The 69,666-nt window shown below is 56.3% G+C and overlaps 2 protein-coding genes across 2 annotated transcripts in view; one reads left to right on the forward strand and one right to left on the reverse strand.

Moving 5' to 3' along the window:
* TMEM141 (transmembrane protein 141) overlaps positions 1-3,086 on the forward strand; it is a 3,839-nt gene extending 753 nt beyond the window's left edge. The window contains exons 3-5 of the mRNA XM_075015270.1: positions 883-966; positions 1,350-1,457; positions 2,868-3,086. Coding sequence (XP_074871371.1) covers positions 883-966; positions 1,350-1,457; positions 2,868-2,947 — 272 coding nt within the window. The 3' untranslated portion in view covers positions 2,948-3,086. The remainder of the gene's footprint in view (positions 1-882; positions 967-1,349; positions 1,458-2,867) is intronic.
* A 2,950-nt stretch (positions 3,087-6,036) lies between these two features.
* On the reverse strand, positions 6,037-45,326 carry ENTPD2 (ectonucleoside triphosphate diphosphohydrolase 2). The gene is made up of 9 exons (XM_075015268.1): positions 44,926-45,326; positions 18,510-18,627; positions 15,804-15,954; positions 14,444-14,603; positions 12,726-12,953; positions 11,396-11,665; positions 10,965-11,084; positions 9,962-10,096; positions 6,037-8,231 (listed from the first exon to the last, which is right to left on the reverse strand). The coding sequence occupies exons 1-9, from the start codon at positions 45,034-45,036 to the stop codon at positions 8,028-8,030; spliced, it is 1,497 nt and encodes a 498-aa protein (XP_074871369.1). The 5' UTR covers positions 45,037-45,326; the 3' UTR covers positions 6,037-8,027.
* Between the last annotated feature and the right edge of the window lie 24,340 nt (positions 45,327-69,666).

Here is a 69,666-nt window from a genome sequence, read left to right on the forward strand (position 1 = left end):
ACAGGAGCCATGGGCTCAGCCTGCAGCAAGGGAGGGGTGCGTGGTCCCTTAGGAGACGCTGCCCAGCTGGGCGGGGGAGGCTCCAGTGTAGCTGCGATTGCAGGAGCAGGTTAGCAATGGTCTGGCTAGTCCTTTCTGGACGCTGCTCGGCCCCTGCGTGGGATAAACGTAGACACAAACCTCAGCGGAGGACGCTCTGCGGGGCAGCCTTGAGCCTCTCCTGAGCGGCTGCACGAGTGCCCGGTTTGCAGGGAACACAGCAGGTTAGGCACCCACCTAGCAGGGGCAGATAACCTGTATTGGCTCGGTGGCCACTGGCCCCCCAAAATCAGTTGGGGGCCACACACGTGAGCAACAAAAACCCCATCACTGACCTGCCCTCTAACTGGGATGCAGAAAAAGACACTCCCCTCTCTCCACTCAAGCTCCAGCCCCCTAGGTTGGGCTTGGTGGGGCACTAAGACCTGTAGATTTTGTGGGGATCCCCTAGGATCTGAGGGGCTAAAATGAGGGGTTCAGTGTTTGGGAGGGAACTGTCAAGGAGTGGGGCGGGGGAGTCGGGTCTGGGCAGGAGAGAAGGTGCAGGAGCAGGGTCTGGGTAGGGTGCAGAAGTGGACTGGGGCAGCCGGAGGTGGGCTATGGATGGGGTGGGGTCTGGGCAGAGGGAAGGTGCAGGAGTGGAGTCGGGGGTGGGGGAGGTGCGCTCCCTATCCCTGCCACTCCCTGCCCGTCAGTGTCATTGCCACCTGCCTGGTGGATTGCGGTGGGGCCCCTGGGTCCTGGCATCTGAACGCAGAGGGCGACGCAGCCCTGCCTGAGGAGCATGCAGGCTGTGGCAGGAGGGCAGCTGCACCCACACTCACGTGGCTCTCCCATTAACAGGCATCGGCACAGCTTTCCTTCTGCAGAAGCTGATCAACAAGAAGCTGCCCTATGCCCTGCAGTGGAATGTGCTGCTGTCTCTAGGTCAGTGCACCCCATTGGCAGGGCAAGATGCAGCAGCAGCCCCATCATGGGGACCCACTGAGTAGCCCAGTCACCTGGGGTTTGCATACAGGTCACAAGCACCTGGAATGGGCCCTGGCTTACAGAGAAGGACCTCCCACCTGGGGAGAGACCCCATCAACGCCTGTGCTCTCCTGAGCTCCCTGCTTCCCTTTGAAGTGCTCCGTCTGACTCAAGCCTGCTGTGCTCTCAGCCCCACCAGTTTGCAGGGGCTGGAAGCGAGCTCCGAATCCTGCCAGCCCTTTTTACACAGCCCCGGCTCTCTGCAGAGAGGAGGACCTCCCTGCTGGGGGCCTCTGCTTCCAGTGGGGCTTGGAAACACTCCGGCCTCTTGGTGCATTTAGTTGCAGGTTCAGTCAGCAGCTATGCAGTGACCAGGACAGAGACCCAGAAGTGCTCCAACCTCTGGATCTACCTAGAGACAGGGCAGGCTCCGCAGGGAGCCACCAAAGGTGAGAGGCATTCACAGCCCAGGCAGCCAGCAGCGGCTGTGCTTGTCAGTTCTTGTGGCTGGTTTCGGAAGGACCCTTCCTTGGCTCCCATACCATCGTATGCTTTGTCGTTTGACTAGCCGGGCTGGCAAAAATCCCTCTATCGCTCCCCTGCACCGCGGAAGCCCAGGCTGGAATTTCAGACCTGCCGCTGAAGAAGCCAGGCCCCCTGGGCAGCAGTGATCTCAAGAGAGCCATCCTGGAGGCAGCCTTACAGACGCACCTAGTGCAGCACAGTGGCTCCCTGTATTTGCCACGCTTTTGCTGCCGCCAGGGGTGTCTGAGCAGGTCCTCATCCACATCAGCGGCTGTCTGGCTGTCTCTTGGAGCAGGGTGGGGCGTTGGCTCTGAGCTCAGGTTCATTCCTAGCTCCTCTCCTGTTGAGCCCCAGGAGCTGTGCGAAAGGCTCGTAGTTCCCCGGGAAGGGTGGGAAATGGGACGGAACGGACGGAACCTCCCCCACACATTAGTGTCTGTGGGTCAGGCTGGCCTTGGCTCACTTGTAAGCTGGACACACAGGAGAACCCCCTCCCCCAAAGCAGGCACCTATCTCTTCCCTTGGATGGAGTGCGGGTGTCTGACTGGGACGCAAGCATTGGGTTTGCTGCCTGACAGCATCACCTCACGGCCACGCAGCACAGCTCGGGGTGGGGGGGGGGAGGGGGAGGGTGTTCTTAGCAGTGGTCCTGGCCGGTCTCCCTTCTAAATATAGAAAACCCTCGAGATACGCGCAACCAAGTCGTGCATGTCTCAGGTTAACGCGACTGCTGCCCCTGAGAGTCAGGCTGGTGTCTCTGATGGGAGCGTTTTCCCGGTTCCAGGAGTGGTGGGGAGCTGGGAACCAGGCTGCAGCCTGACTCCTTGCTCCCCTCTGCTTGCAAAGCCAGGAAATTGACCAGGGAAGCAGCTTTGGTCAGTTTCCCTGCTCCCAGGAGTGGAGAGAAGCTGGGAGCCAGGCTGCCACTGGTTCCCAGCTCCCCTCCACTATAGCCAGGAAATTAACCAAGTCTGCTGCCTTGCTCAGTTTCCCAGCTCTGCAAGCGGAGGGGAGACAGGAGCTAGGCTGCTCCCTGATTCCCAGCTCCCCTCCACTTGTGACATCTGGGAAGCTGAATATGAGCTGGTCAGTTTCCCAGGTCCCCTAAGCAGCAGGCAACTAAGTGCAGCTGCCCCCTGGTTCCCAGATGCCACCACTCCTGCAAGCCCAAGGTCCTCATCCACATCAGTGGCTATCTGGCTGTCTCTTGGAGCGGGGTGGGGGGATTGCTTGGATGAAATGACTTGCGTGAAAATTTGAGTTACGTGGGGGTGCAGGAACGCAAACCGTGCGTAACTCGAGGGTTTACGGTCACTATCTCTCACCTGTTGCAGAAAATCCCGACAGTGTGGAGCCCCCCATGGGCGCAGGCACAAGGATGAGGAGAAACCAATACGGAGACATCGTAGAATAGCTCTGTTCCAGCTCCTGCACCGCAGGGCGAGAGCTGCAGTGTGGCAGCTGGGGAGCGAGGAATGTCCTCTCCCCTGCCCAGCCATGAGACTGGGCCCAAGCGCATGGCTGGATCCAGGGTGGGGTGCACAGAGTTCCCAGACGGACTGTGTATGAGCAGCAGACGCTGGAGAAGTAATAAAACTGCCCACCTGTCACTGGAAACCGTGCACAGAGTGAAGGTCGGGGGGCTCGGTGCCATGGGAGAGGAGGGGATAGAATGTGAAATCATCGGGGGGCTGCTGTAGGGACAGACCGATGGTAATTGCCCAGGCAGCCGGGTGTCCCCCAGAGTGGGCTAAACGACCCCAGTCACGCCGCCGGGCCTGGACCTGTCCTGGAAGTTTGCTCTGCCCTCAGTGCTCACATGGGTCAGTCACACTGATAGCCTGTACGCTCGCTCACCGGGGCAGAGGGCGCCCCCTCTTGAGTGCTGCACTAGTGGGAGTTGTGGCCATATCGGGAGCTGTCTGACTGCTGCGTCCGTATTACACAGGAGCATTAAGGGTGCAAAGGCCTGAATTGAGATTCTCCGTGTAACTGAATCACTAATTCTGGCTTCAGAGCAGGGCCCGGATAGCATAGAGGAAATTGGGCCTAGGCCCCTGAATGTGCAGGGAATATGAGCTGGTCGTGAAGTGGGCCTCGGAGGATTGGGCCAAAAGAAATCTGTGGAGGTTCAACAAAGACAAGTGCAGAGTCCTGCTCTTAGGCTGGAAGAATCCCAAGCACTGCCATGGGCTGGGGACCAACTGGCTAAGCAGCAGTTTGGCAGAAAAGGACCTGTGGATTACAGTGGTTGAGAAGCTGGATGAGTCAGCAGTGTGCCCTGGTAGCCAGGGCGGCTAGTGGCCTACTGGGTGCATTAGCAGGAGCTCCTATTGTGAACAGATCGAAGGAAGTGATTGTTCCCCTTTACTCAGCATGGGTGAGGCCACAGCTCGAGCACTGGGCCCCCAGTTACAGAAGAAATGTGCACGCATTGGAGAGAGTCGAGCGGAGGGCAACACAAATGATGAGAGGGTTGGAGCACGTGACCTATGAGGAGAGTCTGAGAGATCTGGGCTTACATAGTTTGCAGAAGAGAAGACTGAGGGGTGATTTGATATCAGCCTTCGACTTCCTGAAGGGGGGCTCTGAAGAGGCTGGAGAGAGACTGTTCTCAGTGGTAGCCGAGGAGACAATGAGGAGCAATGGTCTCAAGTTGCAGTGCAGAAGGTCTAAGTTGGATACTAGAAAAAAAAGCCTCTTCCACTAGGAGGAAGGTGAAGCTCTGTGAGGAGTTGTTACCTAGGAAGGTGGTCTTGAAAGCCCTGGCTGGGCTGACTCGCTTTGGGCAGGGGTTGGACTGGATGGCCTCCTGAGGGCTTGTCCGATTCTGTGATTGCCCCCACCAGGGCTCCCCAGAGTTTCGTGCCTGGTACTTTCACAAAGCTGCTTTCACCCTCTCTCTGCTCCCTAGCGCCAGACCCACAGCTGCACCCATTACTCTTACGCCATCCAGGCTCCGCCCTCCTCCCACAGCCTCTGCTCTGCACCTCTCTTAAGCCTGCTCTCAGCTGTGCTCCAGCCCTGAGGTTTAGTGCCCCTCAGTGGTGGGACTCCCAGGTTCTGGTCCCAGCCCTGCTGTGGGAGCTGAGGGAAGTCACTCCCCTGGCTGGGCCCACTCTGTAACGCGCGAGGGAGGAAAGGCCACTCGCTTCTGAATCCCATCGAATCAACCAAGAGCCAAATAGTGTCCCCAGGAGGCTAAACCAGCGCATGTGCCAGGCAGAAAGCAGAGGGGACCTGCTGTGACCACTGCCACAGACCCCTGCAATAGAGGGAGCTGAGCCAGGTAATTATGCCCACAGGTTCCCTGCTCCACATTGCAGCCAAAGGCAAAAAAACACCAAGGCCCTGCCAATCTGACCTGGTGGGAAATTCCATCCCAACCCCAACTCTGGCCATCAGCAAGACCCAGCCTGCCCAGCAGGTCGGATTAGAGGAGCCCCTGTGCTCCCTCGGAGGAGTGGCTCATTGACCCCCTCTGCCCCCCATTTGCGCAGCACTCCTGGCCCTGCCCTGATGCATGCCTTGCCAGGGGCTCCCCTAGGTGCTTGGTGCCTTTGTGACGGCCCAGCCATCACCCACAAAGACAATTTGCTTCATTCTCTTAATTGACAGGGAAGTACTGAACTACCCCTGCTTGGCTCAGTGGCGCTTCCCAGAAGAAAGAAGGTCTTGTGAGGATTTTCCTGCTTGACGCTGGTTTGAAGGTGGCCTGGGTTTTTAAACCACACCAGACACGCAAGTGACACATCCACCCTCTTTTAATAAGGGCTACGCGAGCAGAACCTAGAGGAGGGAGGTGGCCCAAGCTTACACCAGGCCAAGGCTCACAGCCAGGCTGTCCGAAAGGCAAAGGCCAAGCTGGCTGTGTTTGTTCAGGGACAGTTTGTTCTGCCTGGCACATGACAGCATCTCCAGACATCTCAGAGGCTGGCCAAAGACCCAGAAGAAAGCGCAAGGGTTTGGTGAACACGCGCGGTCAGTAAAGCCGGTTGGGTCTGAGCTGCACAGTCGGAAAACAAGAACCGAGGAACAAGCCACAGGCGGGGCTCAAGCCAAGAGCTCTCTAGTCGGGACGCTAAGCCTCAGAACGAGAGCTGTCCAGTTGCCAAACCACAGGAGAGCTGACGCCATCTCACTGGACATACCCGGCCCTTGGACAGCTCGAGCTCCTCACTGGGGTGAGCCACGGGAAGACTAAAACCCACCCAGGCAGCCAGTGGCTGAGGCAGACCCTTGCTTCAAGAATTCACTATGCAGTTGAATAAGTGGCCCTGTGCTGCCCAGCAGAATAGAGCAGGCACTCGGCACTTTGCGTAGGGCAGTGCTGAGAGCCACTGAGCCAAACTGCAGGCTCTTTACAGAATGGAAACCTCTGCACGTCGGGGGTGCTGTACCCCTTCGCACAGCACCTCTGAGCACGCGTGCGAGAGCAATTAAAGCCGACATGCGGCCTGGGAGGTGGGGCTAGAAGAGTGATGATAACTCAGGCAAAAGAGAGATGTTGAAAGTGAATTTTTTTAAAAAAGCAACAGTGTCACTGTGGTAATCTGCAGAAAGGAAAGCAGCAGCAGAACTTGTGGGACTCCGGGCATTGAGCTGCAGTTTATACACAGCACAAGCTTTGTTAGCTGGCATGCCTGGGGGTCACCAGTTCATCGCATGTGCCAGTTACCAAACTCAAAAAATGTCTAAGACATGAACTACTCTTACCGTACACAGCCCTGGACTTTACTGCTTCTCTGCTATCCCACGGCCAAACAAACAAGACTTCCTCAAGCACTGGAAAATACTGCCAGATAGCTAGCAGAGATTTTCCAGTTAACTGAAGGGAGAATTGTATTGCCATCTGTGACAGATGCTAGTAAATGAAGTTTTCTGGATAGTAAAGTGCCGGATAACAAAGCTTTTACTGTAACTTCGTCTACTGAGGGAAATATTAAACTGCTACATGCAAGAGAGAGGTTCAGGCTGGGGCAAACGCGTACCCTAGTCATGGCCTGAGGGAGGACATGGGCAGCTCTGGGTTATAAGTAGCTGGGAAGGCCATTTGGATTTAAATTGATTTTTGTAACTCCCCTAAACTTCCAATGGTAACTAAAATTTATTGCTGGGTGTACTGCCCCTACGCCCTTCCCTCCGTTTTGGTTGGACTGTCTCTTTCATTGTTGCTTAAACTGACTGGCATATAACTGGACTGGCAAATTGGAGCATCCACCCACCTTAGCCCTGAAATCACCTGCCTAGTGAACAGACAGAGGATCTAAACATATTAGTGGGATTGCAGTTTGAAAAATTCACCACTGTGCGCTTGCGTTTTTGCTTATGTAAGCTCATAGTCTGCCCTGGGCTGAGCTTTCCAACCTGAGAAACGGCAAGGCTGCAAAATGTGCTCTTGTAAACTTAGCAGCGCATTCAAATGTTGACCTGAGTTTTATCTGCTGTGGTTTCCTCAGTTCTGTACACTTTCTACCAGCCTAGGGGTGCCTCTGTGGGATGAAGTTTGTCTGCCTCTCATCTAAAAGCCTCCGGAGTTCATCCTTTAAATTTCTGTGAGCATCAAAACACACCAATCCCTGTTGGAGCCGAGCTGGACCTAAAGAACAGGCCTCTCGGGCCCCAGGCTGATTAGGGCTGTGGGGGAGGCGGGGTTGGGTCTCATGCTGGCAGCTCAGAGCAGGTCTCATTGCTGGGCCAGGGAGCCCTGAGAGTGTTCCTCCTCCTGCCTGGGGCCTGTGTACCCCCTGCCCGGGCTCCACCTCCATCCTTAATCTTAAAATCGTCCCTTGGGGAAGGGGGTTGGCTGGGAGCAGCGCACATTGTAAATGCTCAGTTGGACCTAAGGAGCAAGGCACTGAGAGGCAGTGCTAAGAGTGGAAGCCACCAGCTCACCAGAGCCTGTCCTGCACCCTCGGCAGTGCTGGAGCTGAGAGCGATGGCCAAAGCCCCGGAGACTTCATGGGGGCTGGGACTTGGCCTTGGCTTAGGGCAGACAGTGCAGGTCCATGGGTAACACCCAGGCCCCCAAGTCACCAAATCCCCAGAATGGACAGGACAGGACAGGGCTCCAGGCAGGGGAGCTGGCAGGAACAGCCTCCCAGAGCTGCGACAGTAAATATTCCTTTGCCCCACAGACATGAGCATTAAAACCTCCTTCCTGTGCACACAGCCAGTCACCCGTCCATTGACAATGGGCCTGGTCTCTGTCGGGCAGCAAGCAGAGGACTTCTCGGGCTCCGACGCCGCTCCAGGGTGCCCCACGGGGGAAGCAGGAGGAAACCATTCGTAGTCGCTCCCAGGGTGTCTGTTCCCTTCTGTGTCCACTTGGCCAGCTTCCAGCCGGGAGGAGACAAGGGCAGTGGGACTGCAGCAAATGGGCAGCGGAGCAAGATGGGGCCTCTGGGAAATGCTCACATCCGGTGGGTGTAGGATGCTGGGGCACCTGCAGGGTCGGTGGCGCTCGTGTTAGCGCTGCCTTTCCGGCCCCCGTCCTACATGGTGCGGCGCGCCTTGCCAGAGCGGAGCAGGCACGTGGCTGCCCCCAGCGCTGTCAGGATCACGGCCACGAAGAGCAGGATGAGGACCACCCAGGAGCTGTAGTTTGTGCCCCTTTGGAAAGCCGCTTCCTCGGCGGGGATCAGGTTGGTGAGGTTCAGCATGTAGCCCAGGGCCCAGCCGATGGCCGTGTCGCCCGCCTGGGAAAAGAGCCCACACAGCTCGTCAGTACCAAGGCCCCGGGCGGGTACGTCTGCACCACAGGCAGGCCCCTGCCAAGGCTCCAGCTCGGGGGACTGGGCTACGGGCCTGGTTCACTTCAGTGGAGATGCGTCGGGACCCTCCCACTTTGCAAGGGGCTCCAGCCTGAGCCCAACCGCTGCACTGCGATTAGCTCCTCAGCTTGAGCCTCCTGAGCCTGGGGCAGCGGCAGCCAGGCCTGCTGGGGGCGGCGGGTAGTTGCTCCCAGGCCTGGCTTTCCAAAGGGGTCCAGAGCTCCGGTGCTCCTTTGAAATGCTGCAGAGCGCTGTGTTGCCGCTTTGCACACAGCTTGGGGTTGGGGGGTGACCTCAGCCCTGCCCCCTCTGTCCTTGGCCCCACTCCTTCTGCCCTTGGTCCTACTCATTCCAGACAGCCCCTAGGCACAGGGGTTGGCTAAGCAGCTGCAGGAACGATGGGAATCTCCCTGCCTGTCTCCCTGCCCTGCTCCTGGTCGCTCATCATTGCATCGTCAATCCTTAGCCTGGCTCGTCCCAAAATCTGAGCAAAGACCAGCTGGGACCTGGGGGGCCGCGGGCCTCCGCCAGCTGGTGAGAACCCAGGTGTCCCTCTGCTTAGCTGCACCCACTGGCACCTGCTGCCCATAGGCAAGTGCCAGAAGCCGTTCTGGAGGCGAGGGCTCCAGCCCAGCCCTGTGCTCGTCTCTTGCGCCAGGAGGAACGGGGGCATGTGGAACTGGTGCTGCCCCGCTTGTGCCCAGCCCCCCTGCGCAGTGCAGCCTGTTTCCTTCATCCCGGCGTTCTGCTTGCAAAGGAAGCAGCTCAGCGGCCGAGTGCTTTCCCCGCGGCACGAAGCAGAGTAACAACGCTGCTCTTGGTAGTGCCGCTTGTGAATTACACCACAGCCACTGAAGTCAGAAGCTGGCCCTAGTTTACACCTTTGGTAGCCTGGCGTTATTTGCTCCCTTGGCAAAGGCCACGGGACGCTCAGCGGGTGGGACCTGTTCCCCTTGCGCCCCCCACCAGGGCTCAGGAGGTGTTTATGAACATGAGCACAGCCGTGCTAGGCCAGCCCATGTTCCAGCTTCCCGGTATCCACCTCCCACCACAGCAGAGCTCCAGGAGTGTATGGACCAGAACTGTTCTGGAAAGATCGGCTCCTGCTGTCGGTCCCAACTTCTGGCGGGCGGAGGAAGAGTCACCCTGAGCATGGGGCTGCAGCCCTGGCCAGCTTGGTTAATGACCCAACCTCCATGAACTCAGCTAGCTCCTTTAGGAACCCAGTTACGCTTTAGCTGTCACAACATCCCATGGCAGAGAGTTCCACAGCTGTGTTGTGTGACAACGTGCGTTCTCCAGCTTGTAACGCTGCGTCCTCACTGCCTCCGCCGACCCCTGGCTTGCGTGTCGCAGGAAAGAGAGAAGTCCTGACCGGTGTCCGCCTTTCTGAGTGCTGCTGGGCACTGAGTGGCAGTTTTCCATTGGCCGTGGAAATAAGGCCCCATTTCAACCCAAAGCAAACATCTGACCTGGGCACCCAGCAAGATCCCTGCCCCCACCAAAAGCCTTTACTGGAGCTCATTTCCTGCAGGGATCCTGGCAAACCCCATCAGACTAGGGCTTCCCCGTGGCCCGTGCCAGCAACCGAGCGGTGCAGCCGGATGCTGCATGGCAGACCCTGTTGGGCAGAGCCCATCTGGGCCAACACCTACCTTCTTCTGGAAGGCGATGTTGGAGAACGACGTCTCGTTGAAGCGATAGCCTTTCGTGGTCAGCAGGTAGACAAAGTTGGTTACTGCGCAGTAATCTTGCAACCTCGTCTTCTGATCTGGGGCTTTTTGCAGCAGCTGGGGAAGCGAGAGGGGAGAGAGAGAAAAGAGAATATTCTTTCCTGCTCTGGCCCTGCAGAATCTGGCTATGGGCCCTGTCAGGGCGGGGGATCCAGGCCAGGGAGGTGCAGGGAAGCTACAATGCACTCTTGTCCCACCAGAGGCTGCTGTGGCCCCAGAAGAGAGGGCAGCAGGCTCAGGGCTGGAGCAGCCGGCCCTGGAGAGGGAGGGGGCAGAGGCTGCCTGCCAGCACCTGGGCTGCGGGGCCAGAGCAGGAGCACATGATGTGGGGGGGGCGGGATTGGAGGGGGTGGACAGAACAGGGCACATGGGGCTGCTGCAGTGGGGCACGCAGAGCGGGGTTCAGCAGGGCTAGTGTGGGGACAGACTGGGGCAGAGGCAGACGAGCTCAGAGGTGGCAACGCAGGAGGCTGGATAGGAATGGGGACAGCAGCACAACTGGGGGTGGGGCGGCCGAGGGGGGGTGCAGGGCCCGTGGGAATGCCTGGGGGGCGGGAGAGGCAGCTGAGTGGTGCCTCTGCTCCCTGACCCACCACTTTAGGGGAACCCCAACTGCCAGGGGATGGAGCCAGCCTGTGGGACAGCGGCTGTCTGCCCCCTCTGGGAGCCGTGCATTGAGCCATGTGCTGCAGACAGAAAGGGGATCCAGGATGGGCGCGGGGGACTGGAGGGGACTTGCCGCCAGAGGTCCAACTCAAGAGGAGGGCGATCTGAGCTCGGTCCTATGCCTTTACATACACCGTTAGCAGCCCTGTTGCAACACAGCCTGAGCCCTGCAGCCTGCAAGAGCTCAGAGGACCCAGGGCCCATTTACAGGGCATGGCGATTCCGGCTGGCCTCCCCTATGGGCGGCCAGGGCCCTCACCTCGGCCCAGGTGGCATCGCAGATGGCTTCGGCAGCAGCACTGAGGTCAGCTGGCGAGGCCACGCGTCTCTTCATGGCCCTCTGGATAAAATCCACCGTGTAGAAGAAGGCAGAGAAGGCCTGTGGGGAGATGGGTTGTGGGAGGAAGCAGCTGCTGGCTAGTACAGCCTCTTTGGCCCTGCTGGACGCAAAGGCACGATGTGTGGGAGCAGAGTGTGGGGTGTAGCTTGCAGCTAGCAGTGCACTGAGCAACCCCCAGGCCCATTCGCCGGCTGGCAACCTCCTTGCCCCTTGAGCCTAATTCTCCAGCTGCAGGATGGAGAGACTCCCAGCCACTTCAGCAGAGGCCCTGGGCACGCTGCGCCGGAACCAGCCCCATGCGCCGGAGGCTGCTGGCTGCCCGCCAAGACCCGGAGCCCCAGGACACTTACGATGAAGTTGCCCGAGAGGCCGGGCTGGAAGACCCCGTCAAAGGAGCAGCTGGAGAAGCGGCAGCTGGTGAAGTTGAAGAGATTCTCCACGAGCGAGCGGCACTGGGCCACGTCCCCAGCTCCGGCCATGCTGATGGGACGCTGGGGATCGTAGCCGTCAGGCTTCTCGGCTGCCGTGCAGGGGGAGTTGTAGACATCGTGCAGCGTCAAGTTCTTCGTGTAGCCTTTGGGCCAGCAGGGGTTGGGCATGTTCTCCGTGTAGCTGTTAGCCTGTCGGGCGAGGAATGGACACCACACAAGCCTGGTTTGTCCGCAGCCAGGAGACGGCCTAGGAACAAGCAGCGTGGCGCAGCGGGTGGCGTTCGGAAACACCGCCACACAGTTCTGCTGCTGCCTGCCTCGGTTTCCCCATCTGTAAAACAGGGGATTCGGAAGTGACCATGCTTTGACGAGATAGTGTCCAGGCCTGTGTCCACGGCTGTCCGGAGGCAGGGAACCGGCAGCTCAGCCCAGGAAGGACGGCCAGCCTGTGTGGGCACCGAAGAGCCAGGCACGTGAGACCTGGCCATCCCTGGGGGGCTGTTCAACAGCAGCAAACAAGTTAAATAGCTGGTGGGGGTGAATGGGCCCCAGGGTTTGCACGGGCTCCCTGCGGTTCCCACGGGGGCTGCTGCAGGCAGGTCTCAGCTAAGCTGGGAGGGTCTGGAAAGGGTGCTTAAAATACAGGTTTGGGTTTGGTCTGTTTCTGCGCAAGGGAAAAGCAGAGACACCAAAGGGCTGCTAAACGTGCAACTTCTGGGACCTTCTGCTCCCGCCCTGACCCTAGTGCATTAACGAGGCCACCTCCCTGCGCTGCCTCAGGGACTTACGCTTCGTGTTTACACTCCCAGACTTCTGTGACCCCCAGGCTCAAAGCCTGCAGCGGAAGCTCAGCCCCAGCATGGGAGGGCGATGCGAGAGCTGCAGGTGTCTCCTGTCGCTCAAAGCGGTGGAGCTCTGCCAGGGAAGGGGAAAACCCTGCCACCTGCGGTCAGGCACAGCTGGGCAAGGGCGCCCGGGCGGTGCCACAGCAGCACCACCCCAGCTGAGCCCTCTCTGCTCCATCTGTAGGCCCCTTAGCAGGGGCTGTAACAGGCCGGGCTCACCTGGACTCCCTGCTAACGAGCTGCCCTGTGCTGTTGCCTCTCCAAGCTGGGGGGCTGTGGGGCTCAAGGAGGGGAGGAGCAGAAGGTACTCCAGGGCGGGGCGAGCTCTGCCCCTGCTCCTCCCAAAGCCCTGGTGACCTGAGCATGGAGCAGCCGGGCTGGCAGGGTTGTGGCGGTCTCTGTACCTGCATGACCTTGGCGAGCACCCTGCGGAGGACCTGGTCCCTGCCGTAGCACAGGAAGCTGTGGGTGTACACCTGGTACGTCTGGCCGTAGAGCCGGAGCATCACCCGGCTCTGGGGGTCCTCGATCGGCTCCCGGGTTTCAAAGGTGATCTGGGTCGAGGCCCCGCCCAGGTCCATGGCCCCCACCGTGGGTTTCTTCGGCCGGAACCACTGCCCGATCCAGCCATACTGCGGGGAGGGGGACAGAAGCAGAGTCGTGACGCTCCCCGCCCCTGGCCTGGCTCCGACCAAGCAGAACACGCCTCCCCCCGCCCCCGGCTGCCGTCAGCGCAGCGCCCTGACAGTTCACGCAGGGCCTGATCCTGCAGCTGCTGGCAGCATGCTGGTCAGTGCTTCCAGCCCGAAACCAGCAGGGCACCGTCCGCCCTCACTCAGCGCTTTGTGCTGCCATGGGGCCCACCAGCCGGCAGGAAAGAGGCCCGCTGGGCAGGCAGAGGGGCTGGTGCACAGCCAGTAGCTTGCAGTGGACACAAGGACCCCGAGAGTCATCCTGCTGAAGGCCAGGGCCAGGAGGCAGTGGGCCAGGCATTCTGCGTGTCTGACCGGGCCGTCCGCGTTCGGCTCCCGCTGCCGCCGGCAGGAGCTGCACGCGCAGCTGGGGGCGGTTGGATCGCAGCGGGTTCCTACCGACAACTCTACTGCACCTCCATGGCTGGGCTGGGCACCTCCCCCAGGGCACCTGGTCCCTGGCACCTGGCTGGGCACCTCCCTCGTCCAAGTGCCCCCCCCCCCCCCCGGCTCCCTAACGAGGCCCGAGTGGTCGGAGCAGGCTCAGAGCAGGAAGCCGATCCCATGGCTGAACTGGCGAGGGACCCTCTGCATTTCTACCCGCTCCCAGAGGGAGGCTGCACCAGCAGCCCCACATTCCCTTGGGCGCTGCCGCGAAGCTGTCACTGCTGGGGCTGAGGGGAGACCGAGGCGGGGGAGGTGGACGGAAAAGGTGGCTTTGCCCAGCCGCGAAGAGAGGCCCGTCAGCAGGGGTAACAGACACCCTCCGGCAGTCACACCAGCCCTGGGCACGGCAGGTCATGCAACCAACCCCTTGCCCTAGGGGAGGGCTGGCCGCCCAGCTGGCCTGCAGGGCCAAGCACCAGGCCACGAGACACAATGCTTCCTCGCAGGAGACAAGCCACCCCAAAGCGCACGACAAGCCCTCCACTTCCTTCCCCTGCTCCGCTGCCCTGAGCTGGGCGTGCATCTCCCTCCCATCAGAATCCCCCTGCCCCGGTGCTCGCTGCTAGGTCAGGTCCCACCATTCCCCTCGAGGCTGGCTGGGGACCCAGCCTCTGCCAGTCCTGGGCATGCCCTAGCTAAGGTCTCAGCTGGCTGCCCATCACCGGGGTGTCTGAGCAACACAGAGAGCCATGCAGAGCAACTCTGGCGTTCCCACCTCAGTGCAGTGAATGCAGGAGGAGGGGTAAGGTCACAGCCCTGGCCCGGTGCGCCCCACAAAGCAGAAGCCCCTGGACAGCACCCTGCCTATGCAGCAGCTTCTGAAGAGGAAAACAGGGTCCGAGGTAACGAGGCAGCCCTGGAGAGATGGGCTGGCTCCTCCCTGCTAGGCCAGCTACCTGTGTGGGGCGGGCAGGCAGGCTTGTTGGTGAGTGCTGGGGTGACTGGAAGGGCCCATCCTAGCAGGCCAGTCCTGCTGGGCATACCTTGATGAAGTTCTCCAGAAGATAGTTAGCTGTGACCCAGCCAAACACCCCCTCATCTTCACCCGACAGAATTTTGGCCCCCTGGAAGTCAAAGGGGTACGATCTGAGCGTGGAGGTGACTGCGCTGAGGACGCTGCTCGAGGCCTGGGGGTCGGTGAGGCTGCGGGCACACAAAGCAAGGCTTCACTGCCAGAGAAGACGCACACGTCTGCACCCGCTCTGCCACCTCCATCGCTCCGAGGGCAACAGTCATCCTCACACGCAGCACGGCTACAGCCCGCAAGGGAGCAGGCAGGGTCCCCTAACGCCAGCGAGCAGCAGAGAGCAAGGGATCTAGGCGCCCCCTCACCAAGCCAGGCAGTCCGGCTGCCCGAGTCCCGCCCCCCAGGAAAACGGCCCCTGCCTGGGGCTGAGGTGGGACTCACGTGCACCCGGGCCTGGCGCCGGCGCTCCACACAGGGCTGGGCTGGTCACAGAATGGAGGCTGCTCTGCAGAACCTGAGTGGCGCATCTCCACAGCCAGCCCAGAGGCCCGAGGGTGCCCCTCAGCCGGAGCAGAGCTTGGGCTGGCCCCAGTCTCCAGCAATCCGCCTGCCTACGTCAGGCAGGCACCAGCCTGGCTTCCGCCTAGCTCATCCGGCAGGCTCGGCGCTCAGCCCTGCTGCTGCCGCTGCTGCCCGGGCAGCCCCCTTGCTGCAGTAGCCTGCGCGAGAGGGGTCACTCGTTCCAGCCACAGCAGCCGTGCACAGATGGGCTGCATGCGAGGACAGGGCCACGCGGCTCCCCCGTCAGCACAGGTCTCCGGCAGGACCTTGGTCCTACACTGGGCAAGGTGAGCCTGGGCCCGGGCAGGGCCGGCGGGCTCCTGGGGAAGGGGGCCCGGCTTCCCCTTACAAGCAAGGCGAGGCGGAGCGCCCTGTGCTGCCCACCCCAGCCTTCCCAGCCAATAAGGCCACAGCTCTAACCCCCGGGGGTCATCTGTAACAAGGCAGGGCTTGCACGCGGTAGGGGTGGAGACGGAATCGAGCCTCTCTGGAGGGGAGCACCCAGGGGTCAAACTGGAGCAGAACACGTTGATAGAGACGCTCAGCCCCCGGCTGCGGGGCAGGGCCAGGCTGTCGCTTCTCGGGTCAGGAAGAAACTTCTCCTATGGGCCAGTGTTTCCGTTCGTGTCCACTGGGGGCGCCCTGCCCTGGGGCACCCAGCACGCTGAGCCTGGCATGGGGCCCAGGCTGCCCAGGGGGCAGCGGGAGCAGGTAACCCCAGAGCATCGCCTGGAAAGCCCACAGCCCAGGCCCAGCCCCGGCCAGGGGAAGGACGTTTGTCTCAGGGTCTGACAGCAGCCCGCAGCAGAACTCACTTCAGCAGCCGCATGCCGGCAGTGGCCCCCAGGTAGAGGGGGGTGAGCCGATGCCTTTCCTTGGGGACGTCGCTCACAGCCTGGTTAAGACACTTCTCCAGGCTCTGGCCGGCGCCCGAGGGGTTCTTTGCGTAGCTGGAGATCCCGCCACCTGCCGTGAGATAAAACGAGCATCGATCCTGGCTGCTCGCTGCAGGGATGCCAAGCACCTGGGGAGCCCCACGGAGCACCAGCGAGCGCCGGCCAGGGAACGGAGCGTGGAGGGGCAGAGCAACTGCGGCCCTGAGCTGGCCAGCACGTCCCAGGGGCATCCTCCCCCCACCCACCACCTGCGGCCCAAACCCTCCTGCAGGGCTGGTGCAGGGGGGAGCGAGAAGGTCTTCCGGGGGGGGACTTTGCCTGGACATTGCAGCACACACATTTATTCTGTTTCTGAAGTGAGTGGAGCAGCTGGGGGAGAGGGCAGAGGGGCTTGCGCCCTCTTCCCACCCCTGAGCCAGCTCCTTGTAGGGAGAGGACCATGGGGCCTTCCCCACTGCAAGGCAGCTCCGTTCTGCTCAGGCCCATCGAAGGGCCGGTGTGGTGCAGGATTTTGCAGCTGTGCGTGTGCAGCGGAGGCCAAGGGACGGGCTTGTGGGGGATGCGTCACACGCCTCGGCTTCCGTCGAGTTATTGTGCTGGGTTCTGCCCTTCCGACGGCCAAACAATATAGCACGTCTGCTCCTCGCCCAGCCCAGCCCCCTGCCAGCTGAGAGCCAGGCTGGACCGGCAGGGCTCTCTGAGACAGCCTGGCTCTTGCAGACAGCTTGGGGAGCTGCCCTCCCTCTTGTTCCCAGGAGGGCAGCCCTAGGCCCAGGACAAGATTCCTCCCCCTGCTAGCAGTGACCTTGGCTGTCACCCCAAGGATGCTGGGAGAGGAGCTTCGGCTGGTGTGAGCAGAGCCACCGGTAAAATGGGTCGTAAGTCACATCCCTCCTGCAGCTCCAGCCAGGCAGTAGAACAGGAGCACTGTGGGGCACCCCACTGCACAGGGGGCTGGAGAAAGAAGGCCCAGCCAAGCAGGTAACAGGCCAGGCCAGGAGCATGGAGACAGGACGGTAATGGAACCAGCCTCCATCCCGGCAAAACCACAGCTCCATGGTTCCTAGGCAGGCCTGGCCCAGGAGGCCTAGGCAGAGCACATGGGGACGCCCATGTGGACAGGAGGCCCCAGGCCATTCTGCCACACGAGGGGCATCACGGCCACCTCCTTGCTCCCCAGCTGTGCCTGCAGGCCCCTGCCTCAGCTGTGCTGAGAACCAGGCAGAAGCAGGAGAGGCCGTCGGGTACCAGCCCCTGCCGCAGGGAGGCAGAGCTCAATGCCAGGGAGGGCCAGGCACTATGGGGCTCTTTGCCAGGTTCCAGGCCCACTGTCCGGGGGGAGCCGCCCTTTGCCAAACACAGCTGAAAGGCCTGAACCAGGCAGTGGCATGTTTGTAGTGACATGATCCTGGGAGGCTGTCAGCCAGGGGGAAAATCCAACCTGCAACCTCAGGGTCGAGGGCGATGGCTCTCTACTGCTGAGCTAAGAGACCCAGCTGGGAGAACCCTGGCTCTCCAAATGTGGTCCAGTCACCACTAGAGAGGGCAAAGGGGGACGGGAATATTTCATCCCTGCCTTGGGGAGATGGGCACAGAAATGACACCAGCTGGGGGTCAGAGATGTTTGTTGCAGTTCTGAGGTCCAGAGTGGGAGGGGAAGGTTGGAGGGATCAAACCCCTGGCATGGGGTGAACGCGTCTGTGGGCACACACACCCCTGGGAGCGCCACGCACCCGAGGCCAGTGATGCTGTTTGGCTGTCGGAAAATGCTGCATGGCCTGAAGAATTACAAGGGGCGAGCCCAGGATTGACTCTCACATGGCAGAGAATGGAGCTAATTATGGAGAGCATCTCGAATGAGTGCTAATGAAACCCACAGTCCATGCTGCAAGGTCCATACCCAGCCCTGGGAGCAGGTCTGTGCTAAAACAGAGACCATCCCTGGTGTGCTCTAAAACCGTCCGGCGTAATAAAAGCCAAACTGCAGGAAATTAAAAACAACAAAGTTCAGCTCCAACCTACTGCAGCTCTGGGCTCGGTTCTCTCCTGGATTGTACCACGTGTGGCCACCTGAGCCCTTCTCATTCTCACTGCTACCATTCTGCACGACTCCAAGTGACGACACAAGGTTGTGGCCAAGCATATTCTGCAGCCACTTCGGGGCTGGCCCAGGTGGGGTCACCCCAATGAAGCCAGCAGAGGCCACAGCTGCTAACCCAGAATTTGGCCTTGTGTAGTTACGGGTGAAGACCCTGGCAGGACACAGACCCTGCAGGCCAACAGATGCAACCCCACTGGAATTAGATGTTCCACCAGCTCTAATTCTTCATCACGAGACGCCTGCAGTTTGGCAAACACGGCTCTGTGCACGACAAGCTTGTGTAAGTCAGGGGCCGGATCCTTCTCTTGCAGGGGGTAAAATCAGGAGCCAGCGCACTGAAGTCAATGGTGTCACACTGAGGTGAGCGAGAGGACAACGGGGGCCGGCCTGGACGCAAGTCTGAGAACGTCGAACTGCCACGTGAACGACTCACTGCCCCGACAGCCCTGCTCTGACTTGCGGCTCGTCCGCGGTGGACACCTGCTCGGCCGGCGCCCTGCAGGACCTGTGACAGTCACTCCTACCTGGCACGTCGCACATGCTGTGCTGGCCGACCACGCCTGTGTCGTTCTCTTTGTCCGCAGGCCACTTGTAGACGAACAGGGCGGTGTGGGAGGAGCCGGCGTCCAGGACGATGCCGTACTGTGTGCACAGGGAGAGAGGGAAGGCTCAGGCAGGGCCACTCACAGCAATGCCGGGCCCAGGACAGATCCGAAGAGCCCCCTGCCCCTCGAGCACAGGACCCCTGGCTGGTCGCAGCCCCAGGCTGGCCACAGCCCAACCCTGTGGTATTCACTGCTCAGACACCCAAACCTGCCTAGGGCAGCAGCAGCATCTCCAGAGAGACGCCTGTCCCCAGAGCAGCCTGGCTCAGGGGGCGGGAGGGGAGGTGCAGACTGACGGGGCAGGGCAGACGCTCAGTGCAAATTCAACCTAATGCTGCACAAGTCGGGCTGGGGCACAGCAGTAGCACGTGAACTCTGCTACTGCTGAGTCCAGCAGGATGCTGCCACAGGGCCCGATGGGCACCACTTCCAGGGACATGGGGGAGGCACCAGAAGACCAGCTTTGCATTTCCCATGGGGCAGGCTACAAGAGGCATTTCCCTCCCAAGGGGCAACCTGTACATGAATCACACAGCGCATCTTCCAGCAGACAGGGCCCAGGAGCTCAGCACCCCCTGTGCACCCACAGACCGGGCTCTTCTGAAATCCCAGCCTTTCCAGTCCCACGTGGGGCCCTGCACATAGCCTATCCCAGTGGGGAGTGAGAACCTATACATGTATATGGAGAGCCACATCTCAGAGCTGGAAGGGACCTCAGGGAGTCATTAAATCCAGCCCCCTGCCTTTTGGCAAGATCAAGCACCATCCCTCTCAAGGGCTGCACTCACAGCCCTCGGTTTAGCAGGCCAATGCTCATACCACTAGGCTATCCCTCCCACCACCTGGGAAGGAGCAGATACTGGCTGGCCATTGGAATAACTTTTGGGACTAACTCTGCCACTGACCAGGCTTGGGGTGACGTGGGGCCAGGGGCTCTTTGACAGGGGCTCTGGGCAGGTTCCTGGACAGGGTGGTAAAGACACAGGAGCTGCCAGAGCCTTGCTTGTCTTAGGTCTCCCAGCGGGGCTAACCTCATGCATCTGGAACCGTGCGAGCCCAGCTGGAAGGTCAGAGTCCCTGGGAGGAAGGAATTCCCAGTGTGACCCTCAGATTAGGGCCAGGGTAAGTACCTGGAGTTTCATAACCGCTCCTCTTAGCCACAGCTGGAGAGTAGCCCTGGCCTGCCTGAACACCTGGGTGGTTCTCAGCACTGACCGTCTGGCTGAGACCATTGCCTTGACTTTTCTCTCCCTACCACTGAGGCAGACACACCCCGTTTGCTGTCCTTCCTGGCAGGAAACCAAAGGGTTACAGCAGGGAAGTAGAGCTTGGCCTGGTTAACCCCTTGGGTTTGCCATTCATCATGTCTCACAAAGGGCACCCTCCCTTGGGCAGGCCAGGCCAGGCCCGCTGCTTGCTGCCATCTGCAGGGATCCAGCGAGGCACCTGGGTGGGGGCGGCAGCCCTGGAAGAGGAGCTCCAAAGAAGGGCAGAGAACTCACCAATTAACTTTCTGCCCTTGAAAGGATTTGCCATTCTTCTTCTATAAATAGCTCCACCAGGCAAGAAAGCCAGAGCAGATTCAGCTTTTCATTGCTCCCAGGAATCCCCATGGCACAGCTCTGCTCACCCGCCTCTGCGGGACAGGCCAGAATTTCGTCTCTCAGTGTTCGGCTTTGGGCTTTTCCTCCAGCTCGTAAATCCTGCCACCAAAGCACCAGATCCCACGCAAAGACCAGCCACACTTGGGCCTTGTCTGCACTGGAAAGTTGTGATTTTTAACGGACGCAGAAAGCTGTGTGGGCAGCCAGCTCTGGTTTAAACTGCACTTGCTGAAGCTTAGGCCCCACTGATAAGGAATTCGCTTGACAGGTAACCAGTGATTCACTTCCTGGCCCTGAGCAGCCCCGTCTCTTTATGAGGGTCACAGAGACCGTTAAACCACCAGTGTGGGAATTGACTCAGTTCAGTTTAATGTACTTCACTGCCAAAGCGAATGAAACTCAGCCGAACTTGAATCATGGCGCCCACATGGGCACCTAGTGCAGTCTGACCAACCCGTTTTAAATCACAGCTTTTGGGAACCGAGACGGATTCCCCCTGTAGACAAGCCCTCAGTGGGGGGGCGGGCGGAGGTGCCCTCCGTTCTAGCAGGGGTACTTCACTGCAGGGAAGGGGCCTCGGACTGGCCCTCTGTGCAGGGGTGAATTCACCCTCTCCCAAGGTGCTGTGCAGCGCAGGGGAGGGAGTCCAGGCCGGGGAGGGGAGCCCCCACAGCATGGTGTTTGTGCAGGGAAAGGCAGGCCCCACTCCGGTCTCTGCAGGGACACCAGAGCCTTTGCTCTGCGCCTCCTTTGATGAGGGCTCCCAGGTGCAGGCCTGGCCCTCCACCGAGTGCCCTTGCTCCTGCCGGGGCTAGTGGGAGAGCGACAGGCAGTTTCATTTTCAACCTCCCTCTCCCCCACTCCCAGGCTGATCCTTTCAACCCCCCACCCACCCACGCTGCAGTCTGAGTGCCCATCCCCCACTATGTCCATCACCGGGGCCTGTAGGTTGCTCGTCTGACTGGGGTCACACCTGCTCTGCCCAATGCACACGTACCAAGCAAGGAGCCACGTGTGAGTGGGGGAGAGACGCGGCCCAGTCTGCGCCTTTCCCCCAGGCCAGGGCCCGAAGACCAGAGGGGAAGGGCTGGCGTTGCCTCTCCGGCGCTGGTGCCAACGGCCTCCTCTTGGCGGAACTCGTGGCAGCCTTTGATGTGCTTCCTGGAGGGGCCGAGCTTGGGTTGTAGGAAGGGCTGCGGTGCTGGGTACGTGGGCAGAGCGGAGCCAGGACAGAGCCCAAGGCCTGGTGGCGAAGGACGCGGGCACAGCTGGGCCACAGGGCCCTGTGCCAGAATGACAGGGAGGGGTCCCCGGGGACAAAGACGCACATGGGCCGGAGACCCTCTCTCGCGTGAAGGGGGGTGGGGGAGAAAAATGGATCTACAAGCCAGTCAAGGGACCCTGTGCCTGTTTCCCCACCCACCTGACACAGGCTGCGTCCACACTACGAGACAAATTCGAATTTCAGGCAGTTAGCTCAATATCACCACGTGACTGTCTTCACCATAAAAACTGTCAGCTCAACTTAGGGAGCACTAATATCGACACCACAATGCCGCCGTTACCGGCTGGCTGCGGCATCAAGCTCGAATTCAGAAGTTCAATCAGAGGCCAGTGTGGAAGCGCCACGTCTTAAAATCGAGTTCATTAGTGTCCCGTAGGCATCCCACAATGCCCCTCACCGCTCTGCCCTGGCCGCTGCGCTCCAGGCACACAGGAATTAGGTAACAGGAGGACCGTGAATTTCAAAGCGGGAGCAGCAAGCCCGTGGCTGTGGGCTCAAGTTTGCATGAGAGCCTGAGAAATGTCTTTCCTTCTTTGCTATTAGTGCTGTGAGCGCATCTACCCACTCAAATAGCTCCAGCAGGGAGTTGGTGGTTCTGTCTCCTACAGTCGGTATTTTTTCCTGCGCTGCCTGGCGCCAGCCGCTGTCCCGCCGCACCATATGGCAACATGGCTGTTGTGAGGGTTGTTCTAGCATAAGATGCCGAGAAACAACTTCTCAGGGGTTTATATTTGTGCACAAACCCCTCTCCCTCCCCCACAGGCACCATGCAGTCCAGGTCTTTCCCGCACTTGGCCACATCACGTGGGCAGCCCTGACCCAGTAAAAGGACGTGCCTGCCGTTCAGTGTTGACCATCCTGCCAGGCAGCACCATGTCCTGGCTGGGCATGGTTAGGGCTCCAAGGGCGGGAAAGAATTTTGGGGGCTTGCAGCCACTGGGGGGGGGTCTCCCCTGGTGACTAAGATATTTGGGGGCTTGCTGCAGCTGGGGGTAAATCTCCCCCAGTGACTAACTTGGGGGCTTGCTGCCACCTGGGGGAAGTTTCCCCCCGGCAGCTAAGATAGTCAGGAGGACAACTTCAGCTACTTCAACATTCCAAGGGGCTCTGCAGCCACAGACCCCAGCACCCCCCACGCCCCACCAAAAACATTTTCAGGAGCCTGCTGCCCATTGCAGGCACCTGCTGCTTTCATGTTTCTGTTACTAAATCTTTGTGCTAATATCTGCTGCCTGTGCTCATGCTTTGATCCCCCAGCAACATGGGGGCAGGGTAGCTGAGATTCCTGTTTGGTTGTAAGTTCAGCGTGTGACATTTCACTGCCATCGCCCGTGTTGGCGATGTCTGTGTCGCAAAGGGGAAGGTCAAAAATTCCTTCTTCCTGGACTTTTCCATCCTCTTTCTTTTAACTTTGAGAACACAGTCCAGGCCCCTGGATTATTTTCAGGGATCGGATGCAATGATGGGAGGTGGGACACTCAGTGGATGGCCGGTTGGGAACACAGTCATTGCACAGAAGCCTTATAGTGCACCGGAAAGCCAAATACTCTCCCTTCAGCATCTCTCTTTCAAAAACCTTCCTATTTTCTCTTTCTTCAAGCTCTTCAGGGTCCCTGTTGTATTTTCAGGGATCAGGTGCAATCACGGGTGCGGGGACACTCAGCAGATGGCCAGTGGAGAATTCAGCTACAGAAGAAAGATGTTTCTGTAAACTTTTTTGCCGTCTGTGGAGGCTCTACCTTTCCTTCCTTTCAATGGGCAAAATGGCCATTAGCTTAACACGGGAGGGGAATGAGGACAATGCAATGTGGGAAGATGATCTCAAAGACCAGCGAGCATACCCAGAATGCTACGTGGATGAGGGAACTCTGGGATAGGTTCTCACAATGCTAGGGTGACCTTATCTCCCTGTCCCAAATACAGGACAGGGATATATGGATGAATGGGCAGCTCCTCCCGGCTCCATCAAGCCCTGGGGAGCCGGGAAGGAGACGGCAGCTGCCAGTGCTCCCTGGGAGCCCTGGGGAAGCTGCAGCCGCTGGCCCTGCCCGGCGCTTTGGGGAAGCCGCAGCTGCCAGCCTCCCTGGGGAAGTGGCAGCTCCCCAGCGGGAACTGGCAGGGACAGGGCAGTTGCCCACTCTCCCCCTGGTTCCCCGAGGCTCACGGAAATGACTTCTGCTGACGGACAAGGTCAGCGTGGGGATGGCCCAAATGTGGGACAATGAGTCCCTTTTTAAAAATAAGTTGAGATGCCTTTTGGTGTCCCAAATACAGGACTGTCCCGCTCCATACGGGACAGATGGTCACCAGACACAATGCACTGCTGCAAGAGTCGGTGTTTGCCCGTGGAGTGTGGCAGACATGAGTCGACTTTGTGAGGAGCATACGGGGAGGTGAGGACGGTCAAATTCGAACTTAAGTTCCAGACTTACAAAATCGATCTGGCTAAATTCGAATTTATCTCATAGTGTAGACGCCGCCAGAGTCTCTGCTCCCCAAAGAATCAGTCCCTCTATCTCAAGAAGAAGGAAGATGGGGAAGCAGCTTACCAGCCTCGACATCCACCACTAGGCTTGGGGGAAGGGGAGCTGATCCTGATCCCCCCAGATCCATATGGAAGCCCCCCACCTGGGAGGTCCTGTACCCCACTGCTGTTGGGTCCTTCTCAAACACTTGTATAGGCTGTGCCAAAGGAATCCTTCTGGAAAACAGCCCAGGGCCCAAATTTAGCCCAGTGTCCCTCCCTTGCAGCCTCTGCTGGGGAACAGCCCCTGTCTAGACCCCAGTCTGACAGCACTTTTCATCAGTTGATACCAGAGTCTTCATTCACAGGAGACTAGTAGCATTACCCCCACAGCACAGAGGAGAACTGAGTCCGAGGGGAGTGAAATGACCTGCCCGATGTCATAGAGCTGGCCAATGACAGTGCCAGGAAAAGACCCCACAGCTGAAGTCGCAGGCTAGTGCTCCAGCCATGAGGTAATACTGGCACCCAGTTCATTCCTACCCGCCCCTGTATAAGTCCCCCTTTGCCAGAGCATGTCATCCCAGGGCCAGCACAGGCTTGCTCCCTGCAGCACCCTGGGCTCTGTCTCATTAACTGTGCTGCAGAGCACCCATCACTTCCCCAGCTACGCTTGCTGATGGGAAAGGCTGGAGATCTCCCACCAGTGCGTCACACGAACTGGGAGGCCAGGGGTGGGGTCAAGGTCCCTCTAATTTTTAACATTGTGGGTGGAATAAATTTTGTTACGTGCACCAACACGTGTGTGGATGTGCACCACCTACAGAAACACACTCCTCACTGTGGGCGCTCTGCTAATCAGCACCTGAATCCCGCCTGGGCGGCCGCCCAAGCACTCAACTGACAGGGAACACTGGCTGGGTTCCCCTAAGAAGCTGTTGCTCAGGGAACCAAAAGATAAAGGGCACAAAATCTGTTCCTCACAGTCATGGACTCGTGGGTTCTACTCCTGGCACTGCCAGTGCCAGCCACTCGCTTTGGTATGGCCCTGAGCCTCATCTGCCGTGTCAGCATCATGGGAATGCTGCCTCCCAGGGGCTGTCTGCAAAGTGTCATGAGGTCGCTGGAGAGGATGCTAAAGGGATGCCCTGAATCGGTATTACATCACCAGCCCCTTGCTCTCCCAAGCCCGGTTTTACTCCAGGTTCTGTGTTCATTGGCTCACGTTGATTCCAGATCAAGTTGGATCCATTTATAAATTACAAGAGGCCTTTTTTCTACCTGCCTGCCCTGCAAACTGTCCCAGCACCGTGGATGGGCTGAGTTCTTTGAGGCTCAGGCACTAGCAACGATCCAGAGCTGCATCCACAGCCTGATTCTGCATCACTTAGCCCTGCAGAGAGCAATGCAGAACCCAGCCCTTGGAACGTAGAGAAATTCTGCTGCCAACACACAAGCCGGGGAGAACCCAGCTCACGCTCCCCTCGGAGCAGTAATCAGAGCTTGGTTCAGTCCATAACATCACCAGATGTGAAGTCAGTGGCATTGCCCTGTGCTGCACCCTGTCCAATTCCAATATGTCTTTTTTGAGATGGGAAGACCACATCTGGAAGGCCCACAGCTTGAACACTGCAAGCAGAGCTTGGCATCCTATCTCAAGAAAGATATACTGGAATTGGAAAGGGTACAGAAAAGAGCAACCAAAATGATTAGGGGTATGGAACAGTTTCCATACAAGGAAAGAGTGAGAAGAGTTGGACTTTCCCGCTTGGAAAGACGTGACTCAGGAGTGTGGAGACAGTAAGGAAGGAAGTGCTATTTGTTCCTCCTGAGATGAGAACTCGGGGTCACCAAAGGAAATGAATGGGCAGCAGATTTAAAATAAACAAAAGGAAGTATTTCTTCACACAGCATGTAGTTAACCTGTGGAACTCCCTGCCAGAGGATGGCATGGAGGCCAGGTTCACAGAGGATAGGGCCATTAATGGCTGTCAGCCAGGATGAGAAGGATGGTGTCCTGTGCAGAAGATAGGGACAGGCAATAGGGGAGGAATCACTTGATGGTCCCGTTTGTTTATTCCCTCTGGGCACCTGGCATTGGCTGCTGTCAAGGCACAGGATGCTGGGCTGGATGGACCTTTGGTCTGACCCAGTGTGGCCAATCTTCTGTTCATTGGATATGCCCAGGGAACCAGCCTGCTGGGTGCTGGGAAGAGGGTACAGCTAATTCAAGGTGAACTACACTGGAACGTAACAAGCACTGAAGAAATTCGGAGAGAATTGGCTAATCATGGAGCTAAGCGCCGGTGGCAGATTGTTTCACTACAGCGACGCTCTTCTGTAATAGTTTCTGGAATAGAAACAGCCTAAATATGTTATAATGTTGTAACACAACAAAGGAACGGCCCCCAGCCGGGCAAGAGAGAACGTTTACAGCTCACTGCTACCTGCGTTGCCTCATTATTTCTTCGTAGGCCCCTTTCTGTCTGTGCCCATCCCTTGTCTCGTCTTATACTTAGGGGTTGTCTACACTTGCTGTGATGGTGCGGTCATGGTGACCAGTGTAACGCCCAGAACCTGGGACCTTGGGAGCTTAGTGCAGGAGCCTAATGGGGTCCTGCTCCATCACTACGGTAACACACCATGAGCACACACCTGTCAGCAGAACGAATTCATTCCCAGAGATAAGCAGCCTGAATAAGCTACATACCAAGCCACATGCAAGGCCAGTGGCTCCCAACCTTTGCAGACTACTTTCAGGAGCCGGATCTGTCTTGCGTACCCCCAAACTACACCCAACTTGAAAACATCTCACTTACCGAATCAGGGAGAAATACACACAGGTGTCACAGCCATGCCGCTACTGACAAATCGCTGACTCTCCCATTCTAACCACAACCATATAATTATAGATGAAGTGGAATACAAATACTGTACTTATCTCTCAGGGTATAGCACACACACCAGGACGAAGAAGTCATCGTCTGCAGGAAACTTTCATTTGTACTTACTTCACAAGTGCTTCTTCTGTAGCCTATTGTAAAACTAGGCAAACCTTTAGAAAAGTTGATGACCTGGAAGGCCTCTGCATATGCCGGGGGTACACATAACCCTGGTTGAGAACCACTCTGCTGGAGTGTCCTGAATAAAGCTCTTTCCTTCCAAAGCAGATAGCCCCAAATCAGTTTGCTTCCCTGAACAGTAACTGGAAAGGCTATTGCCTCTTCCGCAGGGATTGCCCATCACCTGCTGTAGCCTGGAATCTGGACAGTTTGGAAGTACTGCTGCTGCCTGTTTTATGAGGCAGAACCTCAGATCCCAGCAGCTGTGCTCCTGGATCCCTGCAATGGGAACAGGGCAGGGAATTCTGCAGCGCTGAATCAGTTCTGCCACATCAGAGAGCAGGGTTACCCCATCCTCCCAGACTGTGCCGCCCCGGCCACTGTCACTGTGGATACAGGGCGATGAATTCCTGTTATGGGGGGCTGTGTAGACTGCCACCCTACAGCTGTTTACATGCAAGTTAGTGCCTGAATCTGAGCCAGCAGGTCCTGCCATAGACAACCCTCTGCCTGCAAGGCTACGTCTACACTGGGAGATAAATCCGAATTTCAGGCAGTTAGCTCGATATTACCACATGACTTGTCTTCACTGTAAACACCATTCGCTTGATTTAGGGAGCGCTAATATCGATATCGCCACTTCGTCAGACCCGGCTGGGTGTAGCAGCAAGTTCGAATTTAAAAGTTCGAATAAAGGCTCATGTGGAAGCTCCGTCTTTGAACCGAATTCCTTAGCCTCCAGAGGTATCCTGTATGTATCCCACAATGCCCCACAGTGCTCTGCTCTGGCTGCTTCCATCTCCGCTGCTCTCCAGAGGCACAGAAATTAAGTTACAGGAAGTCCGTGAATTTGAATTCAGCACCAGAAAGCCTGCAGCCGTGGGGTCAGGCTTGTATGAGAGGCAGAGAAACTTCTCTGTGGTTTACAGGGGCCCCCCTACATCCCCCACAGGTACTACACAGTCAGGGTCTTTCCCACACCCAACCACCTCATGTGGGCTAGTCCCCAATCCAATAAAAGGACGTGTCTGCTGCTCAGTGCCAACAATGCTGCCAGGCAGCACCATGTCCTGGCGTGCATGCAGTGAGGGCTTCAAGGATGGGAAAGATTTTCAGGTGCCTGCTGCCACCTGGGGGAAGTCTCCTCCAGCAGCTAAGATTCTGGAGGGCTTGCTGCTGCCCAGGGGGACCATTTCACCTGGCCATCGAGCCACGGACCCCACGCTCAAAAAATATTTTTGGGGACCCTGTCAACTGACCCTTCATCCTCTGATCCACCCAACTCCCCACATGGGATGAGGGGGTCCAGCACCCTAATAGTCAATCGGGGCTGGCCCCCCATCTGAGCACCTCCGCTTGCTGAAATTTAGCAAGCCCCATCTCCCGTGTTGGACAGTACAGTGAGGAGCCAACAATCTTTTCCCCAACCTTTTCTATCCTCTTCCTTCAAGCTTTGGCCCCCTTAGCACAGGGAAGTGTGGGTGGAGGGCCAGCTGAGAAGACCCAGACTGCTGGGTGATCCCAGGGCACAGAAGCTGTGTAATGGACTGGGAGGCCAAGAACCCTGCCTCACAAAATCTCCTTTTTCAAAGCCTTTACTGTCCTGCTCTTTCTTCAGGCTTTGCATTCTTCCGGCATTATTTCCAGGGACTATGTTGCTGTGATCAATGGAGGGGGACAGTGGCTGGAGGGCCAGTGGAGAAGACTCAGACACCTGCTGCTTTTTGTAAAATCTTTGATAATTCAGTTACAGAAAGCAATCAGTTCTAGAAGCAAGAACTTTCAGTTAATTTGGCAATCTTCATTGATGCCCTACTTTTCCTTCCTTCCTCGTGGAAAAATGGCCCTTTGCTTCCCCCAGGAGGGAATGAGGGCAGTGCAATGTGGGAAGATGGTACCACATACCCACAACCACTTGCGGGCCATTTTTTTCCCATGCTGCGCCAGTGAAAATACTCAGAATGCTAAGGGGCTGAGGGACCTGTGGGATAGATTTCCACAATGCACTGCTGCAACAGTCGATGTTTGGTGGCAGCAATAAGTCGACTTTGTGGGGAGCCTGTGGGAGGTGAGGGCACTCAAATTTGAGTTTATAAAACCCAGCATTACAAAATCGATTTTAACTCGTTCAAATTTATCAGTAGTGTAGACATAGCCCAAGGCACATGCTAGAGATGTAATCAACAGGCAATAAACCCAACTGCCAAAGTCCTCAGGCAATCATTAGCAACTGCCTTTCTCCAGCCTCTGCCATCCGAGGAGCGCCAACTGCTTTACATTCATTGCATTTCAGGGCTTGCCTGAGGGACAGCATGCCATGCCCATTTTACAGATGGGGAAACTGAGGCTCAGGGATGCAGTGACTAACTCAAGTTCATACGATGAGTCTGGGGCAGAGCCAGTTCCCAGCTCTCCCCACATCCAAACCTGCTGCTTCGCTGTAAGACTACCCTCACCTCACCTCTACAGGAAGCTGAGCAGGAAATCTCTCCCTTGTGCCATCAACTCGCACATGTTCATTTGAGGAAGCGGTGGGCTGGGTGGCGAGTGGAGAGCCTGGCAGGTCTGCATGGGCGTGTGCTGCAGGCAGAGTACAAGGAGCATCCGGTCTCAGGCCTACCCACTAGCCTGGGAACAATGGGAACCCTGCATTACAGGTGCTGGGCACTTGGACTCTGAGTTTACTGAGTAAGCGAGAAGCGAGCACTTCAGAGGGGCTCTCTGTAGCTACCTCTGGGTGCCCCAGATAAGGAGTGCAGCGTCCTGCATTGCCAAAACCACGCTGGGTTGAGAAACTGATTTCAAAATACATCTCTCAAAACCATCTAGTTCCTGCCGTGCTCCCACGGCACTAGCTTCCCAAGAGACCCAGTGAGAGTCCGTGTTGAGCGGGGCCCAGTGTCCCAGCAGTGCCTATCCCAGGCAGCTCTCGTGTGAGCAGCAGGGCTGGTGAGCTCGGCTCCATTGCTGTGTTGACACAGGAGCTACCCCAGGGCTGCCAGGCTTTCTTCCACATTTCCTATTTGTGTCGCCACAGAGTGCCCACAGCGCCTGGCCCCACACACCACTGTACATGGGGACGTCTCCTGCTCTTACCCCACCCTGAGATGTTCTCAGGGCCCAGAGTGATCGTGGGCCTGTGACCTGCAAGTGTCTCAGAAGCATCAGGAGAAGCCACTGGGACACTCCAGGTCAGTGGTTCTCCAGTGTGGTCTGAGAGGCACCAGTGGTCCACGACCATCTTGCAGGTGAGTGGGGGGCTCCTCCCCCCACTGCAGTGGGGCGCTTGTCCCAGCTCTCCAGCTGCACAGCCTCCCCATGTGGCTTGAGCACCAGTAACGGCTGGGGGTCCCCAAGCCTTGTGGGCCGGATCCAGCTCCATGTGCTGCTGCTGCTTCCCCTCATCCCGCCTGGGGACCAGCAGCTCAGGAAACCGCTTGCCGGGAGAATTTCCATACTGCTCCAATTGGCTGAAATTGCAGCCAATGGGAGCAGCCAGCCCTGCTCCCAGACCTTGCACCCTCCAACCTCCTCCTGCACCCTTCCCCCATGCAGACCTTGCACCCCATCCTCCGCTCAGACGCCACACCCCTACCACTCCCTGGCAGCCCCCTCACACACACTGAACCCCTCATTTTTTGCCCCACCCCAGAGCCTGGGGGACCCACAAAATCTCCTAGCCCTGGAACCCCAGAAGAGTCAATGTGGCCTGTGGGAAGCTATGAGTCTTGGCCCTCCTGCTCTATGGGGTGGTAGCACGAGGGATGTGACGTGTCTCAAGTCAGGGACCACATCAATGAAGGTGGGTTTTTTTTTTCCTTTTTTGCTTCTGAATTTTGTGTGGCCCCTGACTGATTCTTCCATGGGTGGGGGCCCCTGAACCCACAAAAGTTCCCTACCCCCACCACAAATAAAGACCTTTTTGAAACTTTTTATTTTGGACATAATTAATACTTTTTTATTTTATTTAAAATGAATTTGGTAAACTAACATGATACCCACAAAACAAACGCTCAGTCCTGTAGCACTTTAAAGACCTAAAAATAATTTATTAATTGGGGCAGCCAGCTTAAAAGCATGGAAAGAAGGGAAGACACCTAAGGAATGGACAAGACCCGTGCTCGTGACAATACACAAGAAAGGAAGTGCATTGGAGTGCAAGAACTACAGAACAATTGCCCTAACGAGTCAGCTAGGCAAGGTGCTGATAACGATACTGATGAAGAGACTAAGATCACAGATAGAAGAACATCTAGCGGATGAGCAAGGAGGGCTCAGGAAAGGCAGAAGTACCACACAGCAGATATTGGCACTAAGACTGATAGCGGAGAAAGCTCGGTGGAAGAACAAGAACGTATACACTTGCTTCATTGATTTTCAGAAGGCGTTTGACAGTATAGATCAGAAAAGCCGCGTCTACACGTGCACGCTACTTCGAAGTAGCGGCACTAACTTCGAAATAGCACCCATCACGGCTACACGTGTTGGGCGCTATTTCGATGTTAACATCGACGTTAGGCGGCGAGATGTCGAAGCCACTAACCCCATGAGGGGATGGGAATAGCGCCCTACTTCGAAGTTGAACATCGAAGTAGGGCACGTGTAGACGATCCGCGTCCCGCAACATCGAAATAGCGGGGTCCGCCATGGCGGCCATCAGCTGAGGGGTTGAGAGACGCTCTCTCTCCAGCCCCTGCGGGGCTCTATGGTCACCCTGTGCAGCAGCCCCTAGCCCAGGGCTTCTGGCTGCTGCTGCGGCAGCTGGGGATCCATGCTGCATGCACAGGGTCTGCAACCAGTTGTCGGCTCTGTGGATCTTGTGTTGTTTAGTGCAACTGTGTCTGGGAGGGGCCCTTTAAGGGAGCGGCTTGCTGTTGAGTCCGCCCTGTGACCCTGTCTGCAGCTGTGCCTGGCACCCTTATTTCGATGTGTGCTACTTTGGCGTGTAGACGTTCCCCTGCGCAACGTCAATGTTGAACGTCGACGTTGCCAGCCCTGGAGGACATGTAGACGTTATTCATCAAAATAGCCTATATCGATGTCACTACATTGAAATAAGCTACTTCGATGTAGGCTTCATGTGTAGACGTAGCTAAAGTGACTTGGGCTGTGCTGAAGTTGCATGAGGTGGAGAGCAGACTGATACAGTTATCGAAGGATATCAACGACAATGCGGAGGCAGCGATAAGAACATGCGGGGAGTTGGGAAGATGATTTAAAACAAGTAGAGGTACGAGATGAGAAGATCCAACATCACCAAGTATCTTCATTGCACATCTGGAGAGAGCGATGGACAAGGTCAAGGAAGAAGTAGAAGGGATATCTGTGCACGGGAAAAGAATTAACAACTTGAGGTTTGAGGAACGGTGCAGGTGCTAAACGAAGAAGGGAAGCAGTACGGACTGAGAATGAACATCGATAAAACAAAAACAATGGTATTTGGAGGTCAGGAAATAGGAAGATCAGAGTAGATGGGACTGAACTAGAAAATGTAGAGAAGTTCACAAATCTCAGGAGCAACATAACATACGATCTAGACTGTAAGAAGGAAATAACGACTAGAACAGCAAAAGCAAGAGCGAGCTTGAAGGTGATGGGTAAGATCTGGAAAAGCAAAGCGATTAGCTGAGGAACGAAGCTGAGCATCTTGAAAACGTGTGTATTCAGCAGCATGTTGTACAGATGCGAGACATGGGTGATAACGGAAGATTTGAAAGGACGAATATCGGCGTTCGAAAGGAGTTGTTATAGAAAGATTCTGAGAATAGGATGGATGCAGAATGTCACCAATAAGGAATTACATAGAAAGATACAGCTGAAAGAAAACCTGCTGCAGAAGGTTATAAAATGGAAGCTACAACTATTCAGGCACATTTGTAGAATGAATGACAAATGAAAAATCAAGACCCTGGTATTTGGCATAATGGACGATTCGAATATGAGAGGCAGACCCCACAGAGAATGGGTAGATGATATAGTAGATTAGTGTGGAGCTGGTCTACAGAAACTAAGCCACTGCACACTGGACAGGGAAAGATGGAAGGAAATAGTGAGAGAGGCTTCAGACACCAATGGGCGCTGAGCCCATGGTCATTTGATGATGATGATGCAGCCCCACTTGTTAGTCTTAAAGTTCTACAGGACTGCTTCTTTGCTTCATGAAGATACAGACTAACACGGCTCCCTGTCTATCAAAGAATCATAGAATCCTAGGGCTGGAAGGGATCTCAGGAGGTCACCTAGTCCAGCCCCCTGCTTCAAGCAGGATGAACTCCAACTAAGTCATCCCAGCCAGGAGTTTGTCAAGCCAGAACTTAAAAACCTCTAGGGATGAAGAATCCACCACCCCTGTAGGCAACGCATTCCAGTGCTTTACAACCCTCCTGGTGAAGGAGTTTTTCCTAATATCCAGCCTACACTTCTCATTCTCTAACTCCAGACCATTGTTCCTTGTTCTGCCATCTGCCTCCACTGAAAACAGTTTCTCTCCATCCTCTTTAGAGCTCCCCGTCAGTAAGTTGAAGGCTGCTATTAACTCACCCCTCAGTCTTCTCTTCTGTAAACTAAATAAGCCCAAATCCCTCAGCCTCTCCTCATAGGTCTTGTGCTCCAGCCCCTTAATCATTTTTGTTGCCCTCTGCTGAACCTGCTCCAGCACATCCACATCCTTCCTGTACTGGGGGGCCCAACACTGGACACAATATTCCAGGGCCTCACCAGTGCCGAACAGAGGGGAATAACTACTCTAGATCTGCACGAAATGCTCCTCCTAATGCACCCTAATATGCTGTCAGCCTTCTTGGCTACAGGGGCACACTGTTGACTCATATCCCGCCTCTCATCCACCATAACCCCTAGGTCCCTTTCCGCTGCACTGCTGCTGAGCCAGTCGGTCTCCAACCTATAACGATGCTCGGGGTTCTTCCATCTCTATGATATACGCTAGAAGAGTAAATATCCACCCCTCCTGTTACAGTTTTTAGAGCTAAGTGGAGGCATTTGGTCCCTGGGCGGCTGGCTGGTGGCCCATGGAAAGGTTTCCGTTTAGCGGGGTGGGCCGAAGGCCAAAAGGATTGAGCACCACTGCTGCAGACTCAGAAGAGTGTCAACCCTGTACGTGACTCAAATCGTTTTAAACAAGGTGGCCACCGGATGGTCTTGGACTGAGCCTCAGTACAAATGCTTCCCAGGCGCAGCCACTCCATTGCTAGGTTACCACTTCCACAAGGCCTACAGATGGAGACGTAAGGGGAAGAGTGCTTCTAACCTGAGAGACTTCCCCTGTTGAACCCTTAAGGGCTGGTACTGATCCTAACTAACCCCGACGTAGAGGGGGACGAAACAGGCTGTTGCCAGCGCCTTGCTGAAATCTGCTTGCTGGGGGCAGTGTTATTGTGGCTTTAGGGAATTTGTAGGCAGATACACGCACACACTTCCCAGGATGGAAGAGGGGGTTAGGCAGAGATCACCAACTACCCTGCTTGTGAATCAGTTTCTGCAGTCATAATACACATAATCATTCGCTGATGTGGGAGCTAACGGAATGCAGCTCCCTGCCCCAGGCTTATGCTCCCCTCCGTGGGAAAACAGGAGCAAATACAGAGAAAATGCAATTCAAGCCAGCAAAGTCCCCAGCTCTAGCTCTGACTGCACAGGGGGAGTAAGTCAATTCAGTGACTAGGCATAACACGGAGATACACAGCACATTGCATAGGACTGGAAGGGACCTGGGGAGGTCATCAATTCCGGTCCCCTGCCCTGTTAGCAGGGCCAAGCACCAACTTTTTTTTTTTAATCTATTTGTCCCAGACCCCTAAATGGCCCCCTCAAGGGCTGAACTCACAACCCTGGGCTCTGCCGTGCTCAAACCACCGAGCTATTCATCTCCCTGCAAAATATAAATTAAAAGGATTTTTATTTTTACTTCCCCGAGCCCAGGGCTTGAGCTCACAATCCTGGGTTTACAAGGCCAATGAGCCAACTACTAAACCATCCCTCCCCCCACATCAATCATTACTCAGAGGCAAATTCCACAGTCCTTAATCATGCAGGTTTCTCCTCTCCTCTCCTCTCCAGGAGCAACTTGCTGCACAAAGGCCCAGAGTAGAACTACCTGCTCAGGATGTCCGATTGGCAAGAGCTCAATAACAGGGTGTGCATTTGCTCCTCTGAATGATAAATCAGCCCTTGATGCCTGATCAAAGCCATTGTGAAATTAAAGTGTGTTTGTAGGTCTGTCCTGGAGCCCTCCCAGATTCTATTCAGATGAGTCACTGCCAAGAATAGGTTTCCTGAGGCGCAACCTGCCCAATGCCCTGGGCCAGGATCTCCCCACCTGGGGCTTTGATGTCTTTCAAGCACATTCATAGTGGGCTTATTTTACAAGAATGATGCACAGCACTTCTGAAACAGCCGCAGAGAAGCTGCACGCAGGCACACGATGTGTCCAAAGGGCATATGCAGAGATGGGGTGGGGCAGGCTGGAGGGGAACTGAGTGAAAGCCTTTGGGGCAAAGCTTTTTTAAAGCAGTTTCCACTATATGGACGTTCCCAGGAACTCCTGTCAGCTTCACCCAAGTGCTTCAGGGAAAACTCTCTTGCCAAGACTCTGGGGGGAAAACAGCAAAATGTTTCATTTTTATATGTCCCAGGCATTTTGCTTTTTTGCTGTTTCCTTCTCTTCTATTAAAAGCCCCATTCCCACTCTGCGCCACGCAGCTCCGGCCTGCGCCACACCCCTCCCCAGCCAGTGCATGACCCCCCAGAGCAGGTCCAGGGCTGAGCTGAGGTGAGTCACAGCTGGGGTGACGTAAGCCCTGAGCAAGGGGTCTGTAACAGGAGTGTCACGGCCTCAGCTGCCCCTCCCAGGCTGGGGAGAATGGGGTTCAGTGTCTGCCAAAGGCGGCCAGGGTGCAGATGCCAATGGAGCGCTCCTCTCCCCAGCCCGCCAGCCACCCAGCCCTACAGCACCGGCCAAAGTGCCTGCCTCAGGCTCTCTCCCCAGAAACCACCTCCCTGCTGGATGGCAGATGGTCCACTGCAGGGGAGAGGAACCTCCGGCCCTCGGACCGCGGCATGCCTGGAGCCAGGCCCTGAGCCTCAAGACCCCCCTCCCCGGCTTCCGGCCCACTGAGGTGTGGGGAGCCCCGACCCCAAAAGCCAGAGTCAGGCAAGACAGGGCCAGATCCAGCCCAGGGACTGCCTGCCTGGTGGGGGGCTGGAAGCGGAGCCACCGTTCCTGCCCACCCCCAACAGCTGGGGGAACAGCAGTTGGCTCCCCCCAACCCGCTGCAGCCAATCAGAGCAGAGGGTGTGGGGGGGGTGACTGGGAGCGCAGGAGAAAACCCTCTCCAGGCAACTCTTCTCCCCACTGCTGGTCCCCCAGCTGGGGGAGGAGGCGGCAGCAGTGGGGCCATGTGGATGTAGGTTCCCCCCTGTTCCTGCACCCTCCTCCTGACCAGACCCCCCGTCCTTCTCTGGCAGCCAACTCCCCCACCAGGCCATCTCCTGCACGCTCCTCCTGCTCACACCCCCCGTCCTGCTCCTGCAGCCGACTCCCCCGCCCAGCCATCTCCTGCACCATCCTCCTGCTCACACCCCCCGTCCTGCTCCTGCAGCCAACTCCCCCGCCCAGCCATCTCCTGCACCCTCCTCCTGCTCACACCCCCCGTCCTGCTCCTGCAGCCGACTCCCCCGCCCAGCCATCTCCTGCACCCTCCTCCTGCTCACACCCCCCCGTCCTGCTCCTGCAGCCGACTCCCCCGCCCAGCCATCTCCTGCACCCTCCTCCTGCTCACACCCCCCGTCCTGCTCCTGCAGCCGACTCCCCCGCCCAGCCATCTCCTGCACCCTCCTCCTGCTCACACCCCCCGTCCTGCTCCTGCAGCCGACTCCCCCGCCCAGCCATCTCCTGCACCCTCCTCCTGCTCACACCCCCCGTCCTGCTCCTGCAGCCGACTCCCCCGCCCAGCCATCTCCTGCACCCTCCTCCTGCTCACACCCCCCGTCCTGCTCCTGCAGCCGACTCCCCCGCCCAGCCATCTCCTGCACCCTCCTCCTGCTCACACCCCCCGTCCTGCTCCTGCAGCCGACTCCCCCGCCCAGCCATCTCCTGCACCCTCCTCCTGCTCAGACCTCTCACCCTTAGCCTGTTCCTGTGCCCTCCTTCCCACCCAGATCTCATGCCTGCTCCCCAGCACCCCTCCCACACACTGAACCTCCCACTTTTGGTACCGCCCTGGGCCCCCAGAAGAGTTCATCTGGCCTGGGGAAGCCCTGGACCTCAGTCCTTCCTTGTCCGCCCCGGCCCTGCCCGAGGTGCCGGAGCGTGAGGGGAGCTCGGTGTCTCCCTCAGGGCCACATCAGCGAGGGTCTGTGTGTGTTGCGCTTTTTACTTTTCTGTGGTCAGTGCCCCCACACACACACACTCGCTCTCCTGCAGTCTGGTCAGAGGCATTTTCTGACCCTTTGTGCCACAGGCTCACTCCTCACTGGACTGGGGACTGGAGCGTTGAGCTGAGCCGACTGCAGCAAGCGCTGTAGGGTGACAGTAGCCGGGGGACAGGGAAGGGTGCAGAATCTTGCACCTGGGCTAGGCACAGCAAGGCCACTTGTGAGGTGAGTTAAGCGACAACGTGCTCGAGAACGTTGAACCCAGGCCCGGGGAGCCTGTTGCGCAGCAGGCTCTGGAACCGCTGATGTTAACAGACATCAGCATTAAAATCGACAAAAGGAAGTACCTCTCCCCACACCCCGCCCAACCCCAGTGCTTGCTCTGCCTGCAAAGGCCAAGCCGCAGCACTTCTGCAATGGACACGGGACAGCAGGACAGGACAGACACCCAGGAGCTTTCCTCTAAACGCAGAGTGGAAACCCCCCCGGCCCAGTAGGGTTCAGGTCAGTACCCACGGCCCGTCAGGCAGGTACAGCCGGGCTGCTCTGTGCACATGGGAGCCGCACTCCCCAGCCAGCCAGGCCACCTTACTGCCCCGTGCTCACCGCTGCTCCTGGGGGAAGGCCTTGCTTGTTATGTCCCTCCGTGGAGCAGAAGCCAGGCTCTACCAGTCCTATCTCCGCCCCTCTGCGACAGCTGCACCCTTCAGCCAGGCTTGCGCGAATCAGAGGCTGGATGCTCTCAGGTGAGTGCACCCAGCTGCTGGATAAGCTTCTGGGGCCACTAAGCTGGGGCTTAAAGCCAGCTACTGCCTGTAGCCTTCCCACCATACACACCACCACAGGGATGGAGGCAGGGAGCCTCAGGGAGACAGGCACGTACTGTGGGGGTGGGATTAGCCGAGAGAAACACAGGTCAGGAGGCAGGCAGGTTTGGGGGCCAGCCACAGAAAGAGCCCCTGCAGAGGGAAATAACCCTAATTTGCACAGATCTCTGTCCCTTCTGCCAATCTGTCCCCAGCTGGGGAGATGACTGTGGCCCCTCCAGGCAGGCTGAGGGGCGCAGTGGGTTATGGCTTTAGGTTTTTGGTTCAAGTGCAGCCCAAGTTAGATCTAGTCAAGATGCCCAGTTTTAAGAGACTGGCTAACCAATGGCCCAAGGGTCTACAGCCAGAGCGTGAGACCATGGCAGAGCCATGGAGCATTTCAGTGAGGAGGCCTGACTTGCCTGCATGCATTGAGTGCAGAGCCTTTGCAGAGCTTGGGGCTCCTACAAGCCTGGAGCCTCCCCATTTGCAGGTGGGGAAACTGAGGCAAGGAGAAACGAAATTATTTGCGAGTTTGTAGCAGAGTCAGGGTCTCGTCCATGGGTGTCCAACCTTTTGGCTTGCCTGGGCCACACTGAGTGAAGAGGAATTGTCTTGGGCCGCATATAAAATATATAATATAGTTAATGTATATAAGTCACATAATATTGTTAAAAGTTTACGATCGTGTGGGGCTGCATTACTAGCTGTCCCGGGCCGCGTGCGGGCCACAGGCTGGACATGCCTGTGCTCGTCCCTCAGCTTCTGTCACTCGGGATCAGTTCTCTGGGGGAGCCAGTGGGAGGGGGAGAGGCATAAGGACAAGTCTGAAGAACAGTCTCAGAGGGGCAGCTGTGTTAGTCTGTATCTTCACAAACCAGCAAGCAGCCCTGTCACACCTCAGGGACTAACACTCTTATCTAAAGGCTAACAATATTTATTAGGGCCATTACTTAATAAAGAACATTGTAAGTCCTTGAGGTGTGACAGGGCTGCTTGCTGTGTTTTGATAAGGCAGAAGGAGAAAGATGTCCAGGCTGGAATTCTTGCTTCCTAGGGACCTGCCACCAACACTCCCCAGCTTCAGGGCAGAGTCACACACAAGCCCAGCAAGGCCGGTCTGCAGGCCTCAGACACCAGGCATCCTTCACTGCAACCGCTGGGTCTCAGAAAGACCATGCGGGCTCGGGATTCCGGTCAGGAGACGGCTTTGCGGAATTGCATTGCACACTCTGACGCACATCAGCGACGAGCCAACCATCGGCAGCTGTTACACGGCTGCGAGCTCCACCTCGCCCGTGCAGAGCGAGAGGAAACGGGGCTGTCAGCTGTAACAGAGCTCGGTTTAAACGTGGTCAGAGCAGGGCTGGAGCCTTTGCAGAATAGACCTTGGTTTTCACGCTGCAACTTCCACATTCGGGGCGTTCTAAGGTGCTTCCTGCAGAATGCGTTCCGTTAACTCCCCGCTGCCCTCGGTGGCGTCACACCTTTCCCACAGCGGGGCTGTGTGTTCGGGGACACCTCTGCCTGAGCGGAGACCGTTCGCAGAGAACAGACGCGCACCAGGGGCTCGGAGCTCACAAGACCCACTTGTGACGTAAATGGGATTTGAACCCTCCCTGTTGTAACTCAGGATGAGGGCACCAGCCACCTCCTTCCTCCTCCACCTCCTTCGGTGGGGCCAGCTGCCCATGTTGTAGGTGAGAGCCGTGGGGCGCACCCGGAAAGAGCTCTGTGGAGCCCCTCCCCCAGTCAGTGTTACACAGTCCCTCAGGTGAACGAGGGTGGCCCTTCCACCAGACCTGGGCCAAACAGCACCACGTGCTGGTCCCAGGCGTTCACCTGCCCACCAGCCTCTCACAAGTTGCAGACACACATTTTAAACTGGAGTTCTCCTCCCCAAGTGTGTACCCACCAGGGGCACACGCACGTGCGGCCGCCCAGCAGGACTGAAGTCAAGCAAAGCGGCACTGAGAGGCAGAGCGTGAAAAGGGACGGCGGTTAGCCCCTGCAACATGGGACATCCCCCTTTCGCTCACGCCAGGCTCCAGGCCATGGCAGCACAGTCGCAAGGTGTCCAGCTCTAGGCGAGCGTTGTGGGCTGAAGGCCTGGGCCCTGCAAGCCGACAGTGATCAGCAGGCCCCGCCTGGCTTTACGAAGGCCAAATTCCTCACTTCTGCTGCCAATGATTGTCCACAAGCAGTGTGAAAGGCCACCAAAGGGACGTGGGGCCCCAGGGATTAAACACAAGTGATATTCCTAGAGAGAGACATCTCAGGCACAAGCTACATCCCTGTCCCCCTCAGCCCTGCGCTGCCTCCACACCCTGGAGCTGAGCCCCTCCAGGCTATGGGGGCTGCTATAGGCAGCAGGTTGACACTTGAGGTTCTTCAGAACTGAGCTGTCTCCAGTCCCTATCAGCCACTGGTGCTGGGACAGTTCATGCAGTGGGGGCACTGAGAGCCTTTGGCCTACTCCGCGAGTCCTGTGTCTGATGGAACCCAGGTCAAGCTGGGGGTGCAGCAGTGCCCCCAGTTCCAGCCCTGTGCCACGGCCACCAACAGGCTCCTGCCAAGTCAAGTTTCCTCCCTCCACTCTGAGGCCTGCCCCCTCCATCTTCCTCCTGCCACCAAGGTCTTCGCTGCAGCTCAGCTGAAGTCGGGAGAGTTCCTCTCTTCCCTGGAAGGGGTAAAAATTCGGCTCATTCTCAGCTCCACCAGCTGGGCTCTCTGAAGTCTGAGCCTGGAGAGGAACCTCTGGGCAGAGCCCCACACGGCCATTGCGTCACGGCAGGACACAGAACAGCTGGAAGCATTTCAGAGTGACATTTCATGCATCTGAGATTAAGAACCAGGACATGCTTAACCTCTGGACAAGCCCCATGTCTCAGTCCAGGCCCAAGTTTGGATGGGGCCCACCCCTCACAGCAAACTCCCAGGAGGTTGGATGGGCCTGGAGAATGACTCCCCACCACCACCACCAGCATGCTGCTGGCATATGCGCTCCTGCTGGCCCCACTGCACCTCCACTGGACACGCAGAACGCAAGCGCGAGCGAGCTTCAGGCCAAGCTCTGACCTTGTTCTTTAACCAGCTGGTTTCTGCTGCAGCAACAGCCCTTTGGTTCCCTGCCTGCGTGTGTCACTGGGCCCAGCTCGGAGGCTGGCTCACCGCACATCCACTCACATTTCCCTCCCCCACTTCCTCTCCCCCCACGTTCTAACCACACCCACACTGACACTCACCCCCCACAGAACAGGGCCCCGATGCGCCCACGCACCTTTCCAGGCACACACCAGGGCGTGCTCGGAGCCAGGGGGGGACTTTCCAATAGCCCAGCAGTGCATCGGGGGAGGGCTTTAGGTGGAGCAGCTCCAGTCAAGCAGCTGCAATGCTCCTAACTTCCCAAGGACACTGGCTGCGACCAGCCCAGGAGCGGTGCAGCAAGCGGGGGCTGGCTGCTGTGCACGCAGGGTCTCAGCACGCCGACACTCTACTTGCAGTGATGCTGCGCCTGGGCCACAGCAAGGCGTGGAGCAGGATGCCAGTGCCACTCCAACCGGCTGGGATGGCAGGGAGGTGGGGAGGGTTGCCCCAGGGATGCGTGTGCAGGGCTAAGGAGGCGGCGACCACAAAGGCCAGCCACGGCTCCTGCTCTGCCAATGCCGCACTGCAGCGCAATCACAAAGGCAGTTGGGGTGAAGGGCGTGGTGGGCACTGCAGGACATGGAGCTTCCCCTCCGGGATCACGCCAGCTCAGCTGTCCTGGTGCAGACATCAGCTTAGCCAACTGGCTGCCAGCTCCCCTTCCCACTGGGACGGCCGAAAGCACCAGGCAGCAACTGGAGGGCACAGACAGGAATTGATTTCCCTGGAGGAAGGGGCCTCCCTGCTGGTTGTGGAAGATGGTCTCTCCCCATCACAGGCCCCATCTGAGCTTGTGCTGTCTTTGAGCACAGCTTGGTGCCAGCGCCACCTGGGGCAGCCAGAGATGCAGGCCTGGCCTTGAAGCTTCTGTCCCTAACCAAGCCGAGAGGCAGCAGATACGGCGCTACCATGGGTACGCAGCTCCTCCACAGAAGCAGCTGCCAGAGGAACCACAGTTTGTACGGGCAGGACCGTGGCACCCAGCCCGCTCCTGGCAAAGGGGCTCGGAGTACCGGGGTGCGGGGCGCTTGGCCGATCCCCAGTGCAGTGGTGAGGGGGGAAAGCTTGACAAGGAGCAGATGCGACAAGGCCAAGCTGCACTTCCCAGGTCGGGCCACGCGTCCTGGCACGTTCCATTGCTCATCGCTTCCCTGGCCAGCAGCCAGAGCACAGTCTGTGCATGCGGAGCTAAGCACTGGCCCTGCCTGCCAAATGCTTCAACGTGCATCACCAGGGCCCCCCGCAGGCAGCTCTCTCCTCCCACTGCCCCCCACCATGCCCTGACTTGCAGCCGGGACAAGATGACAGATGGTCTCTTCCGCCAAATGCTGGGCCCTATCCTGCACCTTTGCCTCTGAGGGACACAGGACCCAGCTTGGCATCTTTGGTACCTCTGTAGCAAAAGCCAGGTCAGAGCCCTTCCCCAGCAAGCCTCTCTATGGTGACTCCAGGTCTCCCCACCCCATGGCACAGCCCTGACTCAACACTAGTTGCAAAATAACGTTTTCGGAAGCACCCAAGTGACTTAGGAGCCATTTTCAAAAGCAACCGGGGGCCAGATTTCCAAAGCTATTTAGGCACCTCATGAGATCAAGGTGCTTCGGCAGTCCCGCCTGGGCACCCCTCTGCAAGTCCGGGCTCCTGACTAGCTTTGAAAGCCTGGCCCCTGGAAGTTTGCTTCTTGAAAATCACTGGGAATTTGGTGCCTAAGGGCCTAGGGTGGGGGGAGTTACCCTAAGCACCAGGTCAGTATTAACAATGGGACTTAGCATTGAAAATCCTGCGTCGGCTGCATCTCCGCTCTGAGCTAGCGGTGTGATCCCCTGGCCACGCGCACACGCGAGAGGAGGTGTACAGAAGCAGAGACGCAACCCCTAGGTCGCAGAGTTTACCAGCAGCTCCGCTCACCCATCAGCGGAGCCCGTGGGTGCTTGTTCCACTCAGGGAGAGCACAGCGCCTAGAGTCTTGCCTGTGGCTCTCCAAAGCCCTGCCTTAATCCTCACGCCTCCTGAGAAGGAGCACCACCAGGCAGAGTGAGGTGCTGTCTGCGGACCCGATCCTACGTTCCCTGGGCACTGATTCCCTTTGCTGTTGGGAGGTGCACAAGGCAAGGTGGAGCTGGTCTGAAAAGCCACGAGCATCACCACACCCCAGCAGTGCTCAGAAACCCACAGTCACTAAGAGTGCAGAAACCTCCGAAAAGCTTCCCCGAAGCCCTGGCTGCCAAACAAAACACAGGTGGAACCTCTCTCATCCGGCAAACACCCACACTCTGGCATGAGCTCAGTTAGCTGGAAAACACTTCTCAGGGGCGTGGCCAACTTTCCTTGCAGCCTCGCAAAGTTTGTTTGCAGCCCCCGTGCTCAGTGCTGGTATTTAGCTGTAATTTACCCCGAAATGTCTTCTGAGTGCCCAGCGAGCAGCGAAAGTGTCCGTAACACTGCGGACGATATTGACCACCCGTGGTCCGGCAAATTCTCTCGCCCAGCACCACTCAGGTCCCCAGGGTGCTGGGCAAGGGAGGCTCAACCTGCATTTTTATTATCGTTAGTGCCCTTTGTTAAGGGGAAAAGGCCCAGTGAGGGACCCAGCAGGAGGCCTGTCCTTCCAGCCACAGGGTGGAGGGTGAATGTGGGCCAGGTGTAAGGCAGCATCTCTTCATTGACTGGTGGCATTAGTAGGGCTTACTCCAGCTGAGAATCTGGCCCAGCGGTGTTTGCACATGTCTGGGGGAAGCCGGTGGGCCTCTCTCAGCAGGTGTAGGAAGAACTGATCTGGGCTACTGAGGGGTAACAAACTCTGAGCAAAGCCAAGGGACATGGGACCCGGCCGGGGCAGGCGGCGTGTCCAGCGAAGCCTGCTGGGGGTGGGAGCTGGGGCAGACTAACCCCCTGTTCCACACCGGGGACCTGCCTTCTCCCCACTCCTAGATTGTTCCTCCAAACACTGACAAGGCGCCGGCCTGAAAGCTGGGGGCGGCCAAGCGGAGCCGTGGATGGACTCGGGGGGGAGATGGGTCAGGGCGGATGGACCAGGAGGGGATGAGCCGTGGAGGAGAAAGATGGGTCCGGGCAGGCTGAGCCGGGGGCAGGGGATGAACCGGGGGGGGGGAGGTGGCTGGGCTGGGAGGGGTGGCCGGGCCGGGGGGGGGGGTGAGGGAGCCAAGGGGGGCTGGGATGGGCCGGGAGTGGGGGCTGGTTGGGGGGCTGGGCCGGGGGGCGCGGGGCCTGGTTGGGGGGCGGGAGTGGGGGCTGGTCGGAGGCCGGCTGGACCTTTTCAGGTTTGAGTGTTTGCAGGACAAAGATCTAGAGGCTGCACAAGCCCCCCCCCCCACCCCGTGTCCTGCGGCCGGGGCGCCCCAGTCCGGCTCCCGCTGAGCTCAGGGCACCAGCGGCTCCCGCCGCCTCTGCCGCCCCAGGAGATCGCCAGGGGGACGGCGCCGGGTCTCCCCGCCCCCGGGCACTCTTGGGCGGCCGGCGGGGCTCGGGGCTCGGCACGGAGCGCAGCCGGGCGCCGCGGGGACCCGCCGGGCCAGCCCCGAGCCAGCATCCCTGCCCGGCTCGGCCCCGCTCACCTGGAAGGCCGGCGGCTCCCGCAGGTCCCTGGCGCGCAGGCACAGCAGCAGGACCCCCACCGCGCCCAGGAGGCAGAGCAGCACCAGCCCCGCGATCACCTTCCTGGCCATGGCTGCGGGCGCCGCTGCCGCCGGCCGGCCGGGCCCCTCCCCGCTGGCGCCGCCCGGGGGTGGGACGGGCCCGGAGCCCGGGCGCTGCGGGGGGGGGGGGCGCAGGTGGCGAGGCGGGGCCGGGGGGCAGCCTGGGGTCGGCTGCAGCTTCCAGCCCTGGGTGCGCCCCCTGGCTGCGCCTGGCGCCCGCTGCGCTCCCCGGCGCCGCCGCCCGCCCCAGCTCCAGCTCCAGCCCCAGCCCCGGGCAGAGGTGCGGGGCCGGTTCCTGCAAAGCGCCGTCTGCCCCGCGGCTTGCCCGGGCGCCCGCTCCTCCGGCCAGGGAGGCGGTCAGCGCCGCGCCGGGCGGGGCCGTGCACACGTGGGCTGAGCGCCGGCCGACGCCCTGGCCCCCCTGCCGGCTGCACGGGGATGCAAGGCCACGGGGGGGGGAGCAGCGCGCGCTTAGAGTGCCCCCCCGGCTGGCACCCGACAAGGCCACCGCCTCTCGGGCCCAGGGTCTGGCAAGCGACACAGCTCCGGAAGAGCCCGTGCGGTGTAACAGGGGAGGGGCCTCCCGGGATCGCTGCACCCTGCGCCGGTGTCGCCAGGCTGGAGCCGCCGGTGGTTCAGCACTTGCTACCTGTGCGCGGGCGGCGGGATCACTGCAGCCAGCGGGGCCCTGAGCGCCTGCCTGGAGCCTCCCTGGGGCCCTGCTCAGCAGGGCTTGCCCCGGGGCTGGGGCAGCTGTGTCGTGACTCTCCGGGGCCTCGCTGGATCAGAGCCAGCAGGGCCAGGTCACCCCCCCGGCAGTGACCTCTCCAGTGACTGGTTACTGCTGGTGAAGGTGGGAGACCTGTGCTGCACCCACCGGATGTAACCATGGGGGGGCCCGGTCGGTCTGAGCTCCTGCACCTCAGCTGGCGCTCTCCTGGGGCCACTGCCAGGCCCAGCCTTGGGAAGTCCATGGGGTGTGAAGGCTGCAGCCTTAAGAGGTGGAGTCACCCGAGGGACACAGGCTGCCCTCTGCCCCCCACGCAGCGTCAGAGGTGGGTGCATTGCAGTGACTGTAAGGAGCGAAGCCAACGCTGCAGCGCCCGGGGGAGGGTCAGAAGACGAGACTGAGGTGCTGGGCCAGGGACGCACCTAGGAAGGGAAGGGTTCCGGAAGGTCTGTGCCTCTGTCGGTCCAGGCTGGATGGGATCAGGGTCCACAGGCCCATAGGTCCTCGACCCGCGTGCAGCGGGGGAGGTGGTAGAAGGGCCACGTGCTCCCCAAAATGCCGCAGAGAAGGGCAAGGGACCAGCGGCTGGCAGGCAGAGCAGTCCTGCCCTCGGGAAGGCTTGTCCAACCGCCCCGGCCCTGCTTTTTGGATGGCCCCACGGCGCCGAGGACACTGTTGGGGGTCGGGTGCCCTCCCATGCTCATTGGCAGAGAGACCTGGCCCCAGCCCACTCAGCTCCCCACAGCCAGGGCGTGCAGGGGGCAGCTCCACCCCTCCCACAAGCCACCTCCCCCAGTAATGATGCAGGGGAGTAATTGGGGAGAGTCGGCTGCAGGCTGCAGGGTTCTCCCCCTCCGCCGCATTCACCAGTGGTGTGAGCTGGAGAACCAGAAGGGGATGGGGCAGTGTAGCTCCACTTCCCATTTCTGCTGTTGTGACTGTAGGGGGATGACCCCGGCTGCCAGCACCAGGGCCCCTGCTAGTCCCTGGGTGGCATCACGCAGGGGACAGGGCTTGTGGGAGAGAGACTGGGACCCCCAAAGATGAGACCCTCAAGGCAACTAACCCAAACTATGCCATGGACAGGACGGCCCTGGTTGGAGTGGGTTCTCCAGCACTGTCTGCTTTTAAATGGAGTGGAAGTGTTTGTAAAAGATCAGCTTTAGAAACTACTGTCAGGCAGGGCTCTGGGCTGGGCTATCCGGGGATCAGACTAGATCACAAGGTCCCTTCTGGCCTGGAACCCTAGAACATATGGGTAAAAATGGCTGGAAACTGTCAGCGCCAGGAGCACTTTTGTGGCTGGGTTGAGGACCCCGTTTGTCTACTCTGGCAGGTGGGCTGGAGGAGCAGTGGAGCAGGCAAGTCATGGCTGATAAGTCATCGACGCACCGAACAGTGAAGTGGGTCAGAGGTCGGCTTTGAAAGAGGCGTCTTGTATCTTGAATATCTTTACAAAAGTTACAAGGCAATAATCTTGTGCACTCACTGTGCACGTTACCAGCCCAGGCAAAGGTTAAGACACCTGGCTCCAAACCAGGCCATTTTAAAAGCTTGCCTGCAGAGAACAAAGAACTACAGCAAAGTAAGGAACCTATAAAATGCCAACCGGGAGCCTCATTTTGTATACTGAAGGCTCAAGCAGCATCCAGGAGCTTGCAAAATGCATTGGGTTTTCAGCCAATCATTTTTTCCATGGCTGAAACCTCCCATTACTTTGCTAGGCTCCTGGCCCTCTGCATTAATATCTCTACAAGGTTCCTGCATCGTTTCCATCATTGTGCCATCTATGCACTTAGGTCCCAGTTTTGCAAAGCACTTCAGCACATACTTATTGATGTGCTTAAATGTGTCTACTTTATTTTAATGCAGTTCTCACAGAGTTGTGCAAATAACAGTGCTTTTTTTTGTTTGTTTTTTGTCTCGTTTTTTTGTTCCCTGACCATTCCAGAAAACTGGGGAAAAAATTCATCACTGTTGAACCAAAAAATTAAAAACTTTTCAACAAATCAAAGAGGAAAAAAAACATTTTGGGCTGAATGAAAAGTTTGGTTTGATCCAAAATTAAATGTTCAATTTCAGTGATGAATGGCCTTTAAATCGTAAAATCAAAAGAGACTTTGCAACTAAAAGTCGTTTCATGTTGACAAAGTGAAAGGTTAGTGAAAATGTCAGACATTGGTTTTGTTTTCCAGCACAAAGCCCAGTGAAACTGACACACATCTGCCACATGAGTCAAGGTCACCAAAGCTGAATTTTCCCCAAATTATTTGTTACCCGGTTTTAGGTATTACACCAGGCCCATGCTCAGAGCCCCCTGTGAATCTCTGCCCTACTGCCTCCTATAGGGCGGTTCTATCGCTAGAGAAATGTATTCTGGTCAGTTTAGGACCCAACATCACCCTTCCAGACAGCAGCTCTTTGCTTGACTCAGTAAAGGTCTTCCAGGCGGGTCACTAGCAGTCCCGTTGGTGGTACAGCAGGGGCCCTGGGCTCACTGCCTTCCTTGGCTCCACAGAGCTCCCAGAAGCAGCGCTCATGTCTGCACCCCAGGGGCAGGGCAGGCCTGGGGGCTTCCCCTCACTGCCCCTGCCCTGAGCACCAGCACTGTAGCTCCCACTGGTACACTTGCTGCCCTGCAGAGGGAAGGAGTTACCAGGAGGACGCGCAAGGCCCACCCATCCACAATCAGTCCTAGACTGGTGAAGTGGAGTCCTGAACGGGAGAAAGCAACTTGTGTGGGAATGCACCTGGGGCTGGAGAAAGTGCCTCTTGGTGACGGAGCAAAATTTGACAGAGTCACGTGCACAGTGGCCTCCATCGGCACCGGAAGGGTGATCCCTAGCATGTTACACTGCCGCCTCCTGTGCGGCCATGGCCAGGGCTGAACTGGCCCCAGGGACTTAGCTGAGAGTCGCACAGGCCTGGATCTCCCATGCCAAGGGAGCATGGAAGGGGTTGACAACCCTCTCTCCCCACCCCCCCCCAGTTTCTGTTCTGGCGTCAGCTAATGAAGCCGCTAATTATGGCAATTCCCATCAATTGCCATTCTGATTCCCTGAGCTCGGCAGCCATCCCCTCCCCCGCTGGGGACACAGCCCGGCTTCACCGAATTCTGCATAAACAGAAGGACTTCCCATCCGCACCTAGCAAGCTCCCGCTGAGCCGGCTCATGAACGGAATTGGCTCCTTGAGAGCGATGGGGCGGCCTCAGCCCACCATTGTTCTGGCAGACAATAGCTCTCCGTGTCCAGCGCCCAGAGACACGCACGGTCAATCCCAGACCAGAGGCTGTCTCGGCCAGCTTGGCCTCCAGCCACATGGAGACTGAGAACGACTTGTCCAGAGAGCCTGGGGTAACTGACATTTCAGTGACAGAGGGACAGTCATGCAAGTCTCTGCAGTTCCCCTGTCTCAGGCCACCTGGCAGAGAGGGGGTTAAATTCAGACCCAGTGTCAGTGATTGTGGCCCCATGGAAGCAGCAATTTACACCAGCTCTGAATTGGGCTCTTCCTGTTGAAAGGCTTGATTCTCACCCCAGTGAAAAGCTGGAGCCGTTCCCCTCCCATATGGACGTGACGCTGGGTTCCACCGGCTGACTTGGGCAAGGCAGTGCCGGGTGGAGCTGTGAGCCCAGGACTGCCCCTGGCTGAGTAAAAATTATACCTCAGTCAACCAATCCTTTTCCATTCTCTGCTGCCCACCAGGACCGGGCGTCTCCCATTCAGACGTTACGTGATCCCAGCTGGTTCCCACATACTGCACGAGGTGATGATGGATGAGCCTCAGCAGCGGCGTAACCCGTGCCTGGATCTTGCCGCGGGAGTGGTTCTGATCCTGGTGGCCAGGGAGGGAAACAGAGTGAATTCCACCCAGAGCTGGATAATGGGGACCCGTTCCCATATGCTCCAAATGGGGCTGGAGACACCACTGTCCTGCCCATTGGGCCAGGGCCAAAGCCGGCAGGGCAGGAGGCAGAGAGTAACCCAGCCCTGCAGCCTCTCTCCTGCGCGCACACACAGGCACAGGTGCAAGAAAGCAATCGAACCCGCTCCTGCATTAGCTCAAGCGGAAGAGATGCTCTCAGTGTTGGAGGTGCTGCTCCAAGCGCCAGCTGCTGACCCGACTGGCAGCACCGCCCGTGGGGTAGGGAGTCAGTCAGAGGAAGGCTTGTCCGGGGCATGGCCCGAGCTGCACCTCTGGGACATCAGAGCTCAGGCAAGAAGCAGTGGGCTGGACCTACAGCTTCAGGGATTTACACTGGGCAGCAGCAGAGAATCTCTCTAACGCTCAGGGCGGTTAGCGCTGGGGCTGGTGAACCAAGGGAGGCTGTGGAGCCCCCTCAGGGAGGATTTAAGAATAGTTGAACAAACACCAGCAGGGACGAGTGGTCTCAGAGGGTACGTCTACATGGCAGGAGTTATTTCAGGATGCTGCAGTATCCCAGAATAGCGGCTCCTCGTCTGTGCAACGCAGCTGTTGGTTCAAACCAGCAGGCACACTGTCTCAGCATCTCCGTGCACCTCGTCTCAGGAGGGGTAAAGGGATGCCTTTATTCAGCATGGCGCCGTTTGGACGGTGCCACACGCCGAAATAGCCTGTTTTGAAATTGACACAAAACAAGCTACGCAATTTAGGTAGCGCAAATTGTGCAGCTTATTTTGAGTTTAGGCTGTCCTGTAGGCCTAACCGGAGTGGGAGCCATGTTTCTATAATCCTAGGTCTGGTCCTAAGTTACACCTACCTGCATATGGCCCCCACAGGCTGTTCCAGCAGCCAGAGAAAGCTCCTGTCCACAGCCCCTTTCCTTTGTAGCATCACAAAACATTTGCAGGCCTGTACGACCTTAAAGTCTAGCACATTTATTTATTAGCTTTCGTGGGTAAAACCCACTTCCTCAGACTAGGAGTAGACAATTAGAATCGAGGGTTTGTATAGCCAGGGGGTGGGGGGACAGAAAGGAGGGGGAAGAAGGGGCGGGGTCACCTGTCACTGATAGAACCACTGGACGAAGTAAGCTCAGTGGGATGGGGGCCATTCCTGTGCACATCAAAGGTGGGGAAATTGCCCTTGTAATGTGTAAGATAATTGCGATTCTGTTAAGCCTCAGGTTAAATGTATCCGACTTGGAAATGAATTTCTGTTCAGATGTTCTCCCTCTGGAGTCTTGTGGTAAGACCCTTCTGTAGGAGAACGACAACTTTCAGCTCACTTATTGAATGTCCAGGGAGGTTAGCGTTTTCCCCTACACGCTGAGGGCCATCCTGGTGGAGAGTGGTAATCCTTGAGCGGGTGGCACCATTTGAGAGGTCCCATTGCTGCGCAGACACGAAGAGGCAGAGAAGGAGAAAAGAGTGGCAAAAACTGCCCCCCACCCCTCCAACAGGTATTACCGCCTGCCTGTTCTGTGAGAAGACCTGGGGCTCCAGAACCAGGCTGGTCATCAGCGGACTCACAAAGATGTCCTACTCATTATCAAGTGACCACCAAGAATGGGTATTCCAATTCCTGCTGTTGGATTTGTGGCCATTCATCCTTTGGTGCAGAGGTGGTTTGGCTTGTCCAATGCCCATGGCAGAGGGGCATTGCTGGCACATAACACATTAGTGGCTGTGCAGGTGTGAGGGGGCAGCTGAGGTGGTTAGGGTCCCATGACAGGGTCTCTATATAGATCTGTGGACAGAGCTGGCAACAGGGTTTGTTCCGGGGTTAGTGTTTCTGTGGTTGGCTGCTGGTGAGTATTTTCGTGAGTTCAGGAGCTGTCTGTAGGAGAACAGGCCTGTCACCCAGGGCCTGCAAGCGAGGGAGCGTGTCCCAGCGCAGGTTGCAGGTTGTCAATGATGCACTGTCAGGGAAGATCCAGGTTTACTCAGCCCTGCCTCAGCACCAGGGGCTGGGTTCAACCTCTCCAGGTCTCTTCCAGCCTGACTCTTCTATGCCATTGGGTTTGTCGCTTAGCCCCTCTGTGCCTCAGTTCTCCACCTGTGCAATAGGAATAAGAGCCCCTCTGCACCTCAGAGGGTGGCGTGGAGGGACGTACCTGAAGAGCATGGCATGCAAGCCACACACAGCTCGTTCTGTAACGGTCACAAGCTGAAGGTTTCTTTTTGGCATCTTGGGTACGTTTCCCCCTTCCAGGGGGAGAATCAATCCACTGGCTTAGCCTGCGGAGCGGGGAGGAGTCAGAGACCAAACCCTGGTACTCTGGCTGCTTTACCAACCCTCCCCTGCCATTACCAATTAACTCGTGAGCTCCCCGCTTCCCACAACTCACATACCTCCTCCTCCACAGCCCACAGACGCTGCCTGAGCTCCGTCCTGCAATTCTCCAACGTCAAGGTCACAACCCCACCTTCAGTGAGCTCCCAGGGCCGCTGGGCAGTCTGGGCCAGGCTTTCATGCTCTGCCATTGGTGCCCTGAGGCAGGGCTGAGTAAGCCTGGACCTTCCCCGATAGTGCATCATTGACAACCTGCGCTGGGACACACTACCTTGCTTGCAGGCCCTGGGTGACAGGCCTGTTCTCCTACAGACATTGGGGCCATTGGTGCTCTACTTCTGAGAGAGGAAAGTGCCTGGTAGGCTGCCCACACACAGGGAGGGGGCAGAATCAGTTCACTGGGATCCAGACGCCAAGACATGCTCCCCACTCTGGTGGGCCAAGCCCAGGAGGAGGGACGTAGATGGGGGAGGCACCCACAGGAGGCCAAATGCTTCCACCGCTGGGATGTCAGGTGGCAGGGATGGGGGTCGTGGGGTGCTCTGCATGGGAAGCTGGGAAATGAGGTCTTGGAGAAGGCACCTGAGTCATCAGCCCAGCCCTGGATGCCTGCCCAGGGCCAGAGGGAGTTATGGGCAGCACAGTGTGCGTGGTGTGCAGCAGCTGGAAGGTTGTTGTATGGCTGCAAGGTTGGTGAGATGTAGGGGACAAACCCAGCTCTCACGGCGCCTTCAAACAAGACAAAGTGAGGGAGCCAGGGCAGACGGGTGCTCCGTGCAAGGAGTCCGGGCAGCAGCAGCATCTCTGGCTGCAGTTCAGCTTTGCTGGCCTGGCCCCTGGCTGGAGCCTGCTCGGTCCCCCTCACCTGCAAATACAAGAGCAGCTAAAAGCCAGTGCTGGGTTTCCTGGGCCCACCGTGCTCTGACACGCCCAAGGGAAATGCTGCCCCCTCCCCCAGAGCCTTCACAAGGGCTTTTGTTTGTCCTCTGCACATTCCTTTGGCCTTTGCAGTCCAGCAGACGCTGCCAAGGGTTTGCAGCCCCTTGTGTTTGTCTGTGGAGGCCTGGTGGGGGCGGGGGTGGGGACGGTGGGGTTGGGGGGTGGCACTTGCCAGCTCCGCACAGGGGCCCAGTCCCAAGTGGCTCTCGCCAAGTTTATTTCCCTGGGGGATTCTCTTTTAGGACTCCCCCACCCTGTGATCCTTTTCCTGTTGCTAATTGGAACAGGACAGGCCTGGGGCCAGGGAAGCAAACCCCGTCTCCTCCGCCAAACCTGCTACAACAGCTGCTCCCAGTCCTCCCTGCCCTGCAGTGGGCCGGGGAGTGGAGAACCCCAACAGCTCTGCAGCTGGGGAGCGCAGGGCCATGGGAAAGAGGCTGCCTATCCCTGCGAAGAGGGACCTGAGGAAGTGCCCACAGCTGCACAACCTCTTGGCTGTTTCAGCTGCAGGCAGCCAAGTAAGTCCAATTAATTGCCTGGGGTCAGAGCACTGACCCGCTCACAGCCTGCAATAATTCCCTGGGCTGCCTCTCCTTCCTTGGTCCAACACAGCATCTGGAGAGGAAGGGAGGGGAGGACCCAGTTTGAACAAAACAAATCCAAGGAATGCGAAGCCCCGCAGGCCAGCTCCTGGAGTGCTATTGACTCAGCCCCTGGAGCAGCTCCCCAGGTGGACCGGCTGCGGCTCAGCTCTGAGCACTTTGTCCTCACTTCACAGGTCATCACTTACAAACCACCTAAACACACACCAGTGGCGGGGACAGCAGCTGCAGTGTGCTGACACCTCCTCGCTGTGGTGGCGCAGACGTCCCCGGGGGTGGAGGCCTCGTTTGACTCAGGGGAAGAAAAGGTCAAGTGTTGAGCGTTTTCCTCAAAACTGCCCCGAGCAGGATCCCCAGTGGGGTGTCTCCCTAGTTGGTTTTCCCCTTACAAGACGCATGCAGTATGACTCCCGATGATGCTCCAGGCCTCAGGATGTGCTTCGTATCAGTGTTGTTCATGGACCTCTGCAGGATGCAGACGACGGGCAATACACTAGACCGAGCTGCCTGAAGCGGTCCTGGAAAACGGTGGCATCTGCATTTGGCAACATAAAGGTGCCATATCCGACTCTCAGCTGGGTGGCGTTGTTGTCTCTTGGCCTTCGGGGAGCTTTGTGAGGCTTCTGGATGAAACCGTCTGCTTATCTCTGTTCCCATAAAGCCAAACCTCAATCCGGGCTCAGTCCTGTGTCAGGCCAGTCCCCCACTAGCTGTCACTGGAGCAAAATGCATAAATCAGGACCTCCTGAGCTGGCCCACTGGTGCCAGTGAAGCGTGATGTGCTCATTACCTTGCAGGCTCTGGCCCATGCATTTTAGCCTTGCCTAGAAGACAGTGTGGGCTGAGTTCTGGGGACTACCTGTGCTGTACCTTGGAGGGGGAGGGAGAACAGTGGGTTGGAGCCACCTGAGTGGCTTTCTATAACCCTAGGTCAGTCCTAAGTTACACCTACCTGCATATGGCCCCACAGGCTGTTCCAGCAGGCAGAGAAAGCTCCTGTCCGCAGCCCCTTTCCTGCAGCCACCTCCCCCATGCTTGGGAATTCATGGGCAATTGATTTTGCCACCAGTCCTGCCCCTTTGTTCTACCCCGTGGAGCAAAGGGGCTGTCTCAGAACAGAGAATTATCATAGACTCCTAGGGCTGGGAGGGACCTCAGGAGGTCATCTAGTCCAGCCCCTGCCCAAAGCAGTTTCAACCCCAACTAAATCATCCCAGCCAGGACTTGTCAAGCCAGGACTTAAAAACCTCTAGGGATGGAGATTCTGCTACCTTCCTCGGTGACCCATTCCAGTGCTTCTCCACCCTCCTGGGGAAATAGTTTTTCCTAATATCCAACCTAGAACTCATACACCTTCCCCACCACAACTTGAGACCTCTGGTCCTTGTTCTTTCGTTGGCCACTACTGAAAAGAGCCTCTCTCCATTGGAACCCCCTTCAGGTAATTGAAGGCTGCTGTCAACCTCCCCCCTCCCCCGCCACACTCTTCTGTAAACTAAATAAACCCACATCCCTCAGTCATTCCTCATAATTAGGCCATTGAGATAGTCACTGTTGTCATGAGGAGGTCTAGTAAAATGCAGTCTTACTCACTTTCATGTCCTTTTAAACCAGTTTCTGATCCCTGATGGCATTTTCTGTCTCACACCACAGCTGCATTGAGTACCGCACCATGGAGATGATGGTACAATTTCTAGCTTGGGCAGAATGTACCTGAACTAGGTCTGACAGAGCCGGTGTGCTAAAAATACTGCAAGGACTGTGTTAACACCAACAAAGCCTGCACAAGCAGCCCACAGAGTGCATGGCTTCTGCTCCTGAATTCATGTGGATGGAGTTGATAGCACAAGGTTCTGCTTAGAAGAAGCACACAAAATCTTTTCAGAAGGATAAGGCAAAAATGCAGCATTGATTGAGAATACAGCACCATTATAGGCACTATGCACGCTCAGTTTAGTCACAGGCCTACACACACACACACACACACACACACACACACACGGAGCCAGGTTCTGTTCATCAGGAGCAATGCTCCAACATTGACAAGATGACAATAACCCAGCTCTGCAGTGGTGCACGCAGCTTTTATACCTTTTAGTCCATAATGGACAACTCAGTGGATAGAGCATTGGCCTCCTAAACCCAGGGGTGTGAGCTCAATCCTTGAGGGGGCCATTTAGGGGTCTGGGGCAAATACATTAAAAAAAATCTGTCAGGGAGGGTGCTTGGCCCTGCTGAGAGGACAGGGGACTGGACTTGATGACCTTGCAAGGTCCCTTCCAGCTCTATGAGATGTGTGTATAATTCTGGTACTGCCCCAGGCACCATGAGTCAGTGGCAGATGGGACTGATCCTACTGCAGGTTTCTGTGTGATTCATCTGCAGAGGGGACTTTAATCTTCCTCAGTGGGGAGTTATTGTTCGTTGGCCACCAAGTCTTTGTTGTCCAGACAGATTGGCTCCAGGGGCTAATCTGGTAAACATCCACATTTGCACTTCCAGATGGATCTCACACAGCACAAGGCAGCAGATCTTATCCCTCAAAATGGAATGTCAAATACAATATGGAGCCAGATACAAAGTGTCTATGAATACAAAGTAACATATGTAAAGAATACAAAGTAATGCAAAATATTATAAAGAGTGGTACAAGAAGTACAAAGCTCCTATCAAAAGACACCGGGTAATACAAAGATACAGGGTAAGTTAAAGTTTCAATTAAAAGACACCTATCAGAGAGGAGCCGTATTAGTTTGTGTCTGCAAAACCAAGGAGAAGTCCTGGAGCACCTTAACATATACATTGGAGCATAAGCTTTCATGAGCAAAAACCAACACCTCAGATACACACGGAACCAGGGTGCTACAAAACACTTGACATGTGAAGAGATTCCAGCTTGAATCCAGGCTGCAAAGCTCCCTGCTCCGGAGCTTTCATACTTGTTCTTCTTGGCCTCTGAGGATAGAACAAGAGGCAATGGACTTCATCTGCAGCAAGGGAGGTTTAGGTTGGACATTAGGAGAAAGTTCCTAACTGTCAGGGTGGTCAAACAGTGGAATAAATTGCCAAGGGAGGTTGTGGAATCTCCATCGCTGGAGATATTTAAACAAAAAACAGCCAAGTAGCACTTTAAAGACTAGCAAAATAGTTTATTAGGTGATGAGCTTTCGTGGGACAGACCCACTTCTTCAGACCATAGCCAGACCAGAACAGACTCAATATTTAAGGCACAGAGAACCAAAAACAGTAAGCAAGGAGGACAAATCAGAAAAAGATAATCAAGGTGACCAAATCAGAGAGTGGAGGGGTGGGGGGGAAGGTCAAGAATTAGATTGAGCCAAGTATGCAGACGAGCCCCTATAGTGACTCAGAAAGTTCCCATCACTATTTAAACCATGTGTTAATGTGCCGAATTTGAATATAAAAGTCAGCTCGTCCACTTCTCTCTCTAAAACAGTGCGATAATTTCTCTTCAGTAACACACATACCTTGAGGTCATTGACAGAATGCCCCATTCCATTAAAATGTTGACTAACTGGTTTGTGGATCTGGAGTGTTTTGATGTCTGTTTTGTGCCCATTGACCCTTTGTCTAACATATCTTCTCTGGAAATACCATCACTGGACCTAACCAGGTTACTCACAGAATCACGGGCACTTACTCATGCTCCTCTACTAACATCATATATGCCATCATGTGCCAACAATGCCCAGATGCTTTGTATAATGGACAGACTTCTAACTCCCTTAGACAAAGGGTCCCCACCCCTCCACTCTCTGATTTGCTCACCTTGATTATCTTTTTCTGATTTGTCCTCCTTGCTTACTGTTTTTGGTTCTCTGTGTCTTAAATATTGAGTCTGTTCTGGTCTGGCTATGGTCTGAAGAAGTGGGTCTGTCCCACGAAAGCTCATCACCTAATAAACTATTTTGCTAGTCTTTAAAGTGCTACTTGACTGTTTTATGTTTTGATAGTGTACAGACTAGCACGGCTTCCTCTCTGTTACTGGAGATCTTTAAGAACAGGTTAGATAAATGTCTATCAGGGATGGTCTAGACAGTAGTAGGTCCTGCCATGAGGGCAGGGGGCTGGACTCGATGGCCTCTTGAGGTCCCTTCCAGTCCTAGTGTTCTATGACTCGATGATTCTAGTGAGAGACATAACTCTTGAAAACCCTCACAGAGACAGCCGTTAGTCCAGCGCAGCAACAGAGCGTTTCTGCCCCCAGGCATGAGTGATGCTAGTAGGCACTGCGAGGAGCCTGCAGCTGGGGTGACCAGATGCCGTAACATGGTTGGCATTCTCAGCCAGGCTGGCATCGTAGGAGCAGGACTCCACAGAGGCAAAGGAAGAGAAAATTTGGGCTTATTTAGTTTGCAGAAGACAAGACTGAGGGGAGATATGACAGCAGCCTTCAACTTCCTGAAGGGGGGCTCTAAAGAGGATGGAGAGAGGCTGTTCTCAGTGGTGACAGGTGGCAGAACAAGGATTCTGAAATTGCAAAGGGAGAGTTGTAGGTTGGATATTCGGACAAACTATTTCTCCAGGCGGATGGTGAAGCACTGGAATGCATCACTGATGGAGGTGGTAGAATCTCCATCCCTAGCAGATTTGAAGCTCTGGCCTGAAAAAGTCCTGGTGAGGATGATTTAGTTGGGGTTGATCCTGCTTCAGGCAGAGGCTGGACTAGATGACCTCCTGAGGTCCCTTCCAGCCCCATGATTCTATGATAAGCTCTGGAGGTTGAGGGGTGAAACACTGGCTGAAAGACCTGCCATGTGCTGCTGGTGAAGGAGACAAGCTTGGACCAGACAGGGCCTGCTCCCTAGGGCACAGAGCATCTCAAATCCTGGCCCCCGCCCTGCTGAAGCTGGTCCAATAAAAGAAACTCCACCTCACCCGCATGGGCTTTCCAATGCCCTGGGGCAGACAGGGCTCCTTCTACACCACAAACAAGCACTGTGCCGGTGGGTCTGAACTCCCACAAGGCTTCCAGTGCTATGTTCCACCTGCCCTGCCCTCTAGCTTCCGAATGCTTCACCCCCAGCTTACCCAGGCTGCTGGCCTGAGCTCGGCGCAAGTGCAGGGGGCAGAGATGGCTTTCAGCCACCTTTCCCCTGCACGGCTGGCAGCACAGGATAGGGCAGAGGGTAGCCCTGCTCTGGAGAGGAGCTGGGGGGCCCTAGCTATGGACAGCCACATTCAGTTCTGCGGTTTCTCTCCTAGGGGATGCTGCGCCTGTTCGAAATCATTATAATCATGACTCCTTCCTCCTGAGCGCAGGTCGCTCACCTGCTGTGGTGCTTGGCCCCAGGCTGATGAGCTCAGCAGGTCCAGGCCTGACTTGGATTTTCTGGACCCCATGCAGGAGAAGAAAAGCAGCGGGTGACGGGTGGGGACAGCCTTTTCCATCGAGCCCAGGGCTGGCACCATCAGCACTGTGCGAGGGGAGCCCTGCTGTGCCTCCCACTGCTGACTGACTGGCCTCATGTAGCCTTGGTTTCAGGTATCTGAACAGGGACTCCGAAGGACAACCAGCAAGCCAGGCCTTCGGAGCCGGAGGCATCTGAACTCCATTGCCTCTGGGCGCTGCCTGGAAGAGTCTTGCCCTGGTGGGTGTAAAATCCCACTCCTCCCAGCAGGGCACTTTCTCTAGTAACCCGACTACAACCAAGACTCACCTGCAGCTCTCTAGTGGGGGTCAGCGGAACAAACCAATCTCTCCGTCACAGCCAACCTCTCCATCTGTGCTTTGTGAACGTGGGTCAGGGCGGGAATCAGCAGCACAAACGCTCACTGATAACCTGTGTCCTTCTGCTGCATTGCTTCCCACAGGCAGCCACTGCCCAGGGACAAAGGGGGAACGAGGTTAGTGAGTGAACCCATCGTCAGCCTTTCAGCCTGGCGACGGCTTTGCATGAGTCGAGCCTGCTAAGAGCTCCCCGTACTTTGTGATGGAGACAGCAGAAGCAAAGAGGCCAAGCTCCTTCGTGAGAGAACGGTGAGGGATTGTTCCCCGACAGGACCTCACCTCTACTCCCTGGGATAGATTTACTGCAGGTGTAAACAGGTGTGATTCCTGGGGGTCTGTCCCAGTTACACCCAGGAACTCTGCCTACTGGGCGTATTGGGGATGGATGGGTCCGAAGCGTCATTCAGCTTTGTGTTTCCTTCCTCAGTGCAGAGCAATAACTGCCTTGGAGTCATTTCACCCGACCGGGGCGCAGCCTCTCGGATGGCTCACGCAGCAGTGATGTGAGGGTGCAAGTTGCCTCACGCAGAGGAGCCAACACCAGTTCTAGACAACTTTTCCCTTTTCTGTCAGCCCTCCAAAGGGCAAGTTGTGTTTTGTGGGCAACTGGAGGGGAGGCTGAGAGAGAGACCTGGCCAGCAGCCACTCCAACCCAATGGCTGGATGGCTCTCGTGAAGGATCAGCTTCAATGGTAGGCCTCAGTAGAGCCCTCCATTTTTGAGGCTGAGGAGTGAATCTGGGCCCTCGACTGGCCCTGCCTGAAAGGAAGCTGGCCACAGGAGCACTCAGCACCTGCCCTCTGGAACCCAGGCCCCTTTTGTGGGTCACTAGTTGGGAACCCAACACCTCCAGCTGCTGTGGAAAGCTCAGCTTCTGGAAGCAGGCACGGAGGGGAACAGCTCTCTTCACCCCACATCAGAGACAAGGCCCAGTGGCGTGAGGGCATAAAAGGAATCAGGAAGCGTTAGAGTGGACTGACAGGTGCTAGCAGGCAAGCAGCGCCCAGAGAGGAACTGGACATGTGGAACAGAAAGGCTCCAGAGGTCAGATTGCAACAGAAGCAGGAGCTCAAGGAAGGGGAAGTGGGACCAGAGTAAATACGCCTCTGTGGTGCTCTAGTCAGCAAAACGCTTTCTTTCATTTCGCATCTCAAAGTCCAGCTGGGTGCAGAGAGTCAGGTGGGGAGTTATTCTGCAGCAAGAAGTCCTGGGGCACCTTATAGGCTAACAGATATTTTGGAGCATCAGCTTTTGTGGGCAAAGACCCGCTTCATCAGACGCATGAGTGGGGGATTCCAGATGTGGGTCTAAATATATGGGCTTATGAAAAGGAGGGTGTCCCAATCAGGAGGAGGGCCAGAGCTGACAAGGGCAGTTCAGTCAGGGAGGATGTGGCGCCTTGTCAGTAGCTAGTGTGAATACCAGGAGAGGAGAAACTGCTTTTGTAGTTGGCCAGCCGCTCCCAGTCTCTGTTTGATCCTTGGTTGATGGTGTCAAATTTACAACTGAATTGCAGCTCCGCAGTTTCTCTTGGGAGTCTGTTTTTGAAGTGTTTTTGTTGCGGGACGGCTACTTTTACATCTGTCACTGACTGTCCTGGGAGACTGAAGTGTTCTCCTACAGGTTTTTGTGTGTTACCGGTCCTGATACCTGATTTATATCCATTTATTCTTTTACATAGAGACTGTCCAGTTTGGCCAATGTATATTGCAGTGGGGCATTGCTGGTACATGACAGCACATATTATATTAGTACATATGAAAGTGAATGAGCCCCTGAGGGTGTGGTTGATGTGGTTAGGTCCTGTGATGATATCACTGGTGTAGATATGTGAGCAGAGTTGGCACCGAGGTTCGTTGCAGGGGTTGGTTCCAGGTTTAGAGTTACTGTGGTGTGATCTATAGTTGGTGGTGAGAATTTGTTTCAGGTTGTAGGGCTGTCTGTAGGGAAGGACAGACCTGCCTCCCAAGGTCTGAGAGACTGAAGGATCATTGGCCAGGATGGATTGTAGATCACTGATGTTGCACCAGAAAGGCTGGGGCTGTATGTGATGGCCGGTGGAGTTCTGTTGTTTTCCTTGTTGGTCCTGTCTCGTAGCAGGTGGCTTCTGGGTACCCATCTGGCCTGTCAATCCGTTTCTTCATTTCCTAAGATGGGCACTGTAGTTTTAGGAAAACTTGCTACAGCTCTTATAGGTGTTTGTCTCTGTCTGAGGGATTGTAGCAAATGCGGTTGTACAGATAAAGATATCTCCTTATCCACCATGTCTCTCTGCCTCCAGCTGACATTTAGATGCAAAAAGAAAGAACTTTTGCATCACCTCTGACTATGGAGCGCACCCCTATACTTCATCACCCCGTGCTTCCCTTTCCTTTCCCTTCCACCTCTGTTTTGACCTGACCTCTAGAAGCTGATCTGCTCTGCACTTCCAGTTCTCCTATGGGCACTGCTTGGCTTGCAGCACTGCCAACCCCACAGGGTGCACAGAAAGTTCAACACACTCACAAAACTTGGTTGCCAAGGTCACCCAGGGAGCACTACTCGGTGTCAACAACTGCCACTTTCAGTTCACCATGGAGACCTCACCAGCCCATCCCTGCAGCAGCTCTCTGTTCCAAGCAGACATTCCTATGAAAACTTCTTCCAGCTGGAAGGTTGGGTACAGCCTCAGGGCAGGGAGAATGCAATTATTCACCTTGCTGCTGGTGACTGCACCGGAAACCGTGCAAAACACAACACACAGGATAGCACAGCTGGTAGCTACTTCGCAACATCCTTCGGCCCCTTTGGGAGGAACAACAGAAAATTGTGGCAACACGCACTGGAATAACAGATGGGCTGGCAACTGTAAAGGCAACTTCCTCACTCTTGGGTCTTTAATATTAGGCACTCACACAAGTAGCAAATGTTCAACTGGGCCATGCAGCCACATTGGGAGCGCTCCACAAATCTCCCCTCTGAAGATTCAGTCACTGGGCTAGTAAACATTGTTGACCACCCCAGTGTGAACTTCTGGGCTGAAGCTTGCTTGTTTCATTTCTTTAAAAATTAAATATCTGGGCATTGAATGGCTCTGTGGAGTCTGAATCCCCACCCGCTCCAGGCTGGCAGTGAGTCACTAATAAACAAGGTGGAGAAACATCTGGGGAGATGATAGCCAATTTCTATCCCAGTAGCATCATCTTGCCTCATGCTATTGGAAAGGATCAGAGGTCACCGTTAGCCTGCTTCTTTGAGAACAAGTCCTGTGGCGCCTTATAGACTAACAGATATTGTGGAGCACCAAAATATCTGTTAGTCTATAAGGTGTCACGGGACTTACTGTTATTCTCACTATTGGACAGGTGGATATACAAAACTAATGGGAGTTTAGTGGGCAACATGGAATGAGCTGGCTGTGCACGACCCAGTTCCTGCTGGGTTGATGCCTGCCCACAAACACCCCCGTCTGACAGCCCAGAGACGGCAGGAGAACAGGGTCCGAGCTACCCTCTTGCCCTGGAAAGGACCCTTCGTGGCCAGGTTGAGGCTCATTGGTCAGAAAAGTGTGTGTGAGGGTGGCCCTTGTGGCGGCCCTGCTGGGCACCGAACCAGCGCTCAAAGCACAAGCTGCTCACTCAAGCTAAAGAACCAGAGGGAATTATTACCGATGTGTCTCCCCTGTGGCGTGGAGCCTGAGCGTTCTGGCCTCGATCCAGCAAAGCTCTTCTGCGCACAATTCCCTGTAACCACATGATAGCGCCATCGCTGGCAATAGCACGGCCTTTGGAGTGAAGCCTGTCCCCAAGCCCACTGGCTGCATCAGGACCAGGGCACTCAGCACTTTGCAGGATTGAGCCCTCTAATGGACTTTTCCCAAAAGGGCTTCAGGGATGGGCCCAGATGCTTCCCCTCACCGGTTCTCTATCTCCCCTGCTCTGTCTCACGCTCAGCGCAGGGGATGGGCCCAGGGCAAGACTGGGGCATTAGGACAGTTCTGGAGATGGGGCCTGTGTGGGGTTTTTAAATGCACAGCCCAGCAGGATCCTACCCATGTGCTAACCCAGGAGCGGTTCTAGCAAATGCCGAGTGCTAAGCACAGCACCACTCACAGAACGCAGTAGCAGCAGCATCCTTCAGCCTACGTAGACTATGGATCGCGCCCTTCGTAGTTCCATTTGGGATCATCATTTGCAGCGTCGACTGTGACTGTGAAGACCCACACGAGAGTGACAGTCCTTGCTGCATCTGTTGCATGTGTAATGGGTGTCTGGCAGGTCCTTACTGTGCTTTTGGTGGGCTCGCTTCTCCTCTGCTAGCTGTCTGATCCTCAACTCACCCTTCTGAAGGCCCTTGTGTAGTTCCTGCCTCCATCTGCTGCGATCGTCTGCCAGCTCCTCCCAGCTGTCTGGCTCGGTATCTACCTCCCTGAGGTCCCTCTTGCAAACATCTTGTAGCGCGACTGAGGGCGTCCAGGAGGTCTTTTGCCAGATCACAGAACGCACAACAGGGGAAATCCTGGGGCCTGCGAGAGCCAAGGGAACTTTGGCTATTAAGGCCAAAATTTTACCCCACGGCTCAGTAAGAGGTCCAGATCCCCACATTTGAGCAGGAACCTAACTCCCCTGGAACTTAGGCATTGAAATAAGATTTTCAGATCTGGGCCTAAATGTTCACAGGATCACGTCCTCCCCTAGCGGCTCCTAGCTACTCCTCCTGGACTCTGTCCCAGTGGTGTTTTACCCAGGAGATTTCAAAATGAGACAGCCTGGGGGGACCAAACTCAGATGCCTGTTCCTTTCCCTGCCCTTGGTGATGTCTGACATACCTGGATCCCCTCCTTCTTATCTTGTGCATCCTGAGTCGGTCTGGGCTCTCACTGCTGGGGGGAAGTGGGCTTTTTCGGGGGAAGGGGCCGGGGGGCTGACATTACAGGTGTCGGATGGGGCAGCTGTAAAGAGCGGATTATATAGACATTGCAAATGCATAGCGTGGTCAGGGAGCCACAGAGAGCTGAACCAGAAAACCTTATTAAAACTGTTCTAATAAGACTCCGGGAGACTCAGGCAGAGGAAGGTTATGAGCCCGAGAAGGGCTGATCTATAAAAGCATCTGCAAGAGCCAAGTAGTTCAGGGTTGACTTAAAAGCAGGAAGGAAACAGCTGCCAAGGGGAAATGAGGCCTCCCCTTGAGTCATCCCAGCAAAGGCCAGCTTTGTGCTGACCTGGGGAGCCCTGAGAGGTGGTGGATGTGTGCAGAGATCCACTTCGCACACCGTTGACACAGCAGAGCTGCTCAGGGCTTTCAAAGCAGCACAGCAGACTCACAGCTGGGTTTGCTGAGGGTGCCTGGGCAGTGCCCAGCCCCCAGGGCATCCCCTCTGTGTAAGCAGACCTCTGAGCCCAGTACTCTGGTTGTGTATGAGGTGACTGGGGCACCTGGCTCCCACACCCCCATGCCTTTCCCTATATTTCCCTGCTTCCCTAAGCCTGGTGGGGTCAGGTGGCAGCACCAGGCTCCCAGCTGTGTGCAGCCAGGATGCCAGGTAAGGAGGGAGCATGCACCGGGGCTGCCCTCAGACCTGCATCTTTCCAAGGGGCTCTTTTGCAGTGGCAGAGTCCTTCACTCAGGGTGTCTGTGTGTGCGTTCGTGCGAGCATGTGCACCCCCCCACCCATGTGTTTGCACATTCCTGGCCACACCCCAGGCTGAGTCGTGCGCATATTCACCCGTGTTCATGTGCACAGGGGTGGAGGTATTCATGTGCTCAGGCATGTACAGGTGAGGGTGCACGTACCCTCTTGCATGTACATGCTCATGTGCATCCATGTGTGACCACATGTTCCTGGCCGTGTATGCCACTAACTGCACTGTGCGCACACAGCTGTTCACGCACGTGTGCCCAAGCTTGTGTGTGTCTTGCACATGTGCCTCTGTGCGGGTGCAGCTCTGGTCGGTGCCTGTACTCATGCCCCGGTCTGTCCATTCTGGTTGGTGCACAGACCGCAATCCTGGCTTTCCTTGTCTTCAAGAAAAGGAAGCCCTGGAGGGAGAGCCTCCACTGGGGTTGCCCTAGTAACAAACTAGTGTTGCCTTGGAGACTGGAGGGAACAACACAAAGAAAACCCAGGCACTGGAGCTTGCTGGGCAGCAGCCAGGGGCTGGCTGGAGTCCTGCAGTACGGGGGATCCTTCATCCGCATCAGAGGAGGGATCATAAATATTCAGCTGAAAGCAAAACAGATAGAGGAATTTTCCTCCCATAAAAATGAGGTATAAAGAGCAGGACAGGGACTGTAAGAGCATAAATTTTGCCTGTGTGACCATTTAACCCCTCTTGTACCACGCACTGACCATACCAGACATTTAAAGCACCAAGTAAAGAAATGATCCGAACCCCAGGTACATTTTTAAACCATTTTTGTGCTATGTGCAATGGGAGCGTCGCAGGGGCTGCTGGGAGGACACACCGGTTTTCTGTGTTCTAGACAACGTAACGACTGAAGTGTGAGGAATTTTTATGTCGTGTTCCTCCAAGTTCAATGGTGCAAGCGGGAAACGGGTAATGTTGACGAGTGACTGTTCAGCACACCCAGCTTGCCCTCTGCAATGTGCATTGGGTGACAAGCAGGTGCTGGGCTGGGCCACAAAGAGGGATATCGAGCAGCTCTCAGTGGCACGAGCCAGGCCCCATGTCTCCCAGACTCCATCCCTTCCACTCCCTTTAGGCTTCTGGCCCTAGCACATGCTCAGCTGTAGCTACGTCTGTTGCAGTCCCACCTAGAAAGTAGCTCTGGTGTTCCCCAGTTCAAGCCGTAGCCCAGACACTGGGGGCCAAAGTAAGTGGGTGTGTCCTGGGGCACAGCTCTGGTAGAGTTGTGGGGAGAGCTGGAAGGGAGCTATTTACAGAGCTGGCAGGGACCGGGGTTGCAACAGAACAGTACTGGTGAGGAATTTTAAGTTGCTTTCATCCCTGTCCTGACCCACACCGTGTGGGTGCTAACCCAAATGGAACAGCAATGCAGCCTGTAAAATGTATGCAATAGCAAAAATTCAGCTCATGCTAAAAGAATCCATGTAAGCAAAAAAATTAGTCTTAGAATCAGAATCCTAGGGCTGGAAGGGACCTCAGGAGGTCATCTAGTCCAGCCCTCTGCCCAAAGCAGGATCAACCCCAACTAAATCATCCCAGCCAGGACTTTCTCAAGCCAGGATTTGAAAACCTCTAGGGATGGAGATTCCACCACCTCTCTTGGTAACACATTCCAGCGCTTCACCACCCTCCTGGTGAAGTAGTTTTTCCTAATATCCAACCTACTCCTCTCCCTCTGTAACTTTAGACCATTGCTCCTTGTTCTGCCATCTGTCACCACTGAGAACAGTTTCTCTCCATCATCTTCTGAACCCGCCTTCAGAAAGTTGAAGGCTGTTATCAAAGTCTCCCTCAGTCTTCTCTTCTGCAAACTAAATAAGCCCAGATCCTTCAGCCTCTCCTCATAGGTCACGTTCTCCAGCCCCTTAATCATTTTCGTTGCCCTGCGCTGAACCCTCTCCAATGTGTCCACATCCTGTCTATACCGGGGAGGAGCAGGTGCAGAACTGGACTACTGCAATACTGCAATACTCCAGATGTGGCTTCACCTGTGCCAAATAAAGGGGAATAATAACTTCTGTAGATCTTCTGGAAATGCTTCTCCTAATGTACCCCAATATGTCTTTGGCTTTCTTGGCTACAAGGACATACTGCTGACTCCTACCCTGCCTCTCATCCACCATAATCCCCAGGTCCTTTTCTGCTGCACTGCTACTTAGCCAGTCGTCCCCAGCCTGTAACAGTGCTTGGGATTCTTCCATCCCAACTGCAGGACTTTGCACTTCTCCTTGTTAAGACTCATCAGATTTCTTTTGGCCCAATCTTCCAATTTATCTACGTCAATCTAGAATCTATCCCTCCCCTCCAATGTATCTACCTGATCCCCTAGCTTAGTGTCATCCAAAAATTTGCTGAGGGTGCAATCCATCCCCTCATGCAGGTCATTAATAGAGATATTGAACAGTACCATCCCTAGAACGGGTGCCTGGGGCACTCCACTTGAAATTGACCGCCATCCAGATATTGAGCCATTGACCACTACCTACTGGGCCCGACCATCAAGCCAGCTTTCTATCCATCTTATAGTCCACGGATCCAATCCATATTTCCTTAACTTATGGGCTAGAATGTTGTGGGAGACTGTATCAAAAGCTTTGCTGAAGTCAAGGTATATCACATCCACTGACTTCCTCATGTCCACAGAGCCTGTCACCTCATCATAGAAGCTAATCAGATTGCTCAGGCAGGACTTGCCCTTGGTGAATCCATGTTGGCTACTCTTGATCACTTTCCCCTCTTCCAAGTGCTTCAAAATGGATTCCTTGAGGATCCCCTCCATGATTTTTCCCAGCACTGAGGTAAGGCTGACCTGTCTATAGTTCACTTTCACTTTCCTGATTACTCCCCAGCATTCTCCAGCCGTATGTTTATACTCCTCCTTAGTCATCTGTCCAAGTTTCCACTTCTTATACGCATCCTTTTTGCGTTTAAGCTCACCAAGGATTTCCCTGGTAAGCCAAGCTGGTTCCCTACCATATTTGCTTTTCTTACTGCATGTCAGGATGGTTTGTTCCTGTGCCTTCAATGAGACCTCTTTAAAATACGGCCAGCCCTCCTTAACTCCTTTCCCCTTCATATTAGCATCCCAGGGGATCCTGCCCATCAGTTCTCTCAGGGAGCTCTGCTCTTCTGAAATCAAGTGTCTGTATTTTACTGCTTCGTTTTGTCAGAATCCTGAAATCTACCATCTCATGGCCGCTGCAGCCCAAGTTCCCACCCACTTCTATTTCACTCACTAATTCTTCCCTGTGTGTGATCAGCAGGTCAAGCTGTGCGTGGTCCCTGGTTGGTTCCTTCAGCACTTGTACCAGGAAGTTATCCCCAACGTTCTCCAAAAACTTCCTGGATTGTCTGTGTGCTGCTGTATTGGTCTCCCAACAAATGTCTTGGTGATTAAATTCTCCCATGAGAACCAGGATGATTTAGAAGCTTCTCTTAGTTGTCTGAAGAAATCTTCATCTCCCTGATCTGGTGATCTATAGCAGTCAATGATTCCTGTGAGAGTAAAACAACGGGAAGAGAATTTACTTATCACTCTGTGAATGTTTTAAGAGCACCAACAACAGATCCCACTGTAGCTACCCCAAAACAAGAGCAGTCTGTAGGCGACTGCTTCCAACCTTGGTTTGTTACAATTAAGACCCAAGCAAACTGACTTCACTCTGCTCCTGCAGTGGGACCAGCCCTCAGTCCTCACCCTTGGATCTGGTCTATCCTGTCGCCTTGTTTTAACAACTTTTCTGTAACAATTAATTTGTCGCCAAACAAACAAACAAAGGCTGAAGAGTTTGTGATTAAATTTATTAACACACAAAATAACCTCCCACCCGCACGTCCCAAACAACAACAACTGAGGATGGGCCTAGAAAACCTGGCCCCAGAACAGCCTATTGTGCACCTTGGGCAGACCCAGTGGGACTGCCCAACTTCCTGGTCCTTGGGCAAGGCAGGGCAGGAGGGGACAACTTTGTGCCCACAGAAGGTGTAGGTCTGGGGTCACCAGGAGCATTCTGCACCTCCCACAGGCAGCTCTTGAAGCCATCAGGAGCGTGCCGCACAGGGCGCCAGTGGCAATTTAAGGGACGCAAGGCTCTGGCTGCCACCACTGCCAGTGGCTGGGAACTCTGGGGCCTTTTGAACCACTGGGCCCTGGGGAAGTTGTCCCCCAGCCTGGGTGGGTTTTGCTCAGAATTCTAGGAATTTATCAGGGCTCTCGCCTGATCTTTGAAAGAGAAAGAGGCCCCACTGCTCTGAGAAAAGCTCGTATTCTGGGAGTCCCCAGCTGGGATGGCTTAGTTGGGGGTTGATCCTGCTTTGGTAGGGGGCTGGACTCTGACCTCCTGAGGTCCCTTCCAGCCCTAGGAGTCTATGAAATCTCTTTCAGACGTATCCAACAGCACATCGTAGGGGCCCATCACTTGCCGAATCAAAATGCTTCGCTTAAGGGCGAAAAGGGCACCAAGGGACATTAACACAGCTCAGCCTGGGGGTGTCAGCTGGGGTGTTCACAGGCTGTGTGCCAGGAGCTCTTGATATGATGTATTTAAAACTAAAAAGACACCCCCACCCACCCCAGTATGGTCATTAGAGCCTGCTTTCAACAGCACAAACTGCAGCAGTAGGCCCTGTCAGCTGAGCAGTGGGGCGGCTGCCCAGGAGATTCAGGTGCCGTCAGTGAGTAGCAGAGCGCCCCTCAGCTGGCACCGTGGGCATCTATGAGTGGTGCACAGCTTCACATGCCTTGGTGCACAGAACAAAATTCATTCCACCCAATGGGTGGGAAATAT

Source organism: Carettochelys insculpta, chromosome 21 (assembly GCF_033958435.1).
Source record: "Carettochelys insculpta isolate YL-2023 chromosome 21, ASM3395843v1, whole genome shotgun sequence".
In the NCBI taxonomy this organism is placed as follows: Eukaryota; Metazoa; Chordata; order Testudines; family Carettochelyidae; genus Carettochelys; species Carettochelys insculpta.

What these genes read in the sequence shown, in the direction of transcription:
- ENTPD2 (XM_075015268.1), bottom strand. Translation starts at nt 45,036, where the DNA reads ATGGCCAGGAAGGTGATCGCGGGGCTGGTGCTGCTCTGCCTCCTGGGC. An exon ending in TGCTCGCCAAGGTCATGCAG is followed by an intron (nt 11,666 to 12,725) that starts GTACAGAGACCG and finishes CTCGCCCGACAG; the next exon opens with GCTAACAGCTACACGGAGAA. An exon ending in ACATCGCCTTCCAGAAGAAG is followed by an intron (nt 8,232 to 9,961) that starts GTAGGTGTTGGC and finishes CTCTTTTCCCAG; the next exon opens with GCGGGCGACACGGCCATCGG.